Genomic DNA, 50,979 nt, shown 5'->3' on the forward strand with positions numbered 1-50,979 from the left:
CCCTTTGGTGGAAATGAGGTCCAGGCCAAGGGATTATCATGGTCAACACTCATCCGATCGGCTGAACAAGGTGAAAACTTTCCTGAGAGTCCCTACGGTGTGGCCCTGCGGGCTTATGGGAAATGTAGTCCCGAAGTTTGACGGACCACCCCTCGGAGGACCCTGGGACGGCGTGCAGCCCCTTGCATGTGCGCATGCGCACTGCTGCGAGCGCGCCGGTGGCCGCCCTTCCCCCACCTGCAGCCGCGAGTAGGTGACAGGGCCCCGGTCTCCCCACCGTGACCCAGCCTGGCCCTGTGCCACGAGCGGAGGCTGTGCCCCTCCAGGTAGGAGGGGGCCTGCCAGGCCGCCCCGCGGGGCCGCGGGGGCCGAGGGGCAGGGGACGAGGGGTGGGCTCGTGCCCGCGCGCGGCGGGAGCCCAAACTTCGGAGCCCCTCGGGGCGGCGACCCTCGGGGCGGCGTCGGCGGCGGCCCGGCGCTGTCGCCGGCGCGGGGCCGGCGGGGCCGCCCGGCCAGACGTGCGGGGGCGGGGACGGCGCGGCGGCGGGCGGCGGCGCGGGCCGGCCTCCCTCTCTTTGTCCGGAGGGGCGCCTCCGACCGGCCGCGGAGGTCTCCGGCCGCGCCGCCGCGCTCTGGGAGCCGGCGGGCGGGCGCGCGCGTGACCCGGAGGGCGGTGCGGGGCGAGGCCGGGGCGGGGCCGGGCGCGCCTCAGAGCGCGCGGGCGCCGCGTGCGCCACGGCCGCAGCCTCGCCGAGGAGGGCGGCCGGAGCGCCCTGGCGAGGCGCGGGCCGCGCGGAAGGCGACGCCGCGACCTCCCCGCCGGGCCCCACAGCCGGGGCTCCCCGAGGCGCGCCCTCTCCTGCGTCTTCGCTCGTTCCCGCGCTTACCCGAGGTGGCGCAGCCAGCTGGTCCTGTCACACGAACGACAAACATTTTTTTATTTTGCCTCTTAATTTTGCTCACCAGTAGTTTTTACCGTGGAGGCGTTACGATTTTTTCTGTGGTTGAGTTTACTGCTCTTCCTTTATTGGACACCCCAAAACCTTCACCATTTTGAGATTATACACCTTTGCTGATGATTCCCACTGATACTTTAGAATAAATTATATTTAAAAAATCTGTTCGTGCTTCTATGATCCAGTTGATGGTTACATTTAATTAGGGGGGATGGACACCTTTATAATGTTGGTTCTTACTATAGGCTTTCCCATTTGTTCAAGTCTTTCATTTTTTTTTCCCCTTAGGAGCACTTTGTAAGTTTTTTCATAAATATTTGCGTTTTTATATTATTGTTCTGTAGTAATTTATTGCTATGAAGATGGAATCTTTTCCCCATTATTTCATCTTTTTTTCTCTCGTATTTGATATTTCCCACTTTGCTTATTTATGTGTATTTGAGATTGCTCCTTTTTCTCCTTAATTAGTGTAGCTAGTGGTTATTATTTTTTTTATTGCAAAAGAGTAACTTTTTAATGTCTGTAGCATCTGTAGTAATGTCTCTCCCATTGTTACTGACATTGATTTTAATGCTGTAACTGTCCTCTAAATACTGCTCTAGCTGCATCCCTTAAATTCTGGTATGTTTTGTTTTTCATTTCCATTCAGTTTTTTAAACTTCCCTTGTGACTTCCTTTTTCACCTGTTAGTTGTTTAGAAATTTGTTGTTTAATTTCTAAACATTGGGGATTTTCTAGATCTTTGTCTATTACTGAATTCTAGTTTAATTCTGTTTTGGTTAAAGAATATACTTTGTTACATAATTCAGTTCTTTAAACCTTGTTGACTTGTATTTCCCTGGAGGTCCAGTGGTCCACTTGCCAATGCATAGGACTCGCTTCAGTCCTGGGAGGATTCCACATACCTGGGGCAGCTACTGTCCATGCTCAGCCACAAGATAAACCACCCCAATGAGAAGCCTGCACACTGTGACGAAGAGTGGCCCCCACTCACTGCAATTAGAGAAAGCCTGCTTGTAGCAGAAGACCCAGCACAGCCAAAAATAAAAAATAAAAGTTTTGTTTTATTTTATGGTCAAGGATATGTTATACCTTGAGGATGTTTTTTATGTACTTTAATGACTATTGTACTGTTAGTGGTAGAGTTTTTTGTAACTACTAACTGGGTCAGGTTTGTTGGTAGTGTGGTTGTTTTTCTGCATCTTCACTGGTTTTCTATGTACGTGTCTTGTCACCTGAGAAAAGAATCCTGAATTCTTGAGCTACTATTGTGGATTTTACCTATCTTTTCTTTCAGTTTTATCAACTTTGGGTTCTTAAATTTTGAAGTTCTTTTGTGCATAAACATTTAGGATTGTTACGTGTTCTGGTGATTTGATACATTTATCATTGTCATTTATCGCAGTGACATTATGTAATGTCACACTTTATCCCTGGTAATTTTTTTTGTTCAGTCTACTTTGATATTAATCAATCCAGCTTTCTTTTGATTAATGTGTGCAAGGAATCTTTTCTTATCCTGTTACTTTTTTTTTCCCCACTGTGCTGCATGTCATGCAGGATCTTAGTTTCCCAACCAGGGATTGAACCCACGCTCCCTGCTCCCTGGTTAAGTCCAGTCTTAACCACTGGACTGCCAGGAGAGTCCCTCTTCTTTTTGTTTTGATCTAGCTATTGTTGGTGAAAATTCAATTAACAGTCAAGTTAAGAAAATTTTATTTGAGCCAACCTGAGGATTATAACCCAAGAGACAGACTTAGGAGCTCTGAGAACTGTTCTGCCTATTAGATGTTGAAGGAATAGTCATATACTTGTTTTTGAACTTTTTATTTTGTATTGGAGTATAGCTGATTAACTGGAGAAGGAAATGGCAACCCACTCCAGTGTTCTTGCCTGGAGAATCCCAGGGACGGGAAGCCTGGTGGGCTACCGTCTATGGGGTCACACAGAGTCGGACACGACTAAAGTGACGTAACAGCAGCATAGCTGATTAACAATTTTGTGATAGTTTCAAATGAACAGCAAAGGGACTCAGCCATACAAATACATGTATCCATTCTCCCCCAAACTCCCCTCCCATCCAGGCTGCTGCATAACACTGAGCAGAGTTCCCTATGCTATCCAGTAGGTCCTTGTTGGTTATCCATTTTAAACACAGCACTGTGTACACGTCCATCCCAAACTCCCTAACTATCCCTTCCCCTCAGCAACCAAACCAAGTTTGTTCTCCAAGTCTGTTGAGTCTTTTTCTGTTTTGTAAGTTTATTTGTATCATTTCTTTTTAGATTCCACATATATAAGGGATATTAGACACTCTTCTGACTACTTCAGTCAATATGACAATCTCTTGTCCATTTTTGAGACAGAGGATCATTTATCAAAATGACATACTGACATAAAGTTCACCAAGTACACAGTAGTTCAACTAAGCATGTGCAGAGTGAACCTCAAGTCATCATGACCTCTTACAGAGTTGAGAAAGAACATTACTCTTTTAAGAAGTTACATTGCTCGAATCAAAAGAAAACAGATCTTTATGGCAAGTAAGCATTCCTACCTTTGAGGCAGTCTGGTTAATGTGTAATGCAGATGGACGTATCATACTAAACAGGGAGGGAGGAGGCTCAAATAAACTTATTGAGTGAATCACAGTGAACTTTTAAATATATTCCACTGCTTTGTGTGTAAGGTAAGATCCTTAAAACTATACTTCCATCAACAATTTCATCATCTCATCTTTTATGCTATTAATGTCATATTTTACTTTTACATATCCTATAAGTTCACAAAACTTTTCTGGTCTTTTTGGTTTAGACAATTAATTATCTTTTAGATTGATTAAAAGTAAGATAAAATGTCTTTATAGTTCTCTTCATTTTAACCACTCCCAGAGATCTTTATTTCTTTGTGTAGATCCACATTTCTGTCTGGTATCCCTTCTACCTGAAGAACGTCTTTAAAATTTTTTATTGTAGTATAGGACTACTGGTAATGCATTCTCTGTTTTTGTTTGATAAGGTTTTTATTTCACTTTCTTTTTTTTTTTTTTTGTGAGATATATTTGCTGGGTATAGAATACTGGATTGGTAGTTTTTTCTTTTTTTAAAGATGTCACTACATTGCCTTCCAGCTTATATAGTTTCTGATGAGAAATTGTGATTTTTTTTAATGTTGAGTCCTCTGTACAGGCAAACCTCCAAAATAGCATTCAGTTCCACATCACTGCAACAAAGCAAGTCACATGAATTTTTTGTTTTCTCAATTCATATAAATTTGTTTACCTTTATACTGCAGTCTATTAAGTCTGCAATAGTGTTATGCCTAAAAAAATGTATATAACTTTACTTACTTTTAAAATATTTATTTATTTGGCTGTGCTGGGTCTTAGTTGCAGCAGGCAAGATCTTTGATCCTAGTTGCAGCGTGTGGAATCTTTAGTTGTGGCAGGGCCGTGCCTGGTGGCTCATTGGTAAAGAATCTACCTGCCAATGCAAGAGACTTGGGTTCTATCCCTGGGTCAAGAAGATTCCTTGGAGGAGGAAATGGCAACCCACTCTGGTATTCTCACCTGGAAAATTCCATAGATGGAAGAGCCTGGTGGGCTCCAGTCCATGGGGTCATAGAGTCAGACTCGACTTCCTGACTGAGCCCACACACAGGATCTTCTGGTTGGAGCCTGTGAACTCTTGTTGCATCATGTGGGATCTTGTTCCCAAACCAAGAATCGAATCCAAGCCCCCTGCTTTGAGATCGTGGAGTTTTAGCCACTGGACGACCAGGGAAGTCCTCTACATACCTTAATTTAAAAAGGTGTTATTACCGGGACTTGCCTGAAGGTCCAGTGGCTAAGATTCTGTGCTTCCAACTCAGGGGGCCTCGGTTCAATCCCTGGTCGGGGAACTAGATCCCACATGCCACCACTAAGAGTTTGTATGCTGCAATTAGGAGATCCTATTCAGCAATATGTGAACCATGAACTTCCTGATGTTCAAGCTGGTTTTAGAAAAGGCACAGGAACCAGAGATCAAATTGCCAACATCCGCTGGATCATTGAAAAAGCAAGAGAGTTCCAGAAAAACATCTATTTCTGCTTTATTAACTATGCCAAAGCCTTTGACTGTGTGGATCACAATAAACTGTGGAAAATTCTGAAAGAGATGGGAATACCAGACCACCTGATCTGCCTCTTGAGAAATCTGTATGCAGGTCAGGAAGCAACAGTTAGAACTAGACATGGAACAACAGACTGGTTCCAAATAGGAAAAGGAGTATGTCAAGGCTGTATATTGTCACCCTGCTTATTTAACTTATATGCAGAGTACATCATGAGAAACGCTGGACTGGAAGAAACACAAGCTGGAATCAAGATTGCCGGAAGAAATATCAATAACCTCAGATATGCAGATGACACCACCCTTATGGCAGAAAGTGAAGAGGAACTCAAAAGCCTCTTGATGAAAGTGAAAGTGGAGAGTGAAAAAGTTGGCTTAAAGCTCAACATTCAGAAAACGAAGATCATGGCATCCGGTCCCATCACTTCATGGGAAATAGATGGGGAAACAGTGTCAGACTTTATTTTTCTGGGCTCCAAAATCAGTGCAGATGGTGACTGCAGCCATGAAATTAAAAGACGCTTACTCCTTGGAAGGAAAGTCGTGACCAACCTAGATAGCATATTCAAAAGCAGAGACATTACTTTGCCAACAAAGGTCCGTCTAGTCAAGGCTATGGTTTTTCCTGTGGTCATGTATGGATGTGAGAGTTGGACTGTGAAGAAGGCTTGAGTGCCAAAGAATTGATGCTTTTGAACTGTGGTGTTGGAGAAGACTCTTGAGAGTCCCTTGGACTGCAAGGAGATCCAACCAGTCCATTGTGAAGGAGATCAGCCCTGGGATTTCTTTGGAAGGACTGATGCTAAAGCTGAAACTCCAGTACTTTGGCCACCTTATGCGAAGAGTTGACTCGTTGGAAAAGACTCTGATGCTGGGAGGGATTGGGGGCAGGAGGAGAAGGGGATGACAGAGGGTGAGATGGCTGGATGGCATCACTGACTCGATGGATGTGAGTCTGAGTGAACTCCGGGAGTTGGTGATGGACAGGGAGGCCTGGTGTGTTGCGATTCATGGGGTTGCAGAGTCGGACACGACTGAGAGACTGATCTGATCTGATGTCTCCACTAAGATTGAAGATGCTGCATGCTGCAACTAAGACCCAGTGCAGCCAAATGAATAAATAATTAAAAATGTTCTTACTACAAAGTGCTAACCATTAACTAACAGTGCTGAGTTGCCACAAACTTTCAATTTGTTTTTTAAAAAAAGCAATCTGAAGAGCAATTAAAAAAGAAAATATGTCTATATGGAATCTGTCAGGTTTTTTTTCTGGCTGCTTTTAAGAATTTCTCTTTAACTTTGACTTAAATATGATATGTCCAGGTGTGTCTTTGTTTTGCTTTTTGATACTTAACCCTCTTTGGATAAATTATCCTAGTTTCTTGGATCTGAGGTTTGCTATTAGCCATTTTTGGAAAATTCTTGGTTAATATGTCTTCAAATACTACTTTTAAAAATATTCATTTATATATCTGGCTGTGTTGAGTCCTAGTTGCAGCCCGTGGGATTGTCATTGTGTCACGTGGAATCTTTTGTTGCGGCCCCCAGACTATAGTTGTGGGTACGGGCTCAGTAATTGGACTGAGCATGCTTAATTGCTCTGAGGGGCATGGGATCTTACTTTTCCAACCGGGAATCAGGCCTGCACCCCCTGCATTGGAGGTGCGGAGGCTTAACCACTGGACTGCCAAATTTTGGGCAATACATTATTTTTGAAAATAATTATCTATGTGTTTACCTGTGCTGGGTCTTAGTTGGGGCACATGGGATCTTCAGTCTTCATTGCAGCATGTGGGATCTTATTTTTAGTTGTGGCCTGTGGGATCTAGTTTCCTGACCAGGAATTGAACCTGAGCCCCCTGTACTGGGAGTGTGGAGTCTTAGCCACTGGACCTCCAGGGAAGTCCCTCCAATACATTTTTGTTAGACCATTTGATATTGCACTACAGCCCTTGGATTCCTTGTTTTTTTTTTTTTTTTAAACTTCCTCTTTGTGTCTCAGTTTAGGTAATTTCTTTGGACCCAATTTCTTTGGGTAATTTTTCTGTCTTCAGATTTACTGAAAATTTTCTCAGCTTTGTCATAGCATTGCATATTGAAGATGGTCTTTCAACTCTGTTACTGCATTTTTTTTTAGCATTTCCATTTTTTTTCTTGATGGTTCCATCTCCTGAAGTTCCCTATTTGTTAATTCATTTTGTAAATCTTTTCCACAAAGCTTTAATATATGAATAATAATTTTAAATTCCCTGTTTGATAATTTAACCAGTTATGTTTTCTGCTGTTTGTTTTGTCAGTTAACAATTGTCTTAGTCTTACCTTTTCAGATGTTCCATAATGTTTGATTGAAGGGGGGTTCTGCCAGCATGATCCAAAGGACTAGCCCATGAGGTGGAATTTTCTCAGGTGATGTATAACAATTTATAAACAAGTCATTCTGGAAGTTCTGAGGCAAGTCAGACCTTTAATAATAATACCTTCTGTTTTCCTTTCTTCCAGTTCTGCCTTCATAGTTCTCTGTCTTTATCCAAAAGCTGCAGAAAATGAATAAATCCCAGGTGAGTTGTTTATTCCTAACTTTTCTGTGCATTTGAGGAAATATATAAGGACCTAGAAAATGAAATGAAAGGTATAAATGAGTAAAATTCAGAAAAACATAGTAAGAATAATCAATACCAGCAGACAAAAAGTAAAATCAAGTTAATCAGGTATTTTAAAAAAAGTTAAAAAGTAAATCAAGTTAATTAAGCAATTATTGCATTGATTATGAATACCATTTCCTTGGTTCTCGAGTATTAGGTATAAATTAGTTTTATGAACATTCATATAGATTGTGTTTTGAGCAGCATTCCCAGGAAGAAAAACAGGTTATTATTTTATCTCTAGTTTATTCATATAGCATTCTTCAGGGTAATACAGTGTGTATTTTATTTTTCCAGTGAGATTAACTTGATGCCAGAAAACTCACTAAAGAGCTGGATATGTATTTAAATTCTCCCCCTAACTTACACGAGTTCCATTGTCATTACTTTCTTGAGTAGCATTCCAGAATGTACGTCTACATATTTACACAAGTGTAAGCACAGATTATCATGAGATGGCATACTAATTATACTGTTCTGTTTATATGTTTTGTTTTGCTTTTAATGAATAGACTTCATTTTTTTAGAATAGTTTTGAGCTTACAGAAAATTTGAGTGAAAAGTACAGAATTCCTTTCCTCCCTCTGCACACATGGTTTCTTCTCTTATTACCATCTTGCATTAATGTGGTATAGCTGTTAAAATTGATGAGCCAATGCTGATACTCAAACTAAAGTTCATAGTTTACATTGCTGCTGCTAAGTCGCTTCAGTCGTGTCCGACTCTGTGCGACCCCAGAGACGGCAACCCACCAGGCTTCCCCGTTCCTGAGGTTCTCCAGGCAAGAACACTGGAGTGGGTTGCCATTTCCTTCTCCAATGCATGAAAGTGAAAAGTGAAAGTGAAGTCACTCAGTCGTGTCCGACTGGCGACCCCATGGACTGCAGCCCACCAGGCTCCTCCGTCCATGGGATTTTCCAGGCAGAAGTACTGGAGTGGGGTGCCATTGCCTTCTCCGATAGTTTACATTACGATTTGCTTTTGGTGTTGTGCGTTCTGTATGTTTTGACAAATGTGTAATGACATGTATCCACCATCATTGTATGTTAGAGAATAGTTTCACTACTCACAAAATCCCCTGTGCTTCATCTAGTCCTCCTTCCCTCCCTTTCCTTGAGCACCTGGCAGAATTGGAGGGGCAGTGAAAAAGATATATATTACCTATATCACTGGTTTCCTCTTCCAGAATGTTATACAGTTGGAATCAGTCAGTATGTAGCCTTTTCAGACTTCCATTAACAATCTGCATTTAAAGTTCTTCCATGTCTTTTCATGACTTGACGGCTTATTTCCTTTTAGCACCCAGTGATATTTCATGGTCTGAATGTACCACTATTTATTTACCCATTGAGCAATTGAAGGACATCTTGGTTGCCTCCGGGTTTTGACAGTTACGAATTAAGCAGCTATAAACATGTCTGTGTAGTGTTTTTATGAATGTAAGTTAATCATTTGGGTAAATGCTAAGGAAAACTAAAGCTGGATTGTACAGCTAGATTGTACAGCAAGAGTAGTTTGTGAGAAACTGCTCAACTGTCTTTCAGAGTGGCTATAATATTTGCAATCCCACCAGCAGTGAGTGAGAGTCTGTGTTGCTTCACGTCCTTGCCAGCATTTGGTGTTGTCAGTGTTGTCAACTTTGGCCACTTTCGTAGGTGTTTTGCAGTATAATTTGATAATTCTCTGACATCTTAAGTATCTTTACACATATTTACTTACCATCTGTATATCTTCTTTAGTGAAGCACCTGTTAAGGTCTTTGGCCCTTTAAAAAAATTTTTTTTTTTACTGAAGTATAATTGATGTACAATGTTGTGTTACTTTCTGCTATACAGTGAAGTAATTCAGTTATACATACATATGCATTCTTTTTAAAAAATATTCTTTCTCATTATGGTTTATCATAGGATGTTGAATATAGTTCCCTGTGTTATATCTTGGGACTTCGTTGTTTATCTGTATGTAATAGCTTACATCTGCAGACCCTAACCTCTCACTCCATCTCTCCCGCAACCCCTGCCGCTTGGCAACCACAGGTATGTTCTCTGTGGGCATGATTCTGTCTGTGTTTCGCAGATATGTTAGTTTGTTCTATTTTTTAGATTCCGTACATAAGTAGTTTTATATGGTATTTGTCATTCTCTTTCTGACTGACTTCACCTGGTAGTCTGTTGTGTGTGGGCCACTCGTGGATTCCAGTATACTTAAGTATCTGATCTCGTTTGGATTCTCTCCCGCCGTAGCTCATGACAGAGTGTTGAGCACACTTCCTTGTTCCATCCAATGCTTGTTCGTTTTTCTTTGATGTATCTTCGGGTGTCTCTCTGTGACACTCTATCTGTGTCTCAGTGTGTATGGTTTCATCCCAGTCTCCTTGGTCATCTCTTCAATCACTGTATATTTGCCTTTTTTAAGCCTAAGCTTTTGTCTAACTCTGGGAATCTCTTTGCATTTCCTAAATTAATTCATTGTATTTATTTTTAGATTGAGGCTTTAGGGAATTCCCTGTGCCATTTGTCTTTTCAGATTGCATTTGTAAGGAATTCCCTGAGCCAATTGTCTTTGTCTCATTTACTTGATATAGTCTGATCATCTCCTGTATCTACCATGTTGTTGCAAGTAACGTGATTTCATTCTTTTCTAAGGCTGAGTAATTGTTCATGGCATATATGTAGCGCAACTTCAGTATATAAAGCTCATAGATGTTGTGGTTGCTTCCATATCTTGGCTGTTGTAAATAATGGGTTCCTGAATGTTGGGATGCCTTATTTCATAGTATAGTTTTCCATGCACATAGGCTTGGACAATCTCACTGTAGGTCTGGGTTTCGTTTTAAAGGAACCTGCATAAGGTTCTGCATCTTGTCTCAGCAATTTTCATTCCCAGAGGCAGTGGAGGAGGGTTCCCTTGTGGCTCAGCTGGTAAAGAATCCTCCTGCAATGCGGGTAACCTGGGTTCGATCCCTGGTTTGGGAAGATCCCCTGGAGAAGGGAAAGGCTACCCACTCCAGTATTCTGGCCTAGAGAATTCCAGGGACTATGGAATTCTATGGGGGTCGCAAAGAGTCAGACACCACTTTCACTTTCAGTATTTATCCCTGTGTTGGGATATTATGGCCGCTTTGGTGCCTTGGTGCCGGGAAAGAGTGCCTTTCTGAAATGTGGGGTGCCTGTGTTGTTTCAAAGGATGCATTTCCCTGAATATAGGGCCTGGTGAGGGCTTGCAGGATCTCGTGGTAGGTGCTGGTTTTGTTCTAAAGGAACCTGCAAACGGTTCTCCATCGTGGCTGGTCGCGATTTCCATTTCCAGGAGCAGTGGAGGTGGGTTCCCTTCTCTCCCTGCAGGTCTCCAGCATTTATTGTTCTGATTTGCTGGTGAGGGCTGCCTGATGATAGTTGGTTGTAGGTTTGCTTGGCATTTCTCTAAGAATTAGGAAGGCGGAGTTTTTTTAGAGGTGCGGATAATTGGTTTCCACTAAGTGTGAGGAAAATTTACCGTTTGCAATTGGGTTTTGAAAGTCAGGCCTGTTTTGAATTCTATCTCTCTGAGCTACCGTAGGTTATTTGTTGAGGGCAGGGTCATTTAGCTTAATCAGGCAGGCTTCTGACTGGGAAGAGTGTGTTCAGTTCAGTCACTCAGTCGTGTCAGTTCAGTTCAGTTCAGTTGCTCAGTCGTGTCCGACTCCGTGTGACCCTGTGGACTGCAGCACGCCAGGCCTCCCTGTCCGTCACCAACTCCTGGAGCTTATTTAAACTCATGTCCGTTGAGTCAGTGAGGCCATCCAACCACCTCATCCTCTGTCGTCCCCTTCTCCTCCCGCCCTCAATCTTTCCCAGCATCAGGGTCTTTTCCAAGGAGTCAGTTCTTCACATCAGGTGACCAAAGTACTGGAGTCTCAGCTTCTGCATCAGTCCTTCCAATGAATATTCAGGACTGACCTCCTTTAGGATGGACTGGGTGGATCCCCTTGCGGTCCAAGGGACTCTCAAGAGTCTTCTCCAGCACCACGGTTCAGAGCCCCTGCTCTGACGATTTGTTCCAGGAAACGGCCACAAGGCAGAAGCACTTTTGCCGGCTGTGGTCAGTCAAGTGGGCACCTAGAACCCAGCCAAAGTCGTGTTCCTGAGTTGTAAAGTAGCGTGCAGACTGCCCGAGTAAACACCAGAGAGCGTGGGTGTCATTCCTCCATGCCCCTTTCCTCACAAAGCCCCCTCACCACCTCCGCCTGGCCAGAGCCATCTCAGCCGCCAGAAAGCTGCGCTGTTGAGGCTGTTTCCTATATACGTGGATTCTGTAAGGAAGAAGTTGAAATTGGGAACCCCCCCACCAGGAGAAGTGGAGATGGGGACTTGTTAAAATGCTTCCAGCCCAGAGTGGAAATGGGGGTGCGGTGTGGGTGCAGGAGCGCCTGGCAGTTTGGTCAGCTGTGGCATGTCCCAGAGGGGACCAGGCGCTGTAGATGCAGTGAGGGCTTCTGCCCCGCACACCCTCTGCAGCCCCGGAGGCGGGCTGCGGGCTCCAGGGGTGTGCCTGCGCCCCAGTCACCAGGCCTGAGGGGGATGGGGTATGTGTCTGTTTTCATTTCCTCCTGTCCCTGTAATGTGTATTTTGCACTGGATTCTACTCAATTCCTGTTATCGTGTTTGTTTGTGGTGGAACAAGAAGTGGATTCCTTTATGTTCATGCATCTGTTCTTTTTGGATTCACTTCCCCTGTAGCTGTTGACAGTGTTGAGCACACTTCCTGGTTCTGCCCAGTCTGTGCTTGTTCATTGTTCTCTGATGTGTCTGTGGGTCTCTTTTTGACCATGTGTCTGTGTCTACGGTGTACTGTTGAATCCGAACTTCCTCAGTGATCTCCGCACCCCGACCCCGACCCCCAGGGTCCGTCTTGTGTTTGATAAGCTTACATTTGTTGTGTGACTGGGAGTCGGACTGTGTTTGCTGGTAAGTCTTAGTTGATTGTATTTTTCGATTCCACCCGTAAACAATACCCTGTGCCATTTTTCTCTGTCTGATTTACTTGACACACTGTGATCATCTCTCGATTCCACGTTGCTTCAGATGGCATTTTTCATTCTTTTCTATGCCTGAGTAGTTGTCCGAGGCATATGTGAAGCACAGCTTCAGTATCTACCCGTGTGCAAGGACTTTATGGCCGCTTTGGCGCCTTGGCGCCGGGAAAGAGTGCCTTCCTGAAATATGGGGTGCCTGTGTTGTTTCGAAGGATGCATTTCCCTGAATATAGGGCCTGGGGAGGGTTTGCAGGATCTCGTGGTAGGTGCTGGTTTTGTTCTAAAGGAACCTGTTTCCATCGTGGCTGGTCGCAATTTCCATTTCCAGGAGCAGCGGAGGGGGATTCCCTTCTCTCCCTTCGGGTCTCCAGCACTTATTGTTCTGATTTGCTGGTGAGGGCTGCCTGATGATAGTTGGTTGTAGGTTTGCTTGGCAGTCTCTTAAGAATTAGGGAGGCAGAGATCGTTTCAAGGTGCGGATAGATAGTTTCCATTAAGCGTGAGGAAAATTTACCGTTTGTATTTGGTTTTTCAAAGTCGGTCTGTTTTGAATCCTCTCTCTCTGAGCTACCCCAGGGTATTTCTCGAGGGCGGGTTCCGTCAGCATCCGGCAGGCCTCTGTGGGGGAAGCGCGTGTTCGCCCCTGGCTTGGCGGTGTTGTTCCAGGAAACGGCCACAGGGAGGCAGCACTTCTGCCAGCCGCGGTCTGCGCGGTGGGCGCCCAGAACCCGAGCCTTCGTGGCGTTCCTGAGCCTGACGTGGTCATCAGGGAGCGTGCAGACCGCCTGAGGAATCGCCGCAGAGCCTGAGTGCCCTTCCTCCGCGCCCCTTTCCTCTCACAACCACCCTCCCACCCGCACCCCCGGGTCTGAGACGGCAAGAGCCATCTGAGACCCAGAAAAGTCCTGTTTTGAGGCTGTTTCCTATGTAGGAGAGACTGTAAGAAGTTGAACTTGGGAACCCCCCTAGCAGGAGAAATGGAGACGGGGGACCTTTCCAAGTGCTTCCAGCCCAGAGTGTCCAGTATTATGGGGATGCAGTAGGCCGGGTGTAATGGCACCCCACTCCAGTACTCTTGCCTGGAAAATCCCATTGACGGAGGAGCCTGGTGGGCTGCAGTCCATGGGGTCGCTAAGAGTCGGACACGACTGAAGCGACTTAGCAGCAGCAGTAGCAGCCCAGGTGTAGGTGTAGGTGTGCCTGACTGTTTGGTCAGCTGTGGTCTGCTCCAGAGGGGACCAGGCGCTGTAGATGCAGTGAGGGGTTCATGTCCCGGCAGTCCTCTTTAGCGCCCCCAGCCCCCTAGTATCCAGCCCTTAGATCCTAGCCTGCTGGGTCCCCAGGAGTATGACCACCCAGGTCACCGAGGCCTGGGTGGACGAGAATGGTCATTTTTTTTTTCATTTTCTCCTTCCCATGTAATTTTTTTTCATGGAAATATAATAGTTTTACATTGTTTTTAGTTTTAGGTAGAAGAAATTTATTTAGTTATATATGGAGTTCTAATCAAGTTGGTCTTGAACTTATCAGAATCTTTAAAGTCATATATTCTGTATTGTAAGAATATTTACTAAGTTAAAAAGAAGTATGCCGAAGACTCCATATTGTCCGGACTCCTACGCCATCACTCTTGTTTCCTCGCTGCAGTCTGATCTGTGTTTGGCCCGTTTCCTGGTCTGTCCTGCTGAGGGAGCTGGGAGGATGTACCAACAGTGCCCCTCCCCCCGCCCCATTGGATGTGCTGGCTGTTTCCTGTGCTTGGTACCACATACTGTTGTCCATTAATGTCCTTCTACAGCTAAGGCTGTCCTTGAACACTGGAATCATGGTGAGCTGTCTTTCCTCTGATAAAACTGGAACGTTACCTCATCTCCACGGATCCTTTCGCAGGGGTTCCCACCTCCATCCTTCCTCTGGTTCCACCTCCTGCTCACAGGTCCTAACAGGTCGTTTTCCCGGGACTGGAATGTATTCAGGGATGACAGTAACGAGGAGGACATAGTGAGCCTCAAGTCGGTGGTGGTTTCGTCAGGTGTGTTCACTCTGATTTCCATGTCACAAACCAGACTTTCTCTGTGGCTCACTTTTCCTGAGACCACAAAATGGGCTGAAGGAAATTCTGAAGCCTTCTGGCCGTTTTTCGTAGCAGCAACTCTTACACTGGTGCTTATGGGCACTTCTGTGTACTGGGTCTGCCCTGCCTTCAATGACAGGTGCCCTCACAAAAATACTGTCGGTAGTTGAAAACGACTTCAAATAGAGAAAGACTTAAGAAACCAGTTTCAAGAGTTAAATTCTACTCACATTGTTTAAGAAACCAAGAACATGAAAAGATTTGTAACATTGCTAATTTGGGGATAAATGCCAGTCAGCAATACAATGAGCTGCTCCTCTGGCACCATTCAGAATGGTCCTCCTCACAAAAACTACAAAGAAGAAATACAGGCATGGGAGAGGGTAAAAGGGAACCCTCTTTAGGCTTCCGGTGGCCATGTCAGTGGTAACAGCCACTAGGAAGATCAGTGTGGAGCTTCCTTAAAAATCTTAGAAGAGGTACTTCTCTGGTGGTCTGATGCTTCAGGCTTAGCTTTCCAATGCAGAGGGTGGGGCTTCGATCTCGTCAGGAAGCTGGGATCCCAGATGCCTCGTGGCAGTAACAACCAAAACATTACACAGAAAACAATTGTAACAAATTCATTAAAGGCTTTAACGATGGTCCACATTAAAAAAAAAATCTTTAAAAAGTTCTAAGACTAGAGCTGCCAGATGATGCAGCAATCCCATCCCCAGACCTGTATCTAGGAGAAGGACAACCGGAAGAGATACACGCACCCCGGTTCTCTGTGGCACTGTCGTTAGAAAGGATGTGTTTATCTGGCTGCCTCAGACCTTAGTTATGGCACAAGGCACCCTCAGTCTGCACTGCAGCATGTGGGATCTAGCTCCTTGGCTGGGGATCACATCGGGACCCCTGCATCAGGAGCTCAGGGTCTGAGCCCCTGGACCACCAGGGAGCCCCGCTGTAACACTATTGACAGTTGCCAAGAGTGGAAGCACCAAAGTGTCCACCAATACATGAAAGGATAAAGATAAAGCCAATGGAATACTATTGGCTCGTGAACAAATCATGCCATTTGCAGCAACATGGAAGGACCCAGAGATGATGCTGTTGAGTGATGTAAGTCACACAGAGCAAGGCAAATGTGAGATACCGTTTATAGGTTGAATGTAAAAGTTGAAAAAAAAAAAAAAGTTGATAGTAATGAACTAATTTGCCAACAAGAAAGTCACAGCTATAGAAAACAAACTTATCGTTACTAGAGGGGAAAGACAGGACAGTCGGACAAGCTAGGAGGTTGGAATATACATACATTCTTACATATGGAAAAGAGCTAATCGACAGGGGCCTGCTGTACTCACACTGTACTTACCTAGATGGAAAAGAGTCTAAACTGAATATGTAGACACCTGTCAGCGTGAGTCAGGTTGGTGTACACAGAACAAACAGCACTGTAAAGCAAATATTCTCCAGTTTAAAATACAGATATTAATTCAAAAAGAAAAACAGAAATGCCTGCTATATTCCCTTGGGCCCTGCTCACCCAGGCTGGTGTCACATCCCTGGTGCCTGAGCAGACTTGAGTCCCAAGGCTGGACTGTCATGAAATACAGGGTGTTGGGGAGGATGTACCAAGAAACGTGTCCCCTTTGACCTGTAGTGCCTGGTCCCCTCTGCATGGAACCACAGTCTTCCAAGTCCAGGGGCAGCCAAAACACGACTTGGGCAACCACAGGAAGGTGGACCTTTTGGCCTGGAAGAGATCTGAAAAGTCACCTCATCTCCACCTCTCCTTGTCACGGGGTGACCTGCTGGATCCAGGGTATTCGAAGGGGAGACGGCGTCGGTGATTAATTTAAATATTCATCAAAGATATAAAGAGTAATAGAATGAGGATAGCTCAGTGGTGAAAAGAGGCTGAGTAGCTTGGTTTACGCAGAAAATCAATATAACCTGTGACACCAGGTTAGCTCTGACCACGGAGGCCGCAGGTGCCCTCTCGAATAGCGGAAGGTGCCCCACCTTAGACACCTTCTCGAGTGGGTCTTAGAAGCCCAGGCAAATAAATGGTCGCAGAGGACCTCCACGCTCCAGATGGAAACTTCAGCCATGAGTGGAGTGCCTCTCGCTGTCTCCTGGCAGTGAGAAAAGAATGACATGGGGAGACCAAGCTTCGGTGAGCAAGGCCCGTAGCTTTATTTTCAACAGGGGCTTTTATACCCTAAGTTGCACATAGAGGATAATAGGGGATGTGAAATCATGCAAAGTCAGCAGTCTTTGATCCTTATCGAAACCAGGGTTTCTTTCCTGCAAATTTATCGTACACAAATGGTTTCGGTGATTTACATCATCTTCTGGCCAGAAGGCCTATTAACATTTTATGACTCTTGACAAAGGTTTGTCAACTGTAAGACTTATTTTCTCTAAGAGTAATTATTTTAAGATTTGGCGCCATGCTCCGAAGGTGTTAGATAAAGTTGCATTCCTATAGGGCAGAGATGCAGTGGATTTACAACAAAGGAAAGAATTTATTACCTTAAGGGTCTAAAGTTGCTAACACCAAGGCCACTATTTATTTTTTCTACATACCAATTATATTAATTAATACACATTCAAGGATACAATACAGGGGATGTGGAAACTTGGCAGCAAGCATTGGCTCATCAATGAAATCTTATTCTGACAGTTTCTAACTCTTTGAGAGGCTCTAAGCTATTTGAATATCTTAAGCTTCCCATGCCTCTCAGGGCTGAGAGACTGTAAACAATCGTATGCATAGCTGTAGGAGTCCTGGTAAACTTGTCAGGCGAGTTAGAGAGCTATCTGAGGGGTTTGGATTTAAACACTCCTAATGCCCAGGAACTTTATTAATTGGAGCTGTAAGTTAACTCTTTGTCAGAGAGAGCGAGATGGTGGTGGGGGACAGACCCCAGTGAAGTCAGAGGTGAGAGCACAAAGCAATAAAGTAGGCAGACTCTGGTTTTTTGGGCGTAGATGCTCAAGAATATCCAGGGGGACTCCTGAGGCTCGATCCTGCCCTTGTGTATGCCGAGCCTCCTTCCTCATGACCTTTGCCATGAGTGGAGTGCCTCTTGCTGTCTCCTGACAGTGACCATCTCCAGCCTGCCCATCAGAGCTGCCCCCCCTCTGATGACAGTACCCTTAACAGGTTTTCAGGGCTAGGGGTCTGTCCGGAAGATGAAGGGTAAGAGGTATGAGACTCATCAGGCCCTTGGGTGTTTGGTCAGGCATACCCCATTGTAATTTACCACGCAGGAACAGGACCTTCCCTCCCTCAGGCTCATATTCCCAGAGTAACCAGAATGGGGCAAGAAGAAATCCTGCCACCTTCTGGCCATTTCTTATAAAAACAGCTTTAAAGTCAGTGCTTAGGGGCACTTCATAATCATTAGACCTTTGGAGCTGTAAATGACAGGGGCCCTCAAAAAATGTCTTGGGTAGATAATCATAAACAACTTCAAATAGGGTAGGCTTTCAGGAACCCAAGTTCAAGAGGTAAATTTTACTCATGAAAAGCTCCTCAGCATTGCTAATTATGGGGGAGATACAAATCAACGCTCCAATGAGGTGTCCCCTCCAGCAGTCAGAATGGCCGTCATCAGTCTGCACACAGGAAATGCTGGAAAGCCATGGAGAAAGGGATCCCTCTTAAGCCATTGTTGGGAATGTAAACTTGGTAACAGTCACTATGGAGATCAGTATGGAAGTTCCTTTAAAATCTAAAAACAGACCTGCCAGATGATTCGGCAGTTCCACTCTTGGGTGTCTATCCAGGGAAAACCACACTTTGAAAGGGCACATGCTCGCAAGGTTCACTGCAGCACTGTTTACAGTAGCAAAATGTCCATTGCCAGATGAATGGATAAAGAAGATATGGTAGAAATATTCTGCAGCCATAAAATAAAATAATGCCATTTTCAGCAACACAGATGGACCTGGAGATAATAGTGAAGTAAGTCAAACATATAAAGGCAAATATGATACCACTTACAGGTGGAATCTGAGTCAAAGTAGCTCAGTCATGTCTAGCTGTTTGTGACCCCATGGACTGTACAGGCCATGGGATTCTCTAGGCCAGAATACTGGAATGGGTAGCCTTTCCCTTCTCCAAGGGATCTTTCCAACCCAGGGATAAAACCCAGGTCTCCCACATTGCAGGCGGATTCTTTACCAGCTGAGTCACCAGGGAAGCGAGTGGGTTCAGTTCAGTTCAGTCGCTCAGTCGTGTCCGACTCTGTGCGACCCCATGAATCGCAGCACGCCAGGCCTCCCTGTCCATCACAAACTCCCGGAGTTCACTCAGACTCAAGTCCATTGAGTCAGTGATACCATCCAGCCATCTCATCCTCTGGCGTCCCCTCCTCCTCCTGCCCTCAATCCCTCCCAGCATCAGAGTCTTTTCCAATAAGTCAGCTCTTTGCATGAGGTGGCCAAAGTATTGGAGTTTTGGCTTCAGCATCATTCCTTCCAAAGAAATCCCAGGGCTGATCTCCTTCAGAATGAACTGGTTGGATCTCCTTGCAGTCCAAAGGACTCTCAAGAGTCTTCTCCAACACCACAGTTCAAAAGCATCAATTCTTTGGCACTCAGCCTTCTTCAGTCCAACTCTCACATCCATACATGACCACAGGAAAAACCATAGCCTTGACTAGACGGACCTTTGTTGGCAAAGTAATGTTTCTGCTTTTGAATATGCTATCTAGGTTGGTCATAACTTTCCTTCCAAGGAGTAAGTATCTTTTAATTTCATGGCTGCAGTCACCATCTGCAGTGACTGGAGCCCAAAAAAATAAAGTCTGACACTGTTTCCACTGTTTCCCCATCTATTTCCCATGAAGTGATGGGACCGGATGCCATGATCTTCGTTTTCTGAATGTTGAGCTTTAAGCCAACTTTTTCACTCTCCACTTTCACTTTCATCAAGAGGCTTTTGAGTTCCTCTTCACTTTCTGCCATAAGGGTGGTGTCATCTGCATATCTGAGGTTATTGATATTTCTCCCGGCAATCTTGATTCCAGCTTGTGTTTCTTCCAGTCCAGCGTTTCTCATGATGTACTCTGCATATAAGTTAAATAAGCAGGGTGACAATATACAGCCTTGACGTACTCCTTTTCCTATTTGGAACCAGTCTGTTGTTCCATGTCCAGTTCTAACTGTTGCTTCCTGACCTGCATGCAGATTTCTCAAGAGGCAGATCAGGTGGTCTGGTATTCCCATCTCTTTCAGAATTTTCCACAGTTTATTGTGATCCACACAGTCAAAGGCTTTGGCATAGTCAATAAAGCAGAAATAGATGTTTTTCTGGAATTCTCTTGCTTTTTCCATGATCCAGCGGATGTTGGCAATTTGATCTCTGGTTCCTCTGCCTTTTTGAAAACCAGCTTGAACATTAGGAAGTTCATGGTTCACGTATTGCTGAAGCCTGGCTTGGAGAATTTTGAGCATTACTTTACTAGCATGTGAGATGGCGGATCTTCTCTACCCAGGAATCAAACCAGGGTCTCCTGCCTTTCAGGTGGATTCTTTACCGTAACCTGAGCTATCAGGGAAGCCCAAAGTGAAAATGAAAGTCGCTCAGTCATGTCCGACTCTTTGCGACCCCATGAATTGCAGCACGCCAGGCCTCCCTGTCCATCAGCAACTCCCAGAATTGACCCAAACTCACGTCCATCGAGTCGGTGATGCCATCCAGCCATCTCATCCTCTGTCATCCCCTTCTCCTCCTGCCCCCAATCCCTCCCAGCATCAGAGTCTTTTTCCAATGAGTCAACTCTTCGCATGAGGCGGCCAAAATACTGGAGTTTCAGTTTTAGCATCATTCCTTCCAAAGAACACCCAGGGCTGATCTCCTTCAGGATGGACTGGTTGGATCTCCTTGCAGTCCAAGGGACTCTCAAGAGTCTTCTCCAACACCACAGTTCAAAAGCATCAATTCTTCGGTACTCAGCCTTCTTCACAGTCCAACTCTCACATCCATACATGACTACTGGAAAAACCACAGCCTTGACTAGACGAACCTTTGTTGGCAAAGTAATGTCTCTGCTTTTGAATATGCTATCTAGGTTGATCATAACTTCCCTTCCAAGAAGTAAACATCTTTTAATTTCATGGCTGCAATCACCATCTGCAGTGATTTTGGAGCCCAAAAAAATAAAGTCTGACACTGTTTCCACTCTTTCCCCATCTATTTCCCATGAAGTGATGGGACCAGATGCCATGATCTTCATTTTCTGAATGTTGAGCTTTAAGCCAACTTTTTCAATCTCCTCTTTCACCTTCATCAAGAGGCTTTTGAGTTCCTCTTCACTTTCTGCCATAAGGGTGGTGTCATCTACATATCTGAGGTTATTGATATTTTTCCCATGGAATTCCCCAGGCCAGAATACTGGAGTGGGTAGCCTTTCCCTTCTCCAGGGGGTCTTCCCAACCCAGGGATCGAACCCAGGTCTCCCACATTGAGGGTGGATTCTTTACCAGCTGAGCCACAAAGGAAGCCCAAGAATACTGGAGTGGGTGGCCTATCCCTTCTCCAGGGGGTTTCCCTGGCCCAGGAATCAAACTAGGGTTTCCTGCATTGAAGGCAGATTCTTTACCAACTGGGCTATCAGGGAAGCCCAGTAGAATCTAAAAATTGCTACAAATGAAATAATTTACAAAACAGAATCTCAGCTGTAGAAAGCAAACTTTTAGTTACTGAAGGGGAAGGATTAAGGAGAGGGATAAATTAGGAGGTTGGAATTATATACACCCTAGAAAAGAGATAATCAAGTACCTACTGTATAGCACAGGAATATGTAGATACCCATGTATATTAGTGAATTGAGTTGCTAAATACTTAAGCACAACATTAAAAAAAAATTTTTTTGGTGTGGACCATTTAAAAAATATTTAATTTGTTACAGTCTTGCTTTTTTTATGTTTTGGTGGGGTTTTTTTGGCAGCAAGGCGTGTGGGTCGAACCGCACCCCTGCACTGGAAGCTGAAATCTTAACCACAGGGACCACCTGGGAAGTCTTAGCGAATGTGACATCCTAAATCAACTACTCGCCAGTTTAAGACCAAAATTAAACTCAGAAACAGAGACGTGCCTTCTGCATTCCCTTAGACCCCACTGATCCCGGCTGGTGTCACATCCCTGGAGCCACAGTAGGCTGGGCCCAGGCTGGACTGTCGTGTGACTGAGCGCCATCCCCTCCACACTCCCCCCCACCCCCTTGTAGTACCAAGACCGCCCCGCCACCTGCAGCTTCACTCACTAGGAGCCTTGTGTTTGTCCCCGCACCAAACGTAGCTTGGGCATATATTCTGTGATTACGGATCGTTGAAGTGATACAGAAGTGAGACCTTTCTCCTGAGGTCGAGGGTGTGCAGACAGGAAGAAGAGGCTCAGATGAAAAGGAAAGAATGAGGTTTGGGGGACTCTGGAGAGGGAGGGCACTAGCCCACCCTTAAAATACCACCCGATCTTCCACACGCCCTGTCACAGCCACCCGCTCCATGTTCCAGGTTCTTTCACAGCTGTCAGCCCAGTGGTCAAGCCGTATGTTTCTGAGCCCAGAGTCCTGCCTCTGGTGAAAGAACACGCAGTCGGAGCACAGCCAGCCCCCCGAGGTGTCCAGGCTCTGCGCCTCTTGATCAGGCTGTAGTTGCCCACTGGGGTCCTGCCGGCGGGTTTCTGTCCCCTCTGTGAAGCAGCCAGTTTGGGCCAGAGAGTCGGAAGCCCATGCTGAGCAGCCCCATCTTCAGGCCATCTCGGAGGCCGAAGCCCCCGAGTGGACGGCAGGCCTCCGGTGGGCGGGTTCTGAAGGCACGCTGGCCTCTGCTGCTCTCGGCCCACGCAGTGGAGTTTGGGGACCTCCGGCCGATTTCCTCCCTCGGGCTCTGTCTGCAGTGAAGTTACCTGCAGAAGTTGAGGGTCTCATGGAGAAAGAAGATCTTTGAGTCAGTGTACCTCAACCCTGAGAAATTCATATCAAAGATGAACCCGAAATACTATGTTTGTCTCCTTTGTTTCTAGAGAGAAACAGCTCTAGTTTTCTAACTCAGATAAAGTTATTTTCTTTGAGTACCTAACTTGTACTCATGTAGTTCGTGCTAACAGAAATACAGAGAGAACAATTTCTGGTCTAAAAAATCATAACATCTAATGGGGAGAGTAAGAGAAATAAGGTGTTTTTTTTTTTTTTTTTTAAGAAAGCAGAGTGAAATATATGCCGCATGAGAAGTATAACCAAAGTCCTCCACGGTTTAAAAGAGGAGGGACTCAACTTATGGAAGGTCCCATCTAAGCAATCTGTGACCTGACCTAAGTGGGAGAATCTGTGCATAGACAGTGGAGTCAGGGGAAGGAGGGATGGAGGAGGAATTTAAAATGTGTTGAACGCTGGGCTAGTCACTAATTTAAGAGATAATGGACAATGTTTCTAAATCCAGCCAATCCTATAGTTAGAGCTATACTTTAGAAAAATCATGCTAGCTTATAATGTGTAGTAGATGAGAATAAGAAGAGACAGGAAATAAGAGTTAGGAAGCGTTGGTAGCAGCTGAGATGCAGTGAAAGGAAGCAAAGGTTAGACTCAAGGGGTCTACAGCTTGCCTCTAAGGGTGAAGACTGATCTTGGTCCTCAGTACTCAGTTTATTCCTTGGGAAATTCCCAGTGTTCCTGTTTTTGTAACAGATTTCAGAAGTGATCTGAAAATGGGAATGAATACTTACTGCTGGGAAAATCTTGACTCTGTGATTGCTGACCTCAGTGATACTGATCCTAGGCATAGATGACCTACCACCAGCATTCTCCGCTCCCAGGCCACATGGCTAAAGATTCCTGTAAGATGTCATAAAACAATACTTCTGGGTTACCTGAAAATTCATGCAATATGACTGGGTCATTTGTAGTGTTCAGATCTTGATCTCATATTTTTTTTCTTCCTCTAAGTTTTCCTGGGCTTCCCAGGTGGCACTAGTGGTAAAGAATCTGCCTGTCAATGCAGGAGACGCAAGAGACGCAGGTTTGATCCCTAAGGTCGGGAAGATGCCCTGGAAGAGAACATGGCAACCCACTCTTTCTTGCCAGGAAAACTCCACGGACAGAGGAGCCTGGCGGGCTACAGTCCGTGGGGCTGCAGAGAGTCGGACATGACTGAGCATACACACGTAACTTCCTGAGTCTGAGAACTTTTAAGATCTGTTCTCTCAGCAACTTTCAGGCATGAATACAGTATCGTTCCCACAGTCAGCATGCTGTGCGTTACCTGACTGACTTTATAGGGGGATTTGTGCCTTTTGGCCCCTTTTGCCTGATTTTCCTTCCTCCACCATCCAGCCTCTGACAGCCAGTCTGTTCTCTGTGTCTACATGCTTGTGGGGTTTTTTTTTGGTTGGTTTTTAGATTCTGCATATAATTGAGACCATATGGTATTTGTCTTTATCTGACTTAAGTTCATGTAGCATAAGGTCCATACTGTCACAAATGGCAAGATTCCATTCTTCTTTATGGCTGAATGATATTCCATCAATGGATACTGAGGTTGTTTGCATATTCGGTTTTTGTAAATTATACTGAAATAAACACAGTGATAAGTCATCCCTCGGTATCCTCGATGGACCTTATATAAGTCCCTTATATAAAAAGCGTGGTATTTGCATACAATCCACATACATCCTCCCAGGCACTTTAAATCATCTCTAGATAACTTGAAGTGCCTTGTACAATATAAAGGACATATAAGTAGTCTTGTCTTTATATATATGAGTAGGCAGCACACCTATAAGAACGGCTGTTCACTGTGATTTTGATTCGCATTTCCCTGATGACTAGTGATTCTAAACACCTCATGTGCCTGTTGGCCATTTGTATGTCTTCAGAAAAATGTCTGTTTCCTCTGCCTGTTTTTTAATCATATTGGTATTTTTTTCTGCTAAGTTAACCCCTCATCAGGTACATAACTTGCAAATATTTTCTCTCATTTGGTAGATTGCAAGAAAATATTTGCAAATCGTATCAGATAAGGTTTTCGTTTTGTTGATGGTTTCCTCTGCTGTGCAGAAGCCTTTTAGTTTGTAGTCTCACTTGTTAGTTTTTATTTGTCTGCCTTTTTTATGGTTTGGATATAGTAGAGAGATCTTTACCTATGCCTGATAGTTTATCTTATAATTGGAATTTCATATTCTACCTTTAAATATTCAAAGCTTTAACTCTTTAAATATTGTTTAGTTTGAGACCACGAAAATAATACCTATATGAGCATCATCACTAACTGGTAACATTAAATACTGCATATTAATATTTAATCTTAGTATCTGCCAAATATGACAATGCTGGAATTCATGGGAATCTGAATAAATGTGTTAACTTTTATAAAGATATTTTTGGAGGCATGACAAAACAATGAAATTTTACAGTTTGTGTCATATGTAAATTTTAAAGATGATTCTTTTACAACATAGAGTATGTTTTTATGTGTCCTTCCTGCATCACCAGATGCTAATCATATCAGAATAAATAGCAATATGCCATTTCAGGGATCAGTTTCATTCACCGATGTGACTGTGGACTTCACCCAGGAGGAATGGGAGCAACTGGACCCTTCTCAGAGGATCCTCTACATGGACGTGATGCTGGAGAATTACAGCAACTTACTGTCAGTGGGTAAGGACAGCTTTCGGGTGTAATTCAGCATTTGCCCAGTCGCGTTTAGGTCCTTTCTCAGTTACCCAAAATTACAAGCTTCTTGGTTTTGGTCTCAAGCTTCATGTATCTCAAGCTGAGATAGTGCAGACTCTGAAGTTCTGCCTTCTTTATTTTCAGGCTTTCTCAAGTCCAAGCAGTTAGGAGCCATGTCCCATTATCAAGGTCTCTAATATTATCAAACCACATTTTCAGTAAGAATAGTTGTGGGTATCAGAGCTAGAATTTCCAGTTCAGAACTTTCTAGGGAGGGACTTCTCTGGTGCTCCAGTGGCTAAGACTGCACACTCCCAATGCAAGGGGCCTGGTTCAGTCCCTGGTCAGGGAACTAGATCCCCCATGGCACCACTCAGACCCATCGTAAGCCAAATTCTTTTTTTTTTTTCCCCCAAAAAAGAACATACTAGTATACAGAGTGAAGTAAGTCAGAAAGAAAAACACCAAAACAGGTATATTAACACATATATATGGAATTTAGAAAGATGGTAACAAAGACCCTATATGCGAGACAGCAAAAGAGACACTGATATAAAGAACAGACTTTTGGACTCTGTGGGAGAAGGCGAGGGTGGGATGATTTGAGAGAATAGTATTGAAACATGTATATTATCATATGTGAAACAGATCGCCAGTCCAGGTTCGATGCATGAGACAGGGTGCTCAGGGCCGGTGCACTGGGATGACCCAGAGGGATGGGATGAGGAGGGAGGTGGGAGGGGGGTTGAGGATGGGGAACACAGGTACACCCATGGCCGATTCATGTGAATGTATGGCAAAAACCACCACAATATTGTAAAGTAATTAGCTTCCAATTAAATAATTAAAAGAAAAAAGAAAATGATGAAGATAAACCACCAGTTCGCTTTTTTTCTTCTTAAATATTTGCTAGTTTAGTTTTAGATAAAACAGTATTTGATCAATTAATGTTTAAAATGTTATTCTACTATGAGAACTTTGAGATGGTATTGTCATGGAAATAGGTGGCATAATCCAGAATTATTTTTTCCTTTCCTTCAAAAAATAAAACATCTGGGCATAGGTCTTGAGTGAACTGTAAGTATTGATATTTGTTTTTGAAAGATTTTCATACTTTTTTCCAAGACTTAACCAGAAACGCTGTTTCTGTTATTAATCAAATGGTCTTAATAAACTATGCCAAGTCCAAAAAAAAAAAATACTAGGAAAAATGCGGAAAGTGGGAAGGAGAATCTGATAGAAGCCATTGGAAGTCATATCCTAGAGATTATGAATGGGTTGGTACCTTTGAAGTATCGTTTAGGAATCTGTTTTTCAAATCCCTAAACCTTTAGAGAAAGCTGAGGACAGGTGACTTGTGCACCTCATATCTTGAGTCATACCTCCAAACATCAGTTTCTTCCTGCTTAGTTTTTTTCCTGTTTAATTTTTTATCTATTTGCCTCTCACAGTCAAGCCTTGATTCTTTCCTGGCATGTTATAAACCTTTGTTTCATGATTACTTTCTCTTCCATTAGTATTGTCATCTAGCCAGAATGGTGACTTCTGTATTTTAGGCCATGGGAATTGGTATACAGCCTCAAGGAAAATACACATTTTTCAGCACGAGTGCCACAAATGGCAGCAGGACCCAGTGATCAGGAATAACCAGTAATGCAGAGATGAAAGTAAAGGCTTGTACAGCATAGGGGGAGGTCGGGTAAATTTGATCCTTGAGATTCCTTGGAATAAAAGCTGGGACTTAGACTGGTTTGAGAAAGAAATGAAACACATTAAAGGAGAAAAATAAGATACAATGATAGAAACATTTTCTCTAACAACTTCGATTGGAAAAAATAGTGCACCCAGCAGTAGCAGTGAGTGATTCTGCCAAAAGGATCTTGGATCCCTTTCATATTTCCTACAGAATATATGAGTTTCTGGATTTTGCCTTCCACTTGCAAAAGTCTGACTTTGGAGATTTGGAGCTCCGCGTAGGGTTCTGTCTGCAAATCTGTGAGAAATGTTGCCTTCAGGAAGTTACTGGTAAACCGGCTAGAGGAACAGAGGAGAGGAAAGGGGAAAGAGCCTTGAGTGTGTAGATGTGGTGGCCATCCGACCACAGTTAGAGTCTCAGCATTGGCTGCTCAACTTAGATCTGCCTGGTTTTTTCCCTTAACATCTACTTATTATCTTGTTCTGTGTCGGCTGGTGTCCTTGAGGACACCCAGTTGCATTTGTCTTTGGAATTGCCAGCCTTCCCACATCAGTTGTTTTTATTTCACTTTACCCACTTTTAAGGTCGTTTTGTAATCTGGGGTGTTTTCTGTGTCCATTTTGCCACAGGCTTTGTCTTTTTCTTTCATTGTTTAAGAGCTAGGAAAACTCGGAACTGGGGACTTTTTTATACTGAAAGACTGGGTCCCAAACTAAAGAAAGAGACAGCCCTGCAGTGGACCATTTGTGGAGCTTCACATTCTGTAACATTATGGTGAAAAGGTTGACAGTATTTCATGTGCTCTTTCCTAGAGGTATGGAAGGCCGATGACCAGATGGAGACAGACCCCAGAAACCCAGATGAGCAGGCGAGGCCGTTTGTGATCTTTAAAGACCAGACACCAACTGAAGAAAGAGATAATAATCTCTTTGGAAAAACATTTAACCTTAGCACAGACTTCGTTTCTTTAAGACAAGTACCCTATAAATATGACTTATATGAAAAAACTTTGAGATATAATTCAGACTTACTTACTAGCAATAGAAACTATATAAGAAAGAAAGCAGATGACTGTAATGGATTTGGTAAAGCACTTTTCTATCTGAAACAAGAGAAAACCCATCCTGAAGTGGAATACTCGGAATATAATAAAAGTGGGAAAGCCTTCAGCCATAAAGAAGCCATTTTTAAACACCAGAAAATTAGAAATTTGGTGCAACCTTTTATCTGTAATTATTGTGACAAGGCTTTCTCGTTTAAATCACTCCTCATTAGTCATAAGAGAATACATACTGGAGAAAAGCCTTATGAATGTAATGTGTGTAAGAAAACCTTCTCCCATAAAGCAAACCTCATTAAACATCAGAGAATTCATACCGGGGAGAAACCCTTTGAATGTCTGGAATGTGGAAAAGCATTCACCCACCAGTCAAACCTCATTGTACACCAGAGAGCACACATGGAGAAGAAGCCCTATGAATGCAGCGAATGCGGCAAGACATTTGCCCAGAAATTTGAACTTACCACACACCAGAGAATTCATACTGGAGAACGACCCTATGAGTGTAATGAATGTGCAAAAACCTTCTTCAAGAAGTCAAATCTCATTATACACCAGAAAATTCACACGGGGGAGAAACGCTATGAGTGCAGTGAATGTGGAAAATCCTTCATCCAGAACTCACAGCTCATTATACACATGAGAACTCACACTGGAGAAAAGCCCTATGAATGCACTGAGTGTGGCAAAACTTTCAGCCAGAGGTCAACTCTTAGATTACATTTGCGAATCCACACGGGAGAGAAACCGTATGAGTGTGCTGAGTGTGGGAAAGCCTTCAGCAGGAAGTCCCGACTCAGTGTCCATCAGAGAGTTCACACCGGGGACAGACCCTGACACTGCAGCCCACTTGTACCAAGGAGAACCCTTCCCATAGGGAGGAACCTCACGAAGGTGCTGAAGGAACATGGGAACTCATATGCAATCTATCCACACAAATGTGGAAAAATGGGGCCCCTAAGAACAATGTTGTACCAACAGTTAGGTATGGTACCCAGGTAAACAGTATGTACCAGAGTATATCCAACTGTAAATAGACAAACTCACCTGTATTACAGTGAGCTTTTAGAAATGCTGAGGGAATTATTCAGTAATGAAGTATTCTGGGCAGCATAAAGGAGCTAAAGATAGTACTCTATGGATTCAGTGGTTATGTGCAAGAATATGCCACACACACACACACAAACAGTGTATTTTAGATCTGTGTACGTAAATTTAACAGACACTGAGAGTTTGACATTCTTGTCCTAATTAGGACATCCAAACACGATTTTCCATACTGAGCATCACGTGTTTTTCAGTACCTTACAATCCAGGATGCATTCCAGAGAGCGTACGTTTTCTCCTCTTGCGGGTACACAGTTACTGAGTTGCCTCGTCAGTCAACAGAAGGCAGTGTTGTTGAAGTTTTAGCCTTCTGGGTTTGCTGAAGACTTCCCAGAAGTATTACTGACACATAAGTACGCAAGTGTGAGATAACTGAGAAATTGAAGAGAGTGAAAAGGAGGCAGTGTGTAGCACAGAACACACGGGCTGTGTAAAGAACAGCCGCACCCAACGTGTGCTTGTGTTTCACTGGGGTATTTACGTACAAATGCATGTCTTACCAAAATACTGTATAACCCAGGAACCACTTGTATTCTGTGTTTCCTTATTTCTCTTAATATTTTATACATTGTCTTGCAACAAATAGGATGTGTATGTAGTTCAAGTGTCACATTTCAGAGACTTAGAGAAATAATTTATTTTAAGTAACTGTCAATAAATGTCTTACTGCTTTTAAAAACTTCATGTGCATAGTACACTTTAGAAATAAACTTTTGCAGAATTCTATTTAAAGAAGATAGTTCTACTTCCATGAGTTTCACTGTCATCAACCAAAAGCATTTCCCTTTGGAATGTGACTTAGTGTGAGTTATGTCTTTCTTTTAAAGGCTCACACTATTAACCAAAAAAAATTTCTCAGTTTTGCATAACTCAAAGATACCATTTTAGGCCTCATTTCAAATTCACACTTTCCTTATTCATCACAGATCATGCGTTGATACAGCAAATGGCTGCTGTAACTGGCCTTTCTTGTAGTTATTTTTGGAGATTATTGATGTGCTGTGACTGTATATGAACATGAGTGATTTTCTGAACAGATGTGTCAGAATATCCATAGTCCAGTAAGTCTTGTCCTTCTAAACTGTCATCTCCTAATGGCAAGGAAGCAGTGGAAGAGGGTAACTTCATACACTGCTGTTAGAAATACAATTTGTGACGGCCTCCTTGGGGATAATTATGACTCTGTCTTTTAACATCAAAAACATACATACAGTTGACCCCTGGACAGCACTGGTGTACAATGTGCAGGTGCATTTATCCACAGATTTTTTTCAGTGAGTGTGTATCCAGCCTCCGTTTGTTGAGTCTGTGGATGCAGAACCTTGAATACAAAGGACCGACAGTTACACCTGGGCTTCAGCTACTGAAGCTCTGTGCCTCTATCCCCTGTGGTGCTCAAGGGCCAGCCCAGCAGACTTGCTTCTGGGAATCCATCCCTAAGGAAAAAGTGCCAGCACCTTGAACTATATGTTTATCAATGTACATTGTATTTTTCGGTAAGGACAAAAAAAAGAAACAATATGAAGGACCATTGGTAAGGAAATGATTGAATAAACTGTGATAAAGATGTACCACAGCTAGAACATAATCATGGAAAAGAGAGAGTGTGTAGGGGCAAATGTCACCAGAACAGATGGGGTAGGGGAGAGTGTGTGTGAGTGTGTACACCAAGACAGATGGGGTGGGAGGGTTGTGTGTGTGTGTACACCAGGACAGATGGGGTAGGGGAGTGTGTGGACACCAGAATATATCGAGTAGGGGAGAGTGTGTGTGAATGTGTGTACAATAGGACAGATGTGGTAGTGGAAAGTGTGTGTATACACCAGTACAGATGGACTGGAAGAATGTTGTGTATGTACACCAGGACAGATGGGGTCGGGGAGTGTGTGTGTGTGTGTGTACCCCAGAACGGAGCGGGTAGCGGAGAGTATGTGTGAGTGTGTGTACATCAGGACAGATGGGGTGGGGGAGTGTGTGTGAGTGTGTGTACACCAGGACACATGGGGTGGGGGAGTGTGTTTGTGTATACACCAGGACACATGGGGTGGGGGAGTGTGTGTGTGTGTGTGTATTCACCAGAACAGATGGGGTAGGGGAGAGTGTGTGTACACCAGAACAGATGGGGTGGGAGAGTTTGTGTCAGTGTGTATACACCACGGCAGATGGTGTGGGGGAGAGTGTGTGTGTGTACACCAGGACAGATGTGGAAGGGAAGAGTGTGTGTACCCAGGACAGATGGGGTGGGGGAGTGTGTGTGTGTGTGTGTGTGTGTGTACACCAGAACAGATGGGGTAGGGGAGAGTGTGTGTGAGTGTGTACACCAAGACAGATGGGGTGGGAGGGTTGTGTGTGTGTGTACACCAGGACAGATGGGGTAGGGGAGTGTGTGGACACCAGAATATATCGAGTAGGGGAGAGTGTGTGTGAATGTGTGTACAATAGGACAGATGTGGTAGTGGAAAGTGTGTGTATACACCAGTACAGATGGACTGGGAGAATGTTGTGTATGTACACCAGGACAGATGGGGTCGGGGAGTGTGTGTGTGTGTGTGTGTACCCCAGAACGGAGCGGGTAGTGGAGAGTATGTGTGAGTGTGTGTACATCAGGACAGATGGGGTGGGGGAGTGTGTGTGAGTGTGTGTACACCAGGACACATGGGGTGGGGGAGTGTGTTTGTGTATACACCAGGACACATGGGGTGGGGGAGTGTGTGTGTGTGTGTGTATTCACCAGAACAGATGGGGTAGGGGAGAGTGTGTGTACACCAGAACAGATGGGGTGGGAGAGTTTGTGTCAGTGTGTATACACCACGGCAGATGGTGTGGGGGAGAGTGTGTGTGTGTACACCAGGACAGATGTGGAAGGGAAGAGTGTGTGTACCCAGGACAGATGGGGTAGGGGAGAGTGTGTATACACCAGGACAGATGGGGTTGGGGAGTGTGTGAGTCTTTGTGTGAACACCAGGACAGATTGGGTAGGGGAGATTGTGTGTACACCAGAACAGATGTGTGTTCACCAGGACAGATGGGGTGGGGGAGTGTGTGTGTATGTGTGTGTACCCCAGAACAGATGGGGTAGGGGAGAGTGTGTGTGAGTGTGTGTACACCAGGACAGATGGGGTATGGGGTAGGGGAGAGTGTGTGTATACCAGAACAGATGGGGTGGGAGAATGTGTGTGTGTGTACACCAGGACAGATGGGGTGGGGGAGTGTGTGTGTGTGTGTGTACACCAGAACAGATGGGGTAGGGGAGAGTGTGTGTGAGTGTGTGTACACCAGGACAGATGGGGTAGGGAAGAGTGTGTGTACACCAGGACACATGGGGTGGGGGAATGTGTGTGAGTGTGTGTGTATACCAGACATATGGGATGTGAAATGTGTGTGTGTGTGAGTGTGTGTACACCAGGACAGATGGAATGGTGTGTGTGTGTGTGTGTGTGTATACCAGGACAGATGGGGTAGGGAAGAGTGTGTGTGAGTGTGTGTGTGTGTGTGTACACCAGGACAGATGGGGTAGGAGAGTGTGTGGACACCAGAATATATCAGGTAGGGGGGAGTGTGTGTGAATGTGTATACAATAGGACAGATGTGGTAGTGGAAAGTGTGTGTATACACCAGTACAGATGGACTGGGAGAATGTTGTGTGTGTACACCAGGACAGATGGGGTGGGGGAATGTGTGTGAGTGTGTGTGTATACCAGGACATATGGGATGGGGAATGTGTGTGTGTGAGTGTGTGTACACCAGGACAGATGGAGTGGTGTGTGTGTGTGTGTACACCAGGACAGATGGAGTGGGGGACAGTGTGTGTGTACGAGTGTGTGCACAGCAAAGTTTGTAAAATTAAAATCTAAAAGCTGTGTGTGTTAATTTGTATAGGATTTTATGGGCCTGGAGAATAGAATTCTCTGAAGTAAAAAATACACAACATTATTTTCTAAAATGGAGATTTTTCATGCATTCCTTAGTCGCTGACATTTGTTTAGACTGGAATTCCACCATAACCCATGAAAGTGGACAGTCAACTAAGGCGAGTTGCCATAGCATAACCAGGCAGTTGCCCCCTCGCCCTGGGCAGCAGCTGGCTGCTATGCTGTGCCCAGCCTTCGCGGCTGTGCTGTGCTCCTTAGCCTGTGTTGTCAACAAAGCGCATATTTGACAGCCACCGTTCACATGATGGAAACTTTTAAAAAAAAAAAACTAATAAAGACAGAAAAACCATTGGAAAAAATGCAGGGAATGTCAAGGTTATTATTACTTTAAATTAGCAAATTACAATGCTTTGAGAAAACTCAACATAACCGCCTTTATAGCTGCACAGATGACCATAAGGGTGAAAGGTCCTTTCTTGAGCTGTTTGCTCCCAAGGCCCTGGAAATCCAGATCAGAGCTCATCATGTCTCCTTTTTCGAGTGTTTCCTTTTTTTGATCCTCATACAGCAGACTGGTTTTAGAGGAACCTCCTCCTAAAGATGATTTCTTTCAGCCTGGACACAGGCTGTGTTCATCAACCTCAGAGCAGGCTGGGAGCCAGGGCTGTCTTTTCACTGGTAAGCTGCAGGCCAAGAGGGACAGACAGTTTGCACAACAGACTCCCTATCTGGACTGCAAACCCCACGCCCACGTACCTGGCCCTGTGACCTGTCTTTACTCCACTGATTTTAATTAGACATTTGTTTTCCATTTCCATGGATAACTTTTTCATAACTAGAGTGCTTAAGTATCTTAACTTTTCCACACTGTTTTATGCTCTGTAAATCCAAAGTTGGGCTCATCTTCGTGGCATAAAGCTGGCCTGGCTGAGTGGAATTGGCATCGCTCTCCTGTTGGTATTAGGACTGGTCAGGCGCGGGGAACAGAGCTCAGCGTGGAGACATGAGACATGGGTCCTCCCCAGGAGGCTCGGCTCGGTGCGGTGTTGCTGGAGGTTTATCCTGGCGGCCCTGCTGTCTCCTCTCACGTTCTAACCTCTCGGGCACAGTCCGTCCTCATCTCTTCAGCTGAGTGACCAACACACTGCCCTGTTCCCAGCCGGGCAGCTGGTGTGGCCAGTCAGGACGCTGTGCCCTCCTGGGCCGTGTCGGGCTTGACCCCTTACCTGAAGTCAGGTCCCCCTGGCCTGTTTCCCAGCTCGGCTGGGTGCTGGTGACCGTATTCTCCGCAGGTCCGCCCTCCTCCTGCCCCAAAGAGAGGCCGCCCTCTGCCCTGGACACTCACTGAATCGTGCCAAGTGTGACACGTTTGACTAAAGGAGAGCCCACCTCTCGGTTTTAAAAGGACAGTCAGGATGTTAAAATGCAACGAACAAGCCAAGGCACACCTCCACAGGTTAGAGACCCGTGAAAGAACCTAGAGATGGGCGCTGGGGAATTTACGGGAGCGTAAACCCAGGAGACGTTGGGACTGTGGCTCTTGACGCGAATTGTGGCAGTGGGTGTGGGACATTCATTCACACCAAAAAGACGTCGCGAGCACCAAGGGCGTGGGCACTGCGGGGAGACGCTGGGGAACAAGAGGACGCAGCGACGGCCCCCGCCCTCGGAGTCCTTACATGTTGGCGGAACATCCGGGAGCAGACACTCGGAGCAGAGGACGGGCTCCGTGAGGCTGAAGTGCTGGTACCAGCTGGGCCTGTCCCTGTGACAAAATACGAGAAGCCACAGTGGGGCTTTAAACAAGGAGTAGCATCACCTGCTTTTTAAAAAATAAATGAGCTTCATGCTAACAGGGAGGAGAATTTGGGCAGAGCTGCCCAGAAGCCGAAACCCCCACTTAGAAGCCTCGGATGGAGTTCTGCCTGTTTACAGCTCCCGCCTGGATTGCTTTCAGAACTTCAGAGAGGAACCGAGCTTCCCTCTGTCCCTGATGGCTGGCAGTTAGTGAGACATCAAGACATCGTCTTGCCAGGATCCAGGGTCACTTAATTCCGCTTCCATGGATCTGTTCTAGCGTCTTCCAGCGTTTGCCGCATTCTTCCTGCCTCCAGCCTAACAAAACCCCTGAGGATTACCTGTGCCCACCTCAAAACTGGGGATTCCACACCCCAAAAACCACTTTGAGCAGTGAGTGCAGGTCGTCTGGGGCTGACACCGGCACCTCTCCTCTGCGCTTGGGGCTCAGTGCGGGAGGTCTCCTGTGTTGCGCGGGTTGCTGAGGCCGCTACTGAGAGAGAGAAGAGGGAGGGCCGCACGTGGGCCAGTGGGGAGAGAGCAGGGCTGCGCGGGGCGGCCCCTGCGATTCGGGGGCGTCCTGGCATGGAGACAGCAGGAGGCCTGGGGGGCAGTGGCTCAGGACAACAGGCCGGGTAATGTCAGCACAAGCCCGGCTTCCGCTGTGCCAAGGACCAGCCTCGGGGCGGGCCTGGCTTCTGGGGACAGGCAGCCTGAAGAGTGGGTACAGGATGGCCAGGCCTGGGGGAGGAAGAGGCCGCTGAGGGGTGCCCTGCGGAGACAAAACCTGTCATCAGTGGAGCGGACCACCCAGAGGAATGGATGGGAAAACGTGACCTCAAGGGGGTCAAGCTGGTGAGGATGTCACACAGCTCCCCCGTGGCCTCGGGAGGTCAAAGGCTAATAGGGGTCAAAAGACAGCAGCAGCAGCTACCACAGACCGGTTAGTGGAGGTGACGATGGTGAGACAGGCCGGCCCCTGGACAAAGGCCTCGAGGAACAAAATACAAAGAAGCCATAAGGGCTATAAATAACTGCGTGCAGGGGGCAGTGGGCACATTCTGGACAAAAGGACACCAAAAAAGACCCCCAAAGCCTGACACTCTGGAGAGCTGAGATCAAAAACAGGGTGTCAGGAGCAGGCGAGTACAGCACGTGCCCCCCAGAGGGCGGGCGACCCCCTCCGCCGGCCCCTGGCTCCACCCTGGGCCCACGGCTACCCTCAGCCCACACGGGAACCAGCCGCCTCTCGCAGAGCACGCCAGGGGCACGGGGTGCGGGGGGGCGGGGGGAGGGCGGGGGTGGGGTGGGGGGGGAGCTGTCACGTGGTCTCAGCCCCTCCTGCTGCAGCAGGGGCCCCGGTAAAGCCCCGCCCGAACTTCCTGTCCGGCCTTTGGTCAGTTTCTAGTGACTGGGGCAGGCCAAGAGCCCTGGCTGGTGTCAGACTTAGTGACTCCCATCGTGGGGCACTTATCCCCTTCTAGGGAGGGGACCCGGGCACCTCCAGGGCCCCACGTGCAGGGACCCTGTGGGTGACAAGTGGCTGCCTGAATGCCTTGTTTCCTCACCATGTTTGGTAAGGCTGCCTCCTGGCCCCTGGGCCCGCAGGACTCTCATTCAGGAGACACTCTGCCCTCCCCTCTGTCCCTCTCGCTCTCCTCTGTCCTCTCCTCTGGAGAGTGGACGTCGGGCAGCCCCAGCATCACTCTCTGAGCTTGTGAGCCCTGCCCGCTCTGGCCGGCGTGGCTCCCCTGACAGGAGACAAGCAGAGGTTGGGGGGCTCACCCGCACCGTGCAGACCCCGGTCCGGCGGGCTCTCCCCGCTGGGAGCTTCTGAAAGATATGCAAAGCCCGTCTCGTGTCGTGGCTGGGTCTGATCGTGCCTGTCCTCTGACCTCTGTCTTCCTGCCGTCTGCCTCTTTCTCAGTCTTTCCTGTCCCTCCTCCCTTTACGTCTCCCTGGGTCCTCCCCCCTGCACTCCCATTCCCGTCCTCCTAAAGACTTCTACTCTGTGCCTGTAAGGTTTTGTCATTCGTATCTTTGTTTTGGGCTTCCCAGGTGGCTCAGTGGTAAATGCATTCTCAGAAAACAAAGAAAAAACAATACATTTTACATTTCAGGCTCATGTCATCTGGGAAATATTCAATATTAACATCTGGTATTAAAGCTAGCTTAAGCTTGTGGGTTTAATTTGTACAGACCTGCCTTTAGAATCATCAGGTATAATACTTTTATTGTGCCTAGGCCTATGGAAGTGAGTGCATACTGTTTCTGTTATGAAATTTGTCAACAGGGAAGATAAACTGACGTGATTAAACTTTTAAGTAAATTTAACTGAGATAAGAACTTTTTGGTAAACTCTATAGGAATAATTATCTTTTGAAGATTTCCATCTAAACTAGTCCCTCCAAATTTTGGTAACTTAAATATAAGGAATTCATTCAATAGCCAGGCCATTTCATATAAGAAAAGGGAAAAACAAACTCCACTGTAGCACTGCCTGGACTTCATAGAAGCTGGGGGGATGGAGAGAAAATGGGTGTCTCAGTTATAATTGTATAGGCTCCCCAGGTGGCACGAGCGGTAAAGAATTCACCCGCCAATGCAGGAGACGCAAGAGATGCAGGTTTGACCCCTGGTCGATCAGATCCCCTGGAGAAGGAAATGGCACCCCACTCCAGTCTTCTTGCCTGGAAAATCCCATGGACAGAGGAGCCTGGTGGGCTACAGTCTTTGGAGTCGCAAAGAGCTGGACATGCCTGAGCATGTCCGCATGCAAGTAATGCCATACAATATTTGTCTCAGGGGGACTTCAAGGGTTTCCCTCATAGCTCAGATGGTAAAGAATCTGTCTGCAATGCAAGAGACCTGGGTTCAATTCCGAGGTTGGGAAGATCCCCCGGAGAAGGAAATGGCAACCCACTCCAGTATTTTTGCCTGGAGAATTCCATGGACAGAGGAGCCTGGCGAGCTACAGTCCATGGGGTTGCAAAAAGTTGGACACAACTGAGCGACTAACACTTTCACTTTCTCTCAATTATAATACCATCTTACAGTTGGATTTTACTGTCCCAAGATGGGAGAATGGGCTGAGGTTCCCATGTTCAGGCATTCATGGCTCTTTACCAAATGCTGCTCTTTGAGGTTGCTATAATCAAAAGCCTAGGGAATAATCTCTTTCTAACCTTCCCCAGCTCTCAGGGGTGGGTGAAACCAAGTCTCCCCTGCCTCTCCAGAGCCACCTACTTCCCCAGATCCCTCTGGTGGGTCCCAAACTCTAGCTCCCTGTGTCCCTTTATGCCCTCCATAACCCCAGAGGGGAGAGACTAGTCCTCTGGGTAACTTGCAGTGGAACTTCCTATCACCCAGGATCAGGGCAATATGCTCTCTTAAAGAAAAAGTGAAACTGAACCCAGGTCTCCTGCATTGCAGGTGGACAGTTTACTGTCTGAGCCACAAGGGAAGCCCATGCTCTCTTCAGTTCAGTTCAGTCGCTCAGTCGTGTCCGACTCTTTGTGACCCCATGAATCACAGCATGCCAGGCCTCCCTGTCCATCGCCAACTCCTGGAGTTCACTCAAACTCATGTCCATCAAGTTGGTGATGCCATCCAGCCATCTCATCCTCTGTCGTCCCCTTCTCCTCCTGCCCTCAATCCCTCCCAGCATCAGGGTCTTTTCCAATGAGTCAACTCGTCGCATGAGGTGGCCAAAGTATTGGAGTTTCAGCTTCAGCATCAGTCCTTCCAAAGAAAACCCAGGACTGATCTCCTTTAGGATGGACTGGATGGATCTCCTTGCAGTCCAAGGGACTCTCAAGAGTCTTCTCCAACACCACAGTTCAAAAGCATCAATTCTTCGGTGCTCAGCTTTCTTCACAGTCCAACTCTCACATCCATACATGATCACTGGGAAAACCATAGCCTTGACTAGACGGACCTTTGTTGGCAAAGTAATATCTCTGCTTTTCCATACGCTATCTAGGTTGGTCATAACTTTCCTTCCAAGGAGTAAGCGTCTTTTAATTTCATGGCTGCAATCACCATCTGCAGTGATTCTGGAGCCCAAAAAATAAAGTCTGACACTGTTTCCACTGTTTCCCCATCTATTTCCCATGAAGTGGTGGGACCAGATGCCATGTTCTTCATTTTCTGAATGTTGAGCTTTAAGCCAACTTTTTCACTTTCCTCTTTTACTTTCATCAAGAGGCTTTTTAGTTCCTCTTCACTTTCTGCCATAAGGGTGGTGTCATCTGCATATCTGAGATTATTGATATTTCTCCCAGAAATCTTGATTCCAGCTGTGCTTCTTCCAGCCCAGTGTTTCTTATGATGTACTCTGCGTATAAGCTAAATAAGCAGGGTGACAATATACAGCCTTGATGTACTCCTTTTCCTATTTGGAACCAGTTGTTCCATGTCCAGTTCTAACTGTTGCTTCCTGACCTGCATACAAATTTCTCAAGAGTCAGGTCAGGTGGTCTGGTATTCCCATCTCTTTCAGAATTTTCCACAGTTTACTATGATCCACACAGTCAAACGCTTTGGTATAGTCAATAAAGCAGAAACAGATGTTTTTATGGAACTCTCGCTTTTTTGATGATCCAGCGGATGTTGGCAATTTGATCTCTGGTTCCTCTGCCTTTTCTAAAACCAGCTTGAACATCAGGAAGTTCATGGTTCATGTATTGTTGAAGCCTGGCTTGGAGAATTTTGAGCATTACTTTGCTAGTGTGTGAGCTAATTTGCAGTAGTTTGAGCATTCTTTGGCATTGCCTTTCTTAGGGATTGGAATGAAAACTGACCTTTTCCAGTCCTCTGGGCACTGCTGAGTTTTCCAAATTTGCTGGCATATTGAGTGCAGCACTTTCACAGCATCATCTTTCAGGATTTGGAATAGCTCAACTGGAATTCCATCACCTCCACTAGCTTTGTTCGTAGTGATGCTTTCTAAGGCCCACTTGACTTCACATTCCAGGATGTCCGGCTCTAGGTGAGTGATCACACCATCATGATTATCTTGGTCATGAAGCTCTTTTTTGTACAGTTCTTCTGTGTATTCTTGCCATCTCTTCTTAATATCTTCTGCTTCTGCTAGGTCCATACCATTTCTGTCCTTTATCGAGCCCATTTTTGCATGAAATGTTCCCTGGGTATCTCTAATTTTCTTGAAGAGATCTCTAGTCTTTCCCATTCTGCTGTTTTCCTCTATTTCTTTGCATTGATCGCTGAGGAAGGCTTTCTTATCTCTCCTTGTTATTCTTTGGAACTCTGCATTCAGATACTTATATCTTTCCTTTCTCCTTTGCTTTTCGCTTCTCTTCTTTTCACAGCTATTTGTAAGGCCTCCCCAGACAGCCATTTTGCTTTTTTGCATTTCTTTTCCATGGGGATGGCCTTGATCCCTGTCTCCTGTACAATGTCACGAACCTCCGTCCATAGTTCATCAGGCACTCTGTCTATCAGATCTAGTCCCTTAAATCTATTTCTCACTTTCACTGTATAATCATAAGGGATTTGATTTAGGTCATACCTGGATGGTCTAGTGGTTTTCCCCACTTTCTTCAATTTAAGTCTGAATTTGGCAATAAGGAGTTCATGGTCTGAGCCACAGGCAGCTCCCGGTCTTGTTAGGGAAATGGTAAATAGCAAAGAGGCAGGCAGAGTACATGTGGCCTTCTCTTGCACCGATTTAGCCCAATGCAAAGACTGGGCCGATTCTCTGAGGACTCTAGTAAGTTTGCTGGAGGGTTTCCGGCTCTAACTCTGGCCTGTGACTGAACTTGGAAGGATGTCCTAATAGTCCGCTCCACTTGCTGTAATCCTGAGGAAAAACAGAGAACCTGGGCAGCAGCCAGGGGCATATGCTGACCAGCTTGCCAGGGACCAACCCAGGCATTTTGTTATGGGTGGAGTTGGAGTCCCAGATCAGGACCCCCAGCGGAATTGTAACTCTCAGGAGGGAACAGAAGCCGGGAAGCTCACGACTCTGTATAGAAGGATCGGGAAAGCATATCAGAAGCCAGTTAACTATGAAAAGGTTAAAGTCGTGATCCAAGATGAAAAAAAAATTCAGTCCTCTTTCAGGGACGCCTTGTGCAGGCTTTTAGAATAGTCACAAATACTGATCCATCTATTCCTGAGAGTCAATGACACCTCATCAGCCAGTCTGCTCCTCATTTTAGGCACAGTCTCCAGAAGTCACAGTGAGGCCCACAAACCCCGATGCCCCAACTCCTAGAGATGTCGGTTGGGGTATTAATAATCAAGAACAAGCTGAGGAGGAAGAGAGAACCCAGTGTGAAAACACACAGGCCAGGGCTCAAGCGAAACTGATGGTCATAGCTGTCAGCCGTGCCTTGTGACCTCAGGACAACCCAAGGGGCAAGGAAGTTTCACTGTCTGCCAGGAGGTAAGACCAGCCGGGAAATGCTTCAAATGCAAGTCACCGGCCCGCGGGCCCTGAAGTGCCTGAAGGAGCCCTCAGCCCCTGCTGGCCTGCAGACGGACAGGTCGTTCCAAGTGGTGCTGTCCCTGTCCTGAAGGGGCGCGGGCGTCTTGCTCCCGAGATGGCCACATCGACACCGGACGGGGCCCAGGGCTTCCAGCGGCTCCCCCGCAGCCAGGTGTCTGTCTCCAGCGGGGAGCCCCGGGTGGTCTGTGATGTGCCAGGTAGGAAAATCAATTCTCCAGTTGATGCAGGAGTCACCTCCTCTGTCCTGCCCTCTCACGCTGGGCCGCTTTTCTCCAAAAGCTGTATTGTGAGCGGGGTCCACGGAAAGCCTCACACCCGTCTCTTTACTCAGCCTCTCAGTTTGAATGAGTCTCCTCCGTCCATGGAATTTTCCAGGCAAGAGTACTGGAGTGGAGTGGGTTGCCATTTCCTTCTCCATCTCCCCAACCCAGGGATTGAACCCAGGTCTTCCGCATTGCAGGCGGATTCTTTACCTGCAATGCAGGAGACCTGGGTTCGATCTCTGGCTTGGGAAGATCCCCTGGAGAAGGGAAAGGCTACTCACTCCAGTATTCTGGACTGGAGAATTCCATGGACTGTATAGTCCATGGGGTCGCAAAGAGTCAGACACAACTGAGCGACTTTCACTCACCCACTCAGCTGGAACAGCGTTTGACCTCACGTGGCTTTCTGGTTGTGTCGGGGTGTCCTACCCCACTACTGGGGAGACACCTTCCCGGCTCCCTCGGAGCCACAGTACAGTTAGGCCCCAGCAGCCACTTTCCTGAAAAATCAGCTGGAAGGACACGGACCTGTTCCCAGCCATACTCTACATGCAGCAAACCTGCAGTTTGGGACAAAGGAATCCCTGGGGAAGCTATAAGCGTCCTACCTGTAAAAATTAGCCCTAAGCCAGGAGTCACTTATCCCAACAAGAGACAGGATTGCATAAAGTTGGAAGCAAAATAAGATTTACAACCTTTCACAGATAAATTCTTAAAAACATGGCCTCGTAGTACCCTGTCAGTCTCCTTGTTCTGCCTGTTCGGCCAAACGGGGAATGTCAAATGACACAAAAGCTCAGGGCAGTAAATGAGGCGGTGACCCAAGATGCCCCCTATGGCCAATCCTTACAGTGCATCAGTCCACATTCCTGGAGATGCCAAGTGGGTCACTGTGCTTGACCTCAAGGATGCCTTCTCTTGAATCCCAGTTCATCCCTCATCTCACTATCTGCTTGCCTTGAAGTGGACTAACCCCTACTCGGGGCAAATGCAACGATATACCTGGACAGATTTACCTCAGGGTTATCGGGACAGATTTACCTCAGGGTTATCGGGACAGCCCACACTTGTTCACACACGACCTAGGAAAGCAACTAAGGGACACGCGTGGGGAAGGGGCCACGACGCAGCGCAGGTGGTATCCTGGAGCGATGCAAACTCACAGGCGATATCCTGGAGAGATGCAAACGCACAGGCGATATCCTGGAGAGATGCAAACGCACAGGTGGTATCCTGGAGAGATGCAAACGCACAGGTGGTATCCTGGAGAGATGCAAACGCACAGGTGGTATCCTGGAGAGATGCAAACGCACAGATGATATCCTGGAGAGATGCAAACGCACAGGAGATATCCTGGAGAGATGCAGCGCAGGTGATATCCTGGAGAGATGCAAACCACAAGTACGACCAGCGTCCCGGCACCAGTCGTCAGCGAATCTACGACAATACATGGAGACCCCCATGGAGAAAGGGGGGCCCCCTACACTGCTGCTGGGAATGGAAATCTCTAAAAAGTCACTATGGAGAATGGTATGCAGGTCCTCACAAAACAAAAAACAGAGCGAGCCTAAGATCCTGCAATCCCGCTCCAGGTCCTATATCTGAGTAAACCATCCTTCCAAAAAAACACATGCAGAGGAACGTTCAACACCACACTACTTAAACAGCCAAGGCACGGACAACCACAGTGACCTTCCCCAGAGGGACGGATTCCTAAGACGTGCCGTGTATATTCCAGGGACTATCAGTCACAAAGAGAGAAGGAAACCACGTGAACTGCAGCCACTCTGATGGACCTGAAGGTGATCACACCAAGCAGGACAGAGAAACACAAAGAGCATAGGAGCCCACTTGGAGGCGGAGTCTAAAAACGGATACACACGAAGTAATTAACCAGACAGACACAGACAACAAACTCAGAGTTACCCAAGGGAAAGAGAAAGCGTGGGGTGGGCAGAGAGAATTTAGGATGCTGGGATTGACCCACACACACTTCCAGATTTGACAGACAGAAAGAAAGCATATGAATAAGGATGTATGGGAAAGAACAAGGAACTCTATTCAACTCTCTGTCATAAGCTAGATGGGATCAGAATCCAAAAAAAAAAAAGCCAGATACATGTATATGTATAATAGAATTAACTTGCTGAGCACCTCAAATAAATACATGGTAAAACAACTCTATTAGAAAATAAAAATTACATGAAAGATAACACAAATACCTAATTTATCCTTGTGCTATGGAACTGTCCATGGGGCCTCAGCAGGCTTGCCTCCCAAAGCGGGACTTTAATCGGGTGACAGAGCTGGAGACGACGTGCCAGCAAACGAGCCCCCCAGGACCTGAGGTGCCCGGTCCCTTCCAGATAGGACCACAGGCTTCACAGCCGGTCAGGCCCTCTGGGGACGGCAGCGCGTCTACTGCACCCAGTAAATGGTGGGTGCTCTGGACTGGAAGAGCTTCCATGAATCACTCTATCTTCACCTCTGCTCGTGGTGGGGTTCCCACTTCCAGCCTCCTCCCTTAGAATCACTCCTGACACCTAGCGGGGACAGATGCCTCTGCACAGCTCTCTGGAAGTGAGTGGGATCTGTCTGAGGACTGAAGAGTAAGGGACAAGAAGGAATGACACTCAACACAATGGGCATCTCTTCGGCACTGTATACTCTTCAACCAGGGAACGTGACCGTTGCGAAGGCTCAGGTAGCCCCAGTTCACGGACTGGGGCCTGAGGAAGTGCTGCCACCTTATGGCCGTTGGGTAGAACAACAACTTTAAAACTGATGCTTAAGTTTTATTGCTAACGGTCACTATGGAGAACACCCCTAGTGGAGGTGATGGAATTCCAGTTGAGCTATTTCAAATCCTGAAAGATGATGCTGTGAAAGTGCTGCACTCAATATGCCAGCAAATTTGGAAAACTCAGCAGTGGCCACAGGACTGGAAAAGGTCAGTTTTCATTCCAATCCCAAAGAAAGGCAGTGCCAAAGAATGCTCAAACTACCACACAATTGCACTCATCTCACACGGTAGTAAAGTAATGCTCAAAATTATCCAAGTCAGGCTTCAACAGTATGTGAACCATGAACTTCCAGATGTTCAAGCTGGTTTTAGAAAAGGCAGAGGAACCAGAAATCAAATTGCCAACATCTGCTGGATCATTGAAAAAGCAAGAGAGTTCTAGAAAAATATCTACTTCTGCTTTATTGGCTATGCCAAAGCCTTTGATTGTGTGGACCACAAAAAACTCTGGATAATTCTTAAAGAGATGGGAATACCAGACCACCTGACCTGCCTCTTGAGAAATTTGTATGCAGGTCAGGAAGCAACAGTTAGAACTGGACATGGAACAACAGACTAGTTTCAAATAGGGAAAGAAGTACATCAAGGCTGTAGATTGTCACCCTGCTTATTTAGCTTATACACAGAGTATACCATGAGAAACACTGGGCTGGAAGAAGCACAAGCTGGAATCAAGATTGCCAGGAGAAATATTAATAACCTCAAATATGCAGATGACACCACCCTTATGGCAGAAAGTGAAGAGGAACTAAAGAGCCTCTTGATGAAAGTGAAAGAGGAGAATGAAAAAGTTGGCTTAAAGCTCAACATTCAGAAAACTAAGATCATGGCATCCGGTCCCATCACTTCATGGGAAATAGATGGGGAAACAGTGGAAACAGTGTCAGACTTTATCTTTTTAGGCTCCAAAATCACTGCAGATGGTGATTGCAGCCATGAAATTAAAAGACGCTTACTCCTTGGAAGGAAAGTTATGACCAACCTACACAGCATATTCTAAAGCAGAGACATTACTTTGCCAACAAAGGTCCGTCTAGTCAAGGCTATGGTTTTTCCAGTGGTCATGTATGGGTGTGAGAGTTGGACTATAAAGAAAGCTGAGTGCCAAAAAATTGTTGCTTTTAAACTGTGGTGTTGGAGAATACTCTTCAGAGTCCCTTGGAGTGCAAAGAAATCAAACCAATCAATCCTAAGGGAAATCAGTCCTGAATATTCATTGGAAGGACTGATTCTGGAGCTGAAACTCCAATACTTTGGCCACCTGATGAGAAGAGCTGACTCATTTGAAAAGACCCTGATTCTGGGAAAGATTGAGGGTAGGAGGGGAAGGGGACGACAGAGGATGAGATGGTTGGATGGAATCACCGACTCAGTGGACATGGGTTTGGGTGAACTATGGGAGTTGGTGATGGACGGGGAGGCCTGGCGTGCTGCAGTCCATGGGGTCGCAAAGAGTCAGACACGACTGAGCAACTGAATTGAACTGAACCTGTGGATGGACATTTTTGTTCTTTCCATGCCTTGGCTATTATAAATAGGGCCACGGTGGAGTGCACGTGTCTTTTTGAAAGATGATTTTGTCCAGATATGGGCCCCAGAGTGGGAATGCAGTATCTTAAGCTAGCTGTTCTGTCATTTTGAAAGGAACCCGCATCAGTCAGTCAGTTCAGTCGCTCAGTCGTGTCCGACTCTTTGCGACCCCATGGACTGCAGCGCTCCAGGCCTCCCTGTCCATCACCAACTCCCAGAGCTTACTCAAACTCATGTCCTTCGAGTCGGTGAGGCCATCCAACCATCTCATCCTCTGTCGTCCCCTTCTCCTCCCGCCTTCAATCTTTTCCAGCATCAGGGTCTTTTCAAATGAGTCAGTTCTTTGCATCAGGTGGCCAACGATAACACAGGATGTTGGGAATAAACTATACACACTTTTAAATACATAAATAGAAATAGATCGTCCTGAATAAATACGTACAGGACAGAACAAGGAATTCTATAATAAGTCCAACAATCTGTCGTAAGCTCCATGGGAAGAGAACCTCAGAAAGGACAGATACATGTATGTGTGGACCAGAATCAGTTTGCTGTCACCTCAAACAAACAACTGTAAATCAGCTCTACCCCGATAGAAAACAAAAATAACGTGACAGGATCAGACCGAAAGCAAATGGCTACTTTTTCCCCTTGGGTTCGGCGGCCTGGGCTGGAGTCACCTTCTGGACTCTGAGCAGGGTTGGCTCCTGAGGCTGGACTTCAGGTTGGGGAGCTGGGGGTGATGTGCCAGCAAAGGAGCCCCCCCTTGGCTCCGGAGTGCCTAGCCCCCTCTGGATGGGACCACAGGCTTCACACCCAGACAGGCCCTCCCATAGCTGCACCCAGCCTTTTGCACTCAAAGAGTGGGAGAGGCCCTGGGCTGGAGGAGCATACAACAGTCATCCTCTGCTGGCGGGGGTTCCCACTTCAGCCTCCTTCCTTAAAGTCACTCCCGAGAGCTATGTGGCACAGGTGCCTCAGGACAGCACTCACCGGCAGTCTGGGATGACTGAGGGGAAGAAAAAGGGGCGAGAATCAGTGACGCTCGCGGCCCTGAGTGTCTGTTGTGGCACTTTGTCCTCCAGTTTACAGCCCAGGAACAGGCCTTTCGCGAAGGCTCAGGCTGTCCCAGCGAGAGGCGTGGGCACGTGCTGCCACCTTGTGGTCGTTAATTGGAACAACGATTTTAAATAGCTGCAAGCTGCTGCTGCTGCTGCTAAGTCACTTCAGTCGTGTCCGACTCGGTGCGACCCCATAGACGGCGGCCCACCAGGCTCCCCCGTCCCTGGGATTCTCCAGGCAAGAGCACTGGAGTGGGTTGCCATTTCCTTCTCCAATGCATGAAAGGGAAAAGTGAAAGTGAAGTCGCTCAGTCGTGTCCGACTCCTAGCGACCCCATGGTCTGCAGCCTACCAGGCCCCTCCGTCCATGGGATTTTCCAGGCAAGAGTACTGGAGTGGGGTGCCATTGCTTTCTCCAAAATAGCTGCATAAGGGCACCTTTTCCTCAGGAGACTGACCTACGATGCTCTAAATGCCGCCAGCACCCCCAAGAATTACTCTGAGGTAGGTAATACAGAAAGAATTCCAAATGGGGCCGACTTTCAGGGCCAATTTCAAAAGGCAAATCTGGCTCACACTTAGAAAAAAAATACAAAATCTGAAACTGAAAAGACCTCTGCCTCCCTAAGACAGAGAAATGCAAACCATCACTATCACCAGCGGTCGTCTGGTAACAGTCCTCACCAAATCCACAGACAATGAGCGCTGGAGTCGGTGTGGAGGAAAGGGAGCCCTCCTGCGCTGCTGCTGGGGGTGGAAACCGCTAACAGCCACAGTGCAGAACATCATGCAGCTCCTTTCAGAAACAGACAAAGCTGGCATAAGACCCTCAGTCCCGCTCCAGGGCCTATATTGGGCAAAACCATCCTTCAGAAAGACACGTGCACCCCAGCATTCACTGCGGGTGAATGCTATTTACAATTTACAAATGCTATTTACACTATTTACAATTGCCATGGCGTAGAAGAAACACAAATTTCCATCCACAGGTGAATGGACATTGAAGACGGACTACATATGCAAGGGACTGCATAGTTTAGGATGTTGGGATTAAACCATATACCGTTTTAGATAGGACAGATAGATTCTGTTTTAGATCAACAGAATACTGAAAAAGGACCTACTGGATAGAACAAGGAACTGTACTCAGCACTATGTCATAAGCTATATGAGAGCACTGTCCAGCAAAGAGCAGACACGGGTGTGTGTGTAACTGAACCCCCCTGCAGTACACCTAAACAAGCAATGCTGTGAACACGCCTACCCCAGTACCCAGGACAAATTACATGAAAAGATAAAAACGGAAACAGATGCCTACGTTATTCCCCTTGGCGTTGGAGACCCAGGCTGGCGTCACACCCCTGGGGCCTGAGCAGGGCTGGTCCCCGAGGCTGGGCTTCGGCCCATCAGCAGGAGCTGGGGAGGGTGGGCCAGCACCCGAGCCCCACCTTGGATCCTGGGTCCCGGGTGCCCCTGGAGGGGACCAGAACTTCCCCCTAGGCAGGTCCTCCTATTGCTAAGTCAACCCCCCTGCACCTAAAAACGGTGCACACTGCGGCCAAAAAGAGCTTCCCGCAGTTACCCTACGTCCACCTCTGCTGGTGGAGTAACTGAAGGGTAACTGAAGTTCCCACTTCAGCCTCCTCCCTCAGGGTCCCCCATCGTACCTACTTGGGACAGCTGCCTCAGTGCAGCACTTTGGAGGGGGTAGGGATATGTCTGAGGGGTGGGGGAAGGGTGGGGAAAGAAGTAATGACACCCGAAGCCTTAGGTGTCTCTCTACTCTACAAACCAGGAACATGACCGCTGCCAAGGTTTGGTGTCCCCATTAACCAAGTAAGGCAAGAGGAAGTGCTGCCACCTCGTGGCCCTTGTCTGGAACAACAACTTCAATGGCACCCCACTCCAGTACTCTTGCCTGGAAACTCCCGTGGACGGAGGAGCCTGGTAGGCTGCAGTCCATGGGGTCACTAGGAGTCGGACACCACTGAGCGACTTCACTTTCACTTTTCCCTTTCATGCATTGGAGAAGGAAATGGCAACCCACTCCAGTGTTCTTGCCTGGAGAATCCCAGGGATGGCGGGGCCTGGTGGGCTGCCGTCTACGGGGTCGCACAGAGTTGGACACGACTGAAGCGACTTAGCAGCAGCAGCAGCATGGGCACGTTTTACAGGACGCCCGTGGCTTCTAACTTTGGCCACCTGATGCAAAGAGCTGACTCATTTGAAAAGACCCTGATTCTGGGAAAGATTGAGGGCAGGAGGGAAAGGGGACAACAGAGGATGAGATGGTTGGATGGAATCACCGACTCAGTGGACATGGGTTTGGGTGAATTACAGGAGTTGGTGATGGACAGGGAGGCCTGGTGTGCTGCAGTCCATGGGGTCGCAAAGAGTCGGACATGACTGAGCAACTGAACTGAACCGTGGCTTTTAAATGACCTCCACCAGCAAGAAAAATCCAGCTTCAGGAAATAGAAAAAGAAATCCAAACAGAGCCTACTTTCAGAACTCAATTTTAAGAGGCAAATTTAGCTCACACTTAAAAAAAATTTTTTTTAAGTACCTGAAAATAACTTCAGCCTCCCTGGTTCTTAGTGAAATGAAAATCAAAACGATAACAATCATTTCCAGATACCAGTCATAACCAGATCTACCAACAATAAAAGCTGAAATAGGTGTGGGAAAAAGGAAAGCCTCCTTCGCTGCTGCTGGGAATGGATGTTGCTAACAGCCACTGCGGAGAACATCATTCAGGTTCTTGTGAAAATGACAAACAGAGCTAGCATAAAACCCTGCAGTCCCACGCTGAAGACTATACCCAAGCAAAGCATCCTCAAAAGACACGCGCACCCCAGCCTTCACTGCAGCACTATTTACAGTAGCAAAGACAGGGAAGCAAACAAAATGCCCATCCACAGATGAATGGATACTAAATGTACTACGTGTATGCAATGGACCATGAGTCAGCCACAAAAAAGAATAAACCACGCAATTGCCAGCAACACGGAAACTAGTGTCGGTAGTCTCCACGTCCGCCGGCCGTGGGGTTTCCACTTCAGCCTCTTCCTCAGAGCTGCTCTAAGTCAGCTGCCTCAGCACAGCACTCAGCGTGTGGGTTATGTCTGCGGAAGGAAGAATAAGGGGCAACATGCAGTGATGCTCAAGGCCCTGGGTGTTTGTTCTGGCCCCCTGCTCTCTAGTTGACAACCCAGAAGCGTGCCTTTTCCTGAGGCTCTGCTCGCCCAGTTCAGGAGTGGGGCATGGGAAGTGCTGCCTCCTTCTGGCTGTTCATCGGAGCAGCAACTGTAACACCACAGTTCCTGGGCACATTTTCTTGGGGAGACCCGCAGAGACCAAATGCCGCCAGCCCACCCCCACCCCTCCTCACTCCCCCACCCATCCTTGCCCACTCCACCTCCCCTACCCCCACTCCCCGAGAAATAGCTTGCAGTAGGTAACAGGAAAACAATTCCAAACGGGGCTGACTTTCAGGGCCAATTTCAAAAGGAAATTTTGGCTCACACAGGACAAAACAGAAACCTGGACCTGAAAAGAGCCCCAGCCTCCCTCATTCTTAGAAACCATAATATACAAATGCAAACCGCAATGCAAACCACTATAATGAGCTATCAATGGGCACCAGCCCTCAGCAAATCAACAAACTGTAAATGCTAGAGTCAGTGTGGGGAAAGGGAACCCTCGTATGCTGCCGCTGGGGATGGAAACTGCTAACACCCACAATGCAGAACATCTCGTAGCCACTTTCAGAAGGAAGAACAAAGCAGGCATCTCATCCTGAAATCCCACTCCAGGGCTTATATTTGGACAAAACCATTCTTCAAAAAGA

At 46.4% G+C, this 50,979-nt stretch overlaps 1 protein-coding gene and 1 long non-coding RNA gene across 5 annotated transcripts; one reads left to right on the forward strand and one right to left on the reverse strand.

Annotated features, from left to right (window-relative positions):
- The first annotated feature begins 236 nt into the window (after positions 1-236).
- On the forward strand, positions 237-30,057 carry ZFP1 (ZFP1 zinc finger protein). Of its 4 annotated transcripts, none has more exons than XM_061386748.1 (5): positions 237-326; positions 7,396-7,474; positions 7,568-7,626; positions 25,327-25,453; positions 27,977-30,057. In XM_061386748.1, the coding sequence occupies exons 3-5, from the start codon at positions 7,612-7,614 to the stop codon at positions 29,059-29,061; spliced, it is 1,227 nt and encodes a 408-aa protein (XP_061242732.1). In that variant the 5' UTR covers positions 237-326; positions 7,396-7,474; positions 7,568-7,611; the 3' UTR covers positions 29,062-30,057. The 4 variants fall into 4 exon arrangements, with proteins under 4 accessions (XP_061242732.1, XP_061242734.1, XP_061242735.1 ...); XM_061386750.1 differs by having other exon boundaries at positions 240-326; positions 7,382-7,474; XM_061386751.1 differs by lacking the exons at positions 237-326; positions 7,396-7,474; positions 7,568-7,626 and adding an exon at positions 12,120-12,656.
- A 3,505-nt stretch (positions 30,058-33,562) lies between these two features.
- Positions 33,563-36,254, reverse strand: LOC133229959 (uncharacterized). Its single transcript, XR_009730680.1, has 2 exons — positions 34,883-36,254; positions 33,563-33,886 (listed from the first exon to the last, which is right to left on the reverse strand). It is a non-coding gene; the product is annotated as an uncharacterized LOC133229959 (long non-coding RNA).
- Positions 36,255-50,979: the final 14,725 nt, after the last annotated feature.

The sequence above is a fragment of the Bos javanicus genome, chromosome 18 (genome assembly GCF_032452875.1).
Source record: "Bos javanicus breed banteng chromosome 18, ARS-OSU_banteng_1.0, whole genome shotgun sequence".
In the NCBI taxonomy this organism is placed as follows: Eukaryota; Metazoa; Chordata; class Mammalia; order Artiodactyla; family Bovidae; genus Bos; species Bos javanicus.

Excerpts from the sequence above, each read along its gene's own strand:
- ZFP1 (XM_061386747.1), top strand. The coding sequence starts at position 25,255 with ATGTTTTTATGTGTCCTTCCTGCATCACCAGATGCTAATCATATCAGA. Across the intron at positions 25,454-27,976 it reads CAGCAACTTACTGTCAGTGG|AGGTATGGAAGGCCGATGAC; the intron begins GTAAGGACAGCT and ends GCTCTTTCCTAG.